Genomic DNA, 71,547 nt, shown 5'->3' on the forward strand with positions numbered 1-71,547 from the left:
TTCCCAAGCTCTTGTTGACTTTGAGCAAAATTTCAACCACAGTCTCAAAATATCAAAGAAACATTTTAAGCAGCAGCCTTAACTCAAACTCTTCATCATTATCTCGGGAATAAATGTCAAAATATTCTGCTATTTAATGGTTCAGCTTTAATTTTGTTGATAGCAGACATAGGGATCATGCTTGAAAAAAGTTGCTGGCTGAGGTTTTTGTCTACAAGATGTTGATGATGAATTACACAGTGGATTGCAAACAGACTTGGAATTACTTTTTTCCATAAATGCCACTAAACCAGCATGTTATATGGTGCTCCATCTGTTGCACAAGAAATCATGTTCCTAATCGGAATACTTTTATCCTTAATATACATTTTGAGCTCATCGTAGATTGACTCTCTGTTGATATTTGTTTATAACCTTTACCAAAAGAGAATCTCTTCATAAACTTTTCCATTATTGATAAATCGTACACATGCCATTAGCAATGCTTCATTGTCTCGCACAGTTGATTCATCCAATTGTGTCCCAAATTCTGTTTTTTGTAGCTTGGTGCATAGTTGATACTCAATGTCTTCACTCATTTCATCAATATGATGAGCTACAATGTTATTACTCAGAGGAACTGATTTTAAAGTATTAGTATCCATTTTCAGAATGGTGGTGAGCACTTCTGATACAGCAGTCATTGTTATCTTTCAACAATTGTATGAGATTTTCCACACTCTGCTATCATTTTAGAAATACGTATTATAAGAAGCAATGAAACCACCATCAAGGTCATTTTTAGCTTTCTTGGCAAATGACTAAAGTATGTAACGCTTTTCAAATGCTTGTTTAATCTTCTAGAACAGAGTAATACCATAAGTAGCTTTCCAGGGTGTATTTTACGTAAGTGTTCCTGCAATCTTGGTGGTTTCATGGCTTCATTAGACAGTAGTGTATTACAAATAAGACACATGGGGCATCATAATCTGACAGAATACAACCATACTCCAGATATGTAACATTGTATTGATGCACTTTCTGTAGTTTCTGTTTCTTTGCAGGATCAGAATTCAAGGCTTCACCACCTTCAGACTCATAGAGATTGCGCTGTACGTATTTATCCACCATTAATGGGGCTAAATTAAAAAAATATTAACACAAACTGGCAATATCTGTCAGATGTTGATGATGGCAGCTATTTGACACAAATAGAATGATGGTAGAAGCATGCCAAGGAACAGGAAGGTGAGGATGAAGATGATGACAACCATGAAAATTATATTGACAAGGATTCAGATTGGAATCTGAATGTTAGTTGGCATAGAGCTGGTGTTCAGAGAGCTACCTTTATACTATTCCAGTTAGGGCAATCAACCAATCATGTAAGGCCTCATAATCCCTAGAAATGGTTCTTGACCAGACCTATGAAGCCTAAGTAACATTGAACACCTCAAGAGGATTCCACAGGTCGGCATGTTCTCTGATTGGCTCCACTTCATCTTTAGTATTGGACAGTGCTGTATCATTAGCAAATCTGCAGATGACACAAAGCTGGGTGGCAGTGTGAAATGTGAGGAGGATGTTATGAGAATGCAGGGTGACTTGGACAGGGTGGGTGAGTGGGCAGATGCATGGCAGATGCAGTTTAATGTGCATAAATGTGAGGTTATCCACTTTGGTGGCAAGAACAAGAAGGCCGATTACTATCTGAATAGTGTCAAGTTCAGAAAAGGGGAAGTACAACGAAATTAGGTGTCCTTGTTCATCAGTCACTGAAAGTAAGCATGCAGGAACAGCAGGCAGTGAAGAAAGCTAATGGCATGTTGGCCTTCATAAGAAGGGGAGTTGAGTATAGGAGCAAAGAGGTCCTTTTGCAGTTGTACAGGGCCTTGGTGGGACCACACCTAGAGTATTGTGTACAGTTTTGGTCTCCGAATTTGAGGAAGGACATTCTAGCTATTGAGGGAGTGCAGCGTAGGTTCACGAGGTTAATTCCTGGGATGGCGAGACTGTCATATATTGAAAGATTGGAGCGACTGGGGTTGTATACACTGGAATTTAGAAGGATGAGACGGGATCTGATTGAAACATATAAGATTATTAAGAGATTGAACACGCTAGATGCAGGAAACATGTCCCCAATGTTGGGGGAGTCCAGAACCAGAGGCCACAGTTTAAGAATAAGGGGTAGACAATTTAGAACGGAGTTGAGGAAAAGCTTTTTTACACAGAGGGTTGTGGTTCTGTGGAATGCTCTGCCTCTGAAGGCAGTGGAGTCCAATTCTCTGGATTCTTTCAAAAACAAATTAGATAGAGCTCTTAAAGATAGCAGAGTGAAGGGATATGGGGATAAGGTAGGAAAAGGGTACTGATTGTGGATGATCAGCCATGATCACAGTGAATGGTGGTGCTGGCTCGAAGGGCTGAATGGCCTACTCCTGCACTTATTGTCTGTTGTCTATTGTTGCGAGTCCTGTTTTATGTAGATCTGTAGAGAAAGTTGAGAGGGTGTTCTTGACATACCAACTATTAAACTGCATGAACTTGTTCCATACCGCGAGTCAAGAGCAACTGTTGGGCACCCTGGTTGCTAATTTATGCATCCCCAATAACGTCTGTAAGGTTGGATGAGATTGTCGAGTTTCAGCCGCATCGTGACAAAGAGTTTTCATTGCCTGCAGAGCTTCTTCCTGTGTTTCAGTGACTCATCTTTTTTTTTGGAAGTGCCAGCTCTATTTACAGTTGGTCAGATCTTGTGCCTCAAGTTAGGGTGAGGCAGCACTTCACGTGCGAATCTGCTGAAGGGATATTCAGAGTGGACCTTGTGGTGATAATTACTGAGACCATTTGGTCTTCCTCGTGCTCCGGTGAAGTCAGTGATGTTGTCATGTTGCCCATCCTCCCACGGCTGCGGGGTCTTGGGTTCCCCGGACCAGGCCGTCAGGGAGGTGAGTGATGTGCTCTGACAAGTCCCCTGGGTTGGGGAGCCCGTGTAAGCTCACACTCCAGGTCAGCATCCCATCTTTGGGCATACTGCTCAGTCCCTTGACTTATTCCCCAGGTCTTAAGGTGTTCCAAACGATGGTGTGCTTCAATTTAACTGTCAATTTCTAATCCCAGTCCTGACACCAATGTGGCGAGCATTTGGTCCATGATGACAGATGAGACAAACTTGTTTAGCTCAACTGCCAGATTTATTGTGATAACTACAGGCACAGGCTGGTCGCTGAGACCTGGGGTGAGAACCTACTCAGTCACATGCAGGCAGTGGAGGTGATTATTACACACCCCGGTTACGGTCAGGGTGACCCACAAGCGAATAACTGTATAACCCAATAAATAAACTTGACCATTCCTCCATAATCACACAAAAATGTTTTAAAACAAGAGAAAATAGATGAGGATGCTGGGACAGGGAGCAGGTTGTTGACCACATGCAGTCCCTACAGCCCCCCCTCCCCATAGTACCGCACAGCCCCCATCTGACGAGTCAGCTTCGTCGAAGAACCCAATCCTTGTCATTATCCTCACCTCAAAGAGCCCAAGCCTCATCATGATCTCACCTCGAGGAACCCAAGCCACGTCCAGTCCTGCAGCCACGTCATGTCCTTGCCTGGTTCTGGGGTCCGAGCCCGAGTCAAGACCCAGGTACTGAGTCCTTGGTCCAGTCTCTGGCTCAGAGTTCAAGCCCAGGCTCCTAGTTCCCAGTTCCTTGTCCTAGTCCCACTTGCCTAGCCAATGCCCTTGCTCAAGTCTGTGTTCTTGTCCCAGCTCCTAGTCTGCATCCCTTTACATCCCTAACTCTAGTCTCTAGTCCTGTCCTGTTCCTAGTACTTCAGTGCCTGTGGCTTGCATTTTGGTCGGCTCCCAGCGCCCCCCTTATGACAGAACGAACCACCCCAAAATGTGAATCAGCTGCCTCAATTAGAGCACTCACAGAAGAAGGGAAAACCAGAAAACTTGGAATAAGAAACTATGGACCAGACTATGAACCGGAATCCAGACTTCATGGACCAGACCGTGACAGATATTTTGAGATACTTGCAACAACCATAATGTGATATGAAAACATCTGTGATTTCTATTGGTGATAAAGTCACAGATACTGCTAGTACGACTGTGGTTTGTTGTCCACATTCATAATAGAAGGAAATACTAAATTTCACTAAGAGATTAGTAAAAACAAAGATGTAAACTGTTTCCCATCCACGTCACAGACCCTTGTAATCTATCCATGGCTGTGGACTTCCTGTTAAGAACCTCTGGTGTAGATAATTGGTCAAGGGTACAGTGAAAGAGCATTAAAGGATGTGGAACTGTAACTGTTGGAACTTCATACATTTGGAGGTTGATGGCATTGAAACATAGACTCCAGTTTAAAGAAAACTGACCTCAGCAATTCTGATGAAAGTTATCACAAAGATCAAAAATGTAATGTTCCAATTTTGTAACAATGGTGCTCTCATCACAGGTCCTCAGCAAAGAGAACTGCACTTGACACTGTTTGCTGCTTTATACAAAATCTCTTCACAAGCAAGAGACAGCTGATTGAGCAAGTGCTGGTCAATGGAATTATGTACTTGCTGGTCACATCCTCGCCTATTTCCCAGCAGCTTCAGCCACAGCCTGGCATGATCGCTATGTGTAGCTGCTTCTAATTTACCCCTACTCCTGTCTATGGTAGCCACATGAAACACCCTTTCAGATTTGATCTCTCCCTCCTGGCCTCTGTCCTTCCTCTTCAGCCTCCCTTCTCCTCTGCTTTTCACTTTCCTCACTCTCTCACTTTTCCTACACACATCCTCCTCTCTCTGAAAACTTCCCCTCCCTTTCTCTATACCCCCTTCACTATATCCCTCCTCTTCTCCCTCAAATACTCTCCATCCTCTCCCTCTCTCCCCTTCCTCTACCACTCCAACTCCTACTCCATTTCTCCCCTTTCCCATTTTCCCTCTCCCTCACAGACCAACCCTCCAATTATCCCTCTACCCTTCCCCCTCCATCTCTCAATCCTTATTTCTCTCCTTCTCCCTCTCTCCCTCTCCATCCCCACCCTCTCTCACACCACTCTCTCCCTGACTCCCCCTCTCTCCACTCCTCCCAAATTTCTCTCCCTCCACCTCCCTTTCCTTATCCCTTTCTCCTTCTCCCCCCTCACCTCCTATCTCATTCCCTCTCTATCCGCTCCCACTCCCCCTCCCACTCTCACACCTTCACACCCCTCCCTCATCCCCACTCCCTCTCCCTCCTCCCCTCACCCTCCTCAGACCCCCCCTCCCCTCACCCTTCCCCCACTCCTCCCTCCTCCCCTCACCCATCCCCTACTCTCTCCCACTCCCTCTCTCTTTCCCTTTCTTTCTTCCTCTCACCCTCTGAATCACTCCCCCTCTCCCCTACACCTCTCTTCTCCCTCAGCCCCCTCCCTCTTCCATTCGCTCCATGGCACTCCACTCTCCCCTTCTCTCTGTCCCTATCGTGCTCTCTCCCCTATCTTGACCCTCTCTCTCCCATTCTCCCTGCCCTGCTTCACTCTCACCCCCTCTCCCAGACTCCCTTCCTCTCTCCCTCCATCTCACCACCCTCTCTCCCCTCCCCTTTCCCCTCCTTCTCTCTCACCCCCATCTCCCTCACTGCACCTCCCATTTCCGGTCCCCATTCCCCTTTCCCCAGTCCCTCTACACCTGCTTTCTCCCTCACTCCTCTCCTCTCCCTTCCTATTTTATCCCTCCCTCTTCATCTCCTTCTTCTCCCACTCTGCCTCTCACCATCCTAATTATGTTCGGATTAAATCAGTGGATTGCTGGGCCATGCTATATCACAATAAATAAATAAACCCCACAGCTGTCACTGCTTGAAAAGTACAATCGGCACTTCTGTTTCTAGAACAAGTCGGAAATTCTACACTGGAAGGCTGATTCAAGACAAGCAGAATGAAATGTCAGTACTAAACAAAGTCGACATTGTCTGCATCTGGCACAGAAGGGCCAAGGATGGGGACTGGGGCAATGAAGAGTACAATTTCTTTTGTAGATTTCTGTAAAGTAAGGCAACCAAAACAGGTTGTCCAGCTTTCTGGTCACTTTAATGCATTTTAATCACATTTCTACTGAGAAAGAACTGCTATCCAAGCACCATTCTGATGCATTGCCTTAAGCTGCTGACACCAGGAAGACCAAGTCAAACATTATAAGCAAGCCCAATCCTCACAAAGGATTAAAACATAGCAAATGGACAGGTACTGTGATAAAATCCTGGTGAAGGGTCTCAGCACAAAATGTTGACTGTTTAATCCTCTCCGTAGATGCTGCTTGACCTGCTGAGTTTCTCCAGTATTTTGCATTTGCTGCTCTGGATTTCAAGCAGCTTAGGAATCTCTGGTGTTTATGAGATATTGTGAAAAACTGACCATCAGCCCATGAGGAATGAGTTTAATAGTATTTAGGGAGGTCACAAGGTGAAAACTGGATAGCACTCATTGCCAGAGTTCACCCATTCAGCTACAAAACTATCCAAGGAATCAAAACATATCTGTACCTGTACGTGCCATGTAAACCCTAACGTTAGTTATCTTGCAGGCAGCTGCCTTGGCTCGGAGTAAAAATGCTGGTGGGTTAGGTTCCCTGAAAAGCACAGAACCCCCATGTAGTACTGAGGAAATGTAAAACTGTTGGAAATTCCACATCGTTCATTAAAACATTAAACAGAGCAGCCTATCTGAACAGGATCCAGTTATATCAGCTGACAGAAACAATTTATTTTTATCCACCAATGTAGTTTATGACAGCAATGGGATAACAAAAAAGACTTTCATCTCAGCGAGGAGAGTGTTGCTCTTGTGTTGCCAGTGAAACATCTTCAACATTTTCAGATTTGCCCAGGGTCTGCAACACCGATCTAATGACAGCAATGAAGCTGCTGAGTAGCCCTTCACTACTGTTCCTCTGTTTAACAGTAATTTGTAAACTCGTTCTGCCAGTGTCAATTAACAGTTCTGTTAGAAACAGACATCCAGTCTTATTTCGGGCAAACAGGTAGGCTTTCCAGGGCTGTGCTCCTGCTCGGCTGATTGCAATAGGGTGAATATGAACAATCTGAAAGGCAGCCTGGATGGTATCAGGGCATGGCTCCTTCTGCCAGTCCACAGTCACAACTTTAGCATCTTCCAGGCATGTCCAGTACTCCTCAAACCGCTCTGGTGAAAGCTGGGCTCTGCTTTCCAAGCGGACAGATGCAGCATCCAGGACCAACTCTTCACTGTGTTCTGGGTTTGAGCCTTTACAGAAAGATAAACAGAATTAGAAAGTTAACGTTGAGTATATTACTGGACAGGTATGCACATCGCTTGCCAAAATGCCAGAAGATCCATGAGACTTTTGTAGCTTAAAATAAAGGGTCATAATGCGTGAACCTCCACAGCATTTGTCAGTAGAGAGTGCAATGGTAGGAGTTCGCAGCCAGGCACCACCATAAACATACACAAGTCTTTACAACAACTGCCATCCCAATCAACTCCCATCTCAAGGTGCAATCCCAAGTGAAATCAATACACAGAGAACAGGGTGTCAAATCTGGAACCTTAACACCTACACAACCTCTCTCGACATATATGTAAATGCAATGCATTGAACAGTCAGTACGTGAAGCTTTTAACACCTTTCAACAACCTGTCCTGCCATGCAACATCCACACTGCCTATGCATGCCCAGTCATGCCTGGACAGGATAGAGAACTTCTTAGCTTACATTGTGGGCAACATTTTAATTGACTTGGATTATGAATTGAAATAACAAATATTGAATATTTTCGATTTTTAAAAATGGTGCCAGATAGGAAAATTTCATGGTAATTTTCTCAAGGCTAGAGACTTGGCTTGGCTTGGCTTGGCAAGAGGCTAGAGGCTAGAGACTGGAGTCTTCAGACTAGAGGCTATGCAAGAGGCTGCAGTCTTCAGGCTCGAGGCTAGGCAAGAGAAGAGGCGAGGATTGGCAGGAGGATGGAGGCTTGAGACTTGAGACGAGGCTGGAGGCGGGAGACTTGAAGGGAGGTGAGGCTGGAGGCAGGAGACGAGGCGAGGCGAGGCTGGAGGCTGCAGGCAGGAGATGAGGCGAGGTAAGACTGGAGGCTTGAGGCAGGAGAGTTGAGGTGAGGCTGGAGGTAGGAAACTTGAGGCTAGGCTGGAGGCTGGAGGCAGGAGAGTTCAGGCGAGGCTGGAGCTGGAGGCAGGAGAGTTGAGGTGAGGCGAGGCTGGAGGCTGGAGGCAGGAGACTTGAGACGAGGTAAGGCTAGAGGCTGGAGGCAGGAGACTTCAGGCAAGGCTGAAGGCTGGAGGTAGGAGCTGAGGTGAGGTGAGGCTGGAGGCAGGAGAGTTGAGTAGAGGCTGGAGGCTGGAGGCAGGAGACTTGAGGCAAGGCTGGAGGCTGGAGGCAGGAGACTTGAGGTGAGGCGAGGCTGGAGGCTGGAGGCAGGAGACTTGAGGTGAGGCGAGCTGGAGGCAGGAGAGTTGAAGAGAGGCTGGAGGCTGGAGTCAGGAGACTTGAGGTGAGGTGAGGATGGAGACTGGAGGCAGGAGACTTGAGACGAGGCTGGAGGTTGGAGGCAGGAGACTTGAGGTGATGCTGGAGGCTGGAGGCAGGAGACTTGAGACGAGGCTGGACGTTGGAGACTTGAGGCGGCGCTGGAGGCTGGAGGCAGGAGAGTTGAGGTGAGGCGAGGCTGGAGGCTGGATGTAGGAGACTTGAGGCAAGGCGAGGCTGGAGGCAGGAGACTTGAGGCAAGGCGAGGCTGGAGGCTGGAGGCAGGAGACAAGGCGAGGTAAGGCTGGCGGTAGGAGACTTGAGTCGAGGCAAGGCTGGAGGCTGGAGGCAGGAGACTTGAGGCGAGGCTGGAGACAGAAGACTTGAGACGAGGCTGGAGACAGGAGATTTGAGGCGAGGCTGGAGACAGGAGATTTGAGGAAGGAGACTTGAGGCGAGGCGAAGCAGGAGGCTGGAGGCAGGAGATGAGGTGAGGCAAGGCTGGAGGCTGAGACTTGAGGCAAGGCGAGGCTGGAGGCTGGAGGCAGGAGACTTGAGGTGAGGCGAGGCTGGAGACTGGGGAGTTGAGGAGAGGGGAGGCTGGAGGCAGAAGACTTGAGGCTGGAGGCTGGAGACTCGGGGCCGGTGACTTGAGGTGAGGCTGGAGGCAGGAGATGAGGTGAGGCAAGTCTGGAGGCTGGAGGCAGTAGATGAGGCGAGGCTGGAGCCTGGAGGCAGGAGACTTGAGGCGAGCCGTTGCTGGAGGCTGGAGGCAGGAGACTTGAGGCGAGGCGAGGCTGGAGGCAGGAGATGAGGCAAGGCGAGGCTGGAGGCTGGAGGCAGGAGATGAGGCAAGGCGATGCTGGAGGCAGGAGAGTTGAGGAGAGGCCGGAGGCTGGAGGCAGGAGACTTGAGGCGAGGCGAGGCTGGATGCTGGAGGAAGGAGACTTGAGGTGAGGCAAGGCGAGGCTGGAGGCAGGAGCCTTGAGGCGAGGTGAGTCTGGAGGCTGGAGGCCGGAGACTTGAGGTGAGGCGAGGCTGGAGACAGAAGACTTGAGGCGAGGCTGGAGACAGGAGATTTGAGGTGAGGCTGGAGGCAGGAGGAAGGAGACTTGAGGTGAGGCGAAGCAGGAGGCTGGAGGCAGGAGATGAGGTGAGGCGAGGCTGGAGGCTGAGACTTGAGGCAAGGCGAGGCTGGAGGCTGGAGGCAGGAGTCTTGAGGCGAGGCGAGGATGGAGGCTGGAGGCAGGAGACTTGAGGCGAGGCGAGGCTGGAGACTGGAGAGTTGAGGAGAGGGGAGGCTGGAGGCAGAAGACTTGAGGCTGGAGACTGGGGGCAGGTGACTTGAGGCAAGGCTGGAGGCTGGAGGCAGTAGATGAGGCGAGGCTGGAGGCTGGAGGCAGGAGACTTGAGGCGAGGCGAGGCTGGAGGCAGGAGAGTTGAGGAGAGGCTGGAGGCTGGAGGCAGGATACTTGAGGCAAGGCTGGAGGCTGGAGGCAGGAGACTTGAGGTGAGGCGAGGCTGGATGCTGGAGGAAGGAGACTTGAGGTGAGGCAAGGCGAGGCTGGAGGCAGGAGACTTGAGGCGAGGTGAGTCTGGAGGCTGGAGGCCGGAGACTTGAGGTGAGCAGAGGCTGGAGGCAGGAGATGAGGCGAGTCAAGGCTGGAGACTGGAGGCAGGAGATGAGGCGAGGCGAGGCTGGAGATAGGAGGCAGGAGATGAGGCGAGGCGAGGCTGGAGGCTGGAGGCAGCCGACTTCAGGCAAGCCAAGGCTGGAGGCTGGAGGCAGGAGACTTGAGGCAAGCTGAGGCTGGAGGTTGGAGGCAGAAGACTTGAGGTGAGGCGAGGCTGGAGGAAGGAGATGAGGCAAGGCGAGGTTGGAGGCAGGAGATAAGGCGAGGTGAGGCTGGAGGCAGGAGAGTTGAGAGGCTGGAGGCTGGAGGCAGGATACTTGAGCCAAGGCTGGAGGCTGGAGGCAGGAGAATTGAGGCAAGGCGAGGCTGGAGGCAGGAGACTAGAGGTGAGTCGAGGCTGGATGCTGGAGGAAGGAGACTTGAGGCAAGGCGAGGCTGGAGGCTGGAGGCAGGAGACTTGAGGCGAGGTGAGTCTAGAGGCTGGAGGCCAGAGATGAGGCGAGCCAAGGCTGGAGGCTGGAGGCAGGAGATGAGGCGAGCCAAGGCTGGAGGCTGGAGGCAGGAGATGAGGTGAGGTGAGGCTGGAGGCAAGAGGCAGGAGATAAGGCGAGGCGAGACTGGAGGCAGGAAATGAGGCGAGGTGAGGCTGGAGGCTGGAGGCAGGAGATGAGGCGAGGCAAGGCTGGAGGCAGGAGAGTTGAGGAGAGACTGGAGGCTGGAGTCAGGATACTTGAGGCAAGGCTGGAGGCTGGAGGCAGGAGACTTGAGGCGAGGTGAGGCTGGAGGAAGAAGACTTGAGGCGAGGCTGGAGGCAGGAGGCAGAAGAGTTGAGGCGAGGCTGAAGGCAGGAGTCGAGGCGAGGCTGGAGGAAGGAGACTTGAGGCGAGGCGAGGCTGGAGGCTGGAGGCAGGAGACTTGAGACGTGTCGAAGGTGGAGGCAGGAGCTGAGGCGAGGCTGGAGGCTGGAGGCAGGAAGCCGGAGGAAGGAGACTTGAGGCGAGGCGAGGCTGGAGGCAGGAGATGAGTCGAGCGAGGCTGGAGGCAGGAGAGTTGAGGAGAGGGGCAGGCTGGAGGCAGGAGACTTGAGGCAAGGCTGGAGGCTGGAGGCAGGAGACGAGGCGAGGCGAGGTTGTAGGCTGGAGGCAGGAGACTTGAGGTGAGGCGAGGCTGGAGGCAGGAGATGAGGCAAGGCGAGGCTGGAGGCTGGAGGAAGGAGACTTGAGGTGAGTGGAGGCTGGAGGCAGGAAATGAGTCGAGCGAGGCTGGAGGCAGGAGAGTTGAGGAGAGGGGCAGGCTGGAGGCAGGAGACTTGAGGCAAGGCTGGAGGCAGGAGACGAGGCAAGTCGAGGCTGGAGGCTGGAGGCCGGAGACTTGAGGCAAGGTGAGGCTGGAGGTTAGAGGCAGGAGACTTGAGGGGAGGCGAGGCTGGAGGCTGGAGGCAGGAGACTTGAGGCAAGGTGAGGCAGGAGACTTGAGGCAAGGTGAGGCTGGAGGCTGGAGGCAGGAGTCTTGAGGCAAGGCGAGGCTGGAGGTTGGAGGCAGGAGACGAGGCAAGGTGAGGCTGGAGGCTGTAGGCAGGAGACCTGAGGTGAGGCGAGGCTGGAGGCAGGAGACTTGAGGTGAGAGGGGGCTGGAGGCTGGAAGCAGGAGACTGAGTTGAGGCAAGGTGAGGCTGGAGGCTGGAGGAAGGAGTCTTGAGGCAAGGCAAGGCTGGAGGCTGGAGGCTGGAGTCTTGAGGCAAGGCGAGGCTGGAGGCAGGAGACTTGAGGCGAGGTGAGGCTGGAGGCTGGAGGCAGCAGACTTCAGGCAAGCCGAGGCTGGAGGCTGGAGGCAGGACACTTGAGGCGAGGCTGGAGGCTGGAGGCAGGAGACTTGAGGCGAGGTGAGGCTGGAGGCTGGAGGAAGAAGACTTGAGTCGAGGCTGGAGGCAGGAGGCAGAAGAGTTGAGGCGAGGCTGAAGGCAGGAGTCGAGGCGAGGCTGGAGGAAGGAGACTTGAGGCGAGGCGAGGCTGGAGGCTGGAGGCAGGAGACTTGAGACGAGTCGAAGGTGGAGGCAGGAGCTGAGGCGAGGCTGGAGGCTGGAGGCAGGAAGCCGGAGGAAGGAGACTTGAGGCGAGGCGAGGCTGGAGGCTGGAGGCAGGAGATGAGTCGAGCGAGGCTGGAGGCAGGAGAGTTGAGGAGAGGGGCAGGCTGGAGGCAGGAGACTTGAGGCAAGGCTGGAGGCTGGAGGCAGCCGACTTCAGGCAAGCCAAGGCTGGAGGCTGGAGGCAGGAGACTTGAGGCAAGCTGAGGCTGGAGGTTGGAGGCAGAAGACTTGAGGTGAGGCGAGGCTGGAGGAAGGAGATGAGGCAAGGCGAGGTTGGAGGCAGGAGATAAGGCGAGGTGAGGCTGGAGGCAGGAGAGTTGAGAGGCTGGAGGCTGGAGGCAGGATACTTGAGCCAAGGCTGGAGGCTGGAGGCAGGAGAATTGAGGCAAGGCGAGGCTGGAGGCAGGAGACTAGAGGTGAGTCGAGGCTGGATGCTGGAGGAAGGAGACTTGAGGCAAGGCGAGGCTGGAGGCTGGAGGCAGGAGACTTGAGGCGAGGTGAGTCTAGAGGCTGGAGGCCAGAGATGAGGCGAGCCAAGGCTGGAGGCTGGAGGCAGGAGATGAGGCGAGCCAAGGCTGGAGGCTGGAGGCAGGAGATGAGGTGAGGTGAGGCTGGAGGCAAGAGGCAGGAGATAAGGCGAGGCGAGACTGGAGGCAGGAAATGAGGCGAGGTGAGGCTGGAGGCTGGAGGCAGGAGATGAGGCGAGGCAAGGCTGGAGGCAGGAGAGTTGAGGAGAGACTGGAGGCTGGAGTCAGGATACTTGAGGCAAGGCTGGAGGCTGGAGGCAGGAGACTTGAGGCGAGGTGAGGCTGGAGGCTGGAGGAAGAAGACTTGAGGCGAGGCTGGAGGCAGGAGGCAGAAGAGTTGAGGCGAGGCTGAAGGCAGGAGTCGAGGCGAGGCTGGAGGAAGGAGACTTGAGGCGAGGCGAGGCTGGAGGCTGGAGGCAGGAGACTTGAGACGAGTCGAAGGTGGAGGCAGGAGCTGAGGCGAGGCTGGAGGCTGGAGGCAGGAAGCCGGAGGAAGGAGACTTGAGGCGAGGCGAGGCTGGAGGCAGGAGATGAGTCGAGCGAGGCTGGAGGCAGGAGAGTTGAGGAGAGGGGCAGGCTGGAGGCAGGAGACTTGAGGCAAGGCTGGAGGCTGGAGGCAGGAGACGAGGCGAGGCGAGGTTGTAGGCTGGAGGCAGGAGACTTGAGGTGAGGCGAGGCTGGAGGCAGGAGATGAGGCAAGGCGAGGCTGGAGGCTGGAGGAAGGAGACTTGAGGTGAGGCGAGGCTGGAGGCTGGAGGCAGGAAATGAGTCGAGCGAGGCTGGAGGCAGGAGAGTTGAGGAGAGGGGCAGGCTGGAGGCAGGAGACTTGAGGCAAGGCTGGAGGCTGGAGGCAGGAGACGAGGCAAGTCGAGGCTGGAGGCTGGAGGCCGGAGACTTGAGGCAAGGTGAGGCTGGAGGTTAGAGGCAGGAGACTTGAGGGGAGGCGAGGCTGGAGGCTGGAGGCAGGAGACTTGAGGCAAGGTGAGGCAGGAGACTTGAGGCAAGGTGAGGCTGGAGGCTGGAGGCAGGAGTCTTGAGGCAAGGCGAGGCTGGAGGTTGGAGGCAGGAGACGAGGCAAGGTGAGGCTGGAGGTTGTAGGCAGGAGACCTGAGGTGAGGCGAGGCTGGAGGCTGGAGGCAGGAGACTTGAGGTGAGGCGAGGCTGGAGGCTGGAGGCAGGAGACGAGGCAAGGTGAGGCTGGAGGCTGGAGGAAGGAGTCTTGAGGCAAGGCAAGGCTGGAGGCTGGAGGCTGGAGTCTTGAGGCAAGGCGAGGCTGGAGGCAGGAGACTTGAGGCGAGGTGAGGCTGGAGGCTGGAGGCAGCAGACTTCAGGCAAGCCGAGGCTGGAGGCTGGAGGCAGGACACTTGAGGCGAGGCTGGAGGCTGGAGGCAGGAGACTTGAGGCGAGGTGAGGCTGGAGGCTGGAGGAAGAAGACTTGAGTCGAGGCTGGAGGCAGGAGGCAGAAGAGTTGAGGCGAGGCTGAAGGCAGGAGTCGAGGCGAGGCTGGAGGAAGGAGACTTGAGGCGAGGCGAGGCTGGAGGCTGGAGGCAGGAGACTTGAGACGAGTCGAAGGTGGAGGCAGGAGCTGAGGCGAGGCTGGAGGCTGGAGGCAGGAAGCCGGAGGAAGGAGACTTGAGGCGAGGCGAGGCTGGAGGCTGGAGGCAGGAGATGAGTCGAGCGAGGCTGGAGGCAGGAGAGTTGAGGAGAGGGGCAGGCTGGAGGCAGGAGACTTGAGGCAAGGCTGGAGGCTGGAGGCAGCCGACTTCAGGCAAGCCAAGGCTGGAGGCTGGAGGCAGGAGACTTGAGGCAAGCTGAGGCTGGAGGTTGGAGGCAGAAGACTTGAGGTGAGGCGAGGCTGGAGGAAGGAGATGAGGCAAGGCGAGGTTGGAGGCAGGAGATAAGGCGAGGTGAGGCTGGAGGCAGGAGAGTTGAGAGGCTGGAGGCTGGAGGCAGGATACTTGAGCCAAGGCTGGAGGCTGGAGGCAGGAGAATTGAGGCAAGGCGAGGCTGGAGGCAGGAGACTAGAGGTGAGTCGAGGCTGGATGCTGGAGGAAGGAGACTTGAGGCAAGGCGAGGCTGGAGGCTGGAGGCAGGAGACTTGAGGCGAGGTGAGTCTAGAGGCTGGAGGCCAGAGATGAGGCGAGCCAAGGCTGGAGGCTGGAGGCAGGAGATGAGGCGAGCCAAGGCTGGAGGCTGGAGGCAGGAGATGAGGTGAGGTGAGGCTGGAGGCAAGAGGCAGGAGATAAGGCGAGGCGAGACTGGAGGCAGGAAATGAGGCGAGGTGAGGCTGGAGGCTGGAGGCAGGAGATGAGGCGAGGCAAGGCTGGAGGCAGGAGAGTTGAGGAGAGACTGGAGGCTGGAGTCAGGATACTTGAGGCAAGGCTGGAGGCTGGAGGCAGGAGACTTGAGGCGAGGTGAGGCTGGAGGCTGGAGGAAGAAGACTTGAGGCGAGGCTGGAGGCAGGAGGCAGAAGAGTTGAGGCGAGGCTGAAGGCAGGAGTCGAGGCGAGGCTGGAGGAAGGAGACTTGAGGCGAGGCGAGGCTGGAGGCTGGAGGCAGGAGACTTGAGACGAGTCGAAGGTGGAGGCAGGAGCTGAGGCGAGGCTGGAGGCTGGAGGCAGGAAGCCGGAGGAAGGAGACTTGAGGCGAGGCGAGGCTGGAGGCAGGAGATGAGTCGAGCGAGGCTGGAGGCAGGAGAGTTGAGGAGAGGGGCAGGCTGGAGGCAGGAGACTTGAGGCAAGGCTGGAGGCTGGAGGCAGGAGACGAGGCGAGGCGAGGTTGTAGGCTGGAGGCAGGAGACTTGAGGTGAGGCGAGGCTGGAGGCAGGAGATGAGGCAAGGCGAGGCTGGAGGCTGGAGGAAGGAGACTTGAGGTGAGGCGAGGCTGGAGGCTGGAGGCAGGAAATGAGTCGAGCGAGGCTGGAGGCAGGAGAGTTGAGGAGAGGGGCAGGCTGGAGGCAGGAGACTTGAGGCAAGGCTGGAGGCTGGAGGCAGGAGACGAGGCAAGTCGAGGCTGGAGGCTGGAGGCCGGAGACTTGAGGCAAGGTGAGGCTGGAGGTTAGAGGCAGGAGACTTGAGGGGAGGCGAGGCTGGAGGCTGGAGGCAGGAGACTTGAGGCAAGGTGAGGCAGGAGACTTGAGGCAAGGTGAGGCTGGAGGCTGGAGGCAGGAGTCTTGAGGCAAGGCGAGGCTGGAGGTTGGAGGCAGGAGACGAGGCAAGGTGAGGCTGGAGGTTGTAGGCAGGAGACCTGAGGTGAGGCGAGGCTGGAGGCTGGAAGCAGGAGACTTGAGGTGAGGCGAGGCTGGAGGCTGGAGGCAGGAGACGAGGCAAGGTGAGGCTGGAGGCTGGAGGAAGGAGTCTTGAGGCAAGGCAAGGCTGGAGGCTGGAGGCTGGAGTCTTGAGGCAAGGCGAGGCTGGTGGCAGGAGACTTGAGGCGAGGTGAGGCTGGAGGCTGGAGGCAGCAGACTTCAGGCAAGCCGAGGCTGGAGGCTGGAGGCAGGACACTTGAGGCGAGGCTGGAGGCTGGAGGCAGGAGACTTGAGGCGAGGTGAGGCTGGAGGCTGGAGGAAGAAGACTTGAGTCGAGGCTGGAGGCAGGAGGCAGAAGAGTTGAGGCGAGGCTGAAGGCAGGAGTCGAGGCGAGGCTGGAGGAAGGAGACTTGAGGCGAGGCGAGGCTGGAGGCTGGAGGCAGGAGACTTGAGACGAGTCGAAGGTGGAGGCAGGAGCTGAGGCGAGGCTGGAGGCTGGAGGCAGGAAGCCGGAGGAAGGAGACTTGAGGCGAGGCGAGGCTGGAGGCTGGAGGCAGGAGATGAGTCGAGCGAGGCTGGAGGCAGGAGAGTTGAGGAGAGGGGCAGGCTGGAGGCAGGAGACTTGAGGCAAGGCTGGAGGCTGGAGGCAGGAGACGAGGCAAGGCGAGGTTGTAGGCTGGAGGCAGGAGACTTGAGGTGAGGCGAGGCTGGAGGCAGGAGATGAGGCAAGGCGAGGCTGGAGGCTGGAGGAAGGAGACTTGAGGTGAGGCGAGGCTGGAGGCAGGAAATGAGTCGAGCGAGGCTGGAGGCAGGAGAGTTGAGGAGAGGGGCAGGCTGGAGGCAGGAGACTTGAGGCAAGGCTGGAGGCTGGAGGCAGGAGACGAGGCAAGTCGAGGCTGGAGGCTGGAGGCCGGAGACTTGAGGCAAGGTGAGGCTGGAGGTTGGAGGCAGGAGACTTGAGGTGAGGCGAGGCTGGAGGCTGGAGGCAGGAGACTTGAGGCAAGGTGAGGCTGGAGGTTGGAGGCAGGAGACTTGAGGAGAGGCGAGGCTGGAGGCTGGAGGCAGGAGACTTGAGGCAAGGTGAGGCTGGAGGTTGGAGGCAGGAGACTTGAGGTGAGGCGAGGCTGGAGGCTGGAGGCAGGAGACTTGAGGCAAGGTGAGGCAGGAGACTTGAGGCAAGGTGAGGCTGGAGGCTGGAGGCAGGAGACTTGAGGCAAGGTGAGGCAGGAGACTTGAGGCAAGGTGAGGCTGGAGGCTGGAGGCAGGAGACTTGAGGTGAGGCGAGGCTGGAGACTGGGGAGTTGAGGAGAGGGGAGGCTGGAGGCAGAAGACTTGAGGCTGGAGGCTGGAGACTCGGGGCCGGTGACTTGAGGTGAGGCTGGAGGCAGGAGATGAGGTGAGGCAAGTCTGGAGGCTGGAGGCAGTAGATGAGGCGAGGCTGGAGCCTGGAGGCAGGAGACTTGAGGCGAGCCGTTGCTGGAGGCTGGAGGCAGGAGACTTGAGGCGAGGCGAGGCTGGAGGCAGGAGATGAGGCAAGGCGAGGCTGGCGGCTGGAGGCAGGAGATGAGGCAAGGCGAGGCTGGAGGCAGGAGAGTTGAGGAGAGGCTGGAGGCTGGAGGCAGGAGATGAGGCGAGTCGAGGCTGGAGACTGGAGGCAGGAGATGAGGCGAGGCGAGGCTGGAGACAGGAGGCAGGAGATGAGGCGAGGCGAGGCTGGAGGCTGGAGGCAGCCGACTTCAGGCAAGCCAAGGCTGGAGGCTGGAGGCAGGAGACTTGAGGCAAGCTGAGGCTGGAGGTTGGAGGCAGAAGACTTGAGGTGAGGCGAGGCTGGAGGAAGGAGATGAGGCAAGGCGAGGTTGGAGGCAGGAGATGAGGCGAGGTGAGGCTGGAGGCAGGAGAGTTGAGGAGAGGCTGGAGGCTGGAGGCAGGATACTTGAGCCAAGGCTGGAGGCTGGAGGCAGGAGACTTGAGGCAAGGCGAGGCTGGAGGCAGGAGACTAGAGGTGAGTCGAGGCTGGATGCTGGAGGAAGGAGACTTGAGGCAAGGCGAGGCTGGAGGCTGGAGGCAGGAGACTTGAGGCGAGGTGAGTCTAGAGGCTGGAGGCCAGAGATGAGGCGAGCCAAGGCTGGAGGCTGGAGGCAGGAGATGAGGCGAGCCAAGGCTGGAGGCTGGAGGCAGGAGATGAGGTGAGGTGAGGCTGGAGGCAAGAGGCAGGAGATAAGGCGAGGCGAGACTGGAGGCAGGAAATGAGGCGAGGTGAGGCTGGAGGCTGGAGGCAGGAGATGAGGCGAGGCAAGGCTGGAGGCAGGAGAGTTGAGGAGAGACTGGAGGCTGGAGTCAGGATACTTGAGGCAAGGCTGGAGGCTGGAGGCAGGAGACTTGAGGCGAGGTGAGGCTGGAGGCTGGAGGAAGAAGACTTGAGGCGAGGCTGGAGGCAGGAGGCAGAAGAGTTGAGGCAAGGCTGAAGGCAGGAGTCGAGGCGAGGCTGGAGGAAGGAGGCTGGAGGAAGGAGACGCGAGGCGAGGCTGGAGGCTGGAGGCAGGAGACTTGAGACGAGTCGAAGGTGGAGGCAGGAGCTGAGGCGAGGCTGGAGGCTGGAGGCCGGAAGCCGGAGGAAGGAGACTTGAGGCGAGGCGAGGCTGGAGGCTGGAGGCAGGAGATGAGTCGAGCGAGGCTGGAGGCAGGAGAGTTGAGGAGAGGGGCAGGCTGGAGGCAGGAGACTTGAGGCAAGGCTGGAGGCTGGAGGCAGGAGACGAGGCGAGGCGAGGTTGTAGGCTGGAGGCAGGAGACTTGAGGTGAGGCGAGGCTGGAGGCAGGAGATGAGGCAAGGCGAGGCTGGAGGCTGGAGGAAGGAGACTTGAGGTGAGGCGAGGCTGGAGGCTGGAGGCAGGAAATGAGTCGAGCGAGGCTGGAGGCAGGAGAGTTGAGGAGAGGGGCAGGCTGGAGGCAGGAGACTTGAGGCAAGGCTGGAGGCTGGAGGCAGGAGACGAGGCAAGTCGAGGCTGGAGGCTGGAGGCCGGAGACTTGAGGCAAGGTGAGGCTGGAGGTTGGAGGCAGGAGACTTGAGGTGAGGCGAGGCTGGAGGCTGGAGGCAGGAGACTTGAGGCAAGGCGAGGCTGGAGGCTGGAGGCAGGAGATGAGGCAAGGCGAGGCTGGAGGCAGGAGAGTTGAGGAGAGGCTGGAGGCTGGAGGCAGGAGATGAGGCGAGTCGAGGCTGGAGACTGGAGGCAGGAGATGAGGCGAGGCGAGGCTGGAGATAGGCAGGAGATGAGGCGAGGCGAGGCTGGAGGCTGGAGGCAGCCGACTTCAGGCAAGCCAAGGCTGGAGGCTGGAGGCAGGAGACTTGTGGCAAGCTGAGGCTGGAGGTTGGAGGCAGAAGACTTGAGGTGAGGCGAGGCTGGCGGAAGGAGATGAGGCAAGGCGAGGTTGGAGGCAGGAGATGAGGCGAGGTGAGGCTGGAGGCAGGAGAGTTGAGGAGAGGCTGGAGGCTGGAGGCAGGATACTTGAGCCAAGGCTGGAGGCTGGAGGCAGGAGACTTGAGGCAAGGCGAGGCTGGAGGCAGGAGACTAGAGGTGAGTCGAGGCTGGATGCTGGAGGAAGGAGACTTGAGGCAAGGCGAGGCTGGAGGCTGGAGGCAGGAGACTTGAGGCGAGGTGAGTCTAGAGGCTGGAGGCCAGAGATGAGGCGAGCCAAGGCTGGAGGCTGGAGGCAGGAGATGAGGCGAGCCAAGGCTGGAGGCTGGAGGCAGGAGATGAGGTGAGGTGAGGCTGGAGGCAAGAGGCAGGAGATAAGGCGAGGCGAGACTGGAGGCAGGAAATGAGGCGAGGTGAGGCTGGAGGCTGGAGGCAGGAGATGAGGCGAGGCAAGGCTGGAGGCAGGAGAGTTGAGGAGAGACTGGAGGCTGGAGTCAGGATACTTGAGGCAAGGCTGGTGGCTGGAGGCAGGAGACTTGAGGCGAGGTGAGGCTGGAGGCTGGAGGAAGAAGACTTGAGGCGAGGCTGGAGGCAGGAGGCAGAAGAGTTGAGGCGAGGCTGAAGGCAGGAGTCGAGGCGAGGCTGGAGGAAGGAGACTTGAGGCGAGGTGAGGCTGGAGGCTGGAGGCAGGAGACTTGAGACGTGTCGAAGGTGGAGGCAGGAGCTGAGGCGAGGCTGGAGGCTGGAGGCAGGAAGCCGGAGGAAGGAGACTTGAGGCGAGGCGAGGCTGGAGGCTGGAGGCAGGAGATGAGTCGAGCGAGGCTGGAGGCAGGAGAGTTGAGGAGAGGGGCAGGCTGGAGGCAGGAGACTTGAGGCAAGGCTGGAGGCTGGAGGCAGGAGACGAGGCAAGGCGAGGTTGTAGGCTGGAGGCAGGAGACTTGAGGTGAGGCGAGGCTGGAGGCAGGAGATGAGGCAAGGCGAGGCTGGAGGCTGGAGGAAGGAGACTTGAGGTGAGGCGAGGCTGGAGGCAGGAAATGAGTCGAGCGAGGCTGGAGGCAGGAGAGTTGAGGAGAGGGGCAGGCTGGAGGCAGGAGACTTGAGGCAAGGCTGGAGGCTGGAGGCAGGAGACGAGGCAAGTCGAGGCTGGAGGCTGGAGGCTGGAGGCCGGAGACTTGAGGCAAGGTGAGGCTGGAGGTTGGAGGCAGGAGACTTGAGGTGAGGCGAGGCTGGAGGCTGGAGGCAGGAGACTTGAGGCAAGGTGAGGCTGGAGGTTGGAGGCAGGAGACTTGAGGTGAGGCGAGGCTGGAGGCGGGAGGCAGGAGACTTGAGGCAAGGTGAGGCAGGAGACTTGAGGCAAGGTGAGGCTGGAGGCTGGAGGCAGGAGTCTTGAGGCAAGGCGAGGCTGGAGGTTGGAGGCAGGAGACGAGGCAAGGTGAGGCTGGAGGTTGTAGGCAGGAGACCTGAGGTGAGGCGAGGCTGGAGGCTGGAGGCAGGAGACTTGAGGTGAGGCGAGGCTGGAGGCTGGAGGCAGGAGACTTGAGGCAAGGTGAGGCTGGAGGTTGTAGGCAGGAGACCTGAGGTGAGGCGAGGCTGGAGGCTGGAGGCAGGAGACTTGAGGTGAGGCGAGGCTGGAGGCTGGAGGCAGGAGACTTGAGGCAAGGTGAGGCTGGAGACTGGAGGAAGGAGTCTTGAGGCAAGGCGAGGCTGGAGGCAGGAGACTTGAGGCGAGGTGAGGCTGGAGGCTGGAGGCAGCAGACTTCAGGCAAGCCGAGGCTGGAGGCTGGAGGCAGGACACTTGAGGCGAGGCTGGAGGCTGGAGGCAGGAGACTTGAGGCGAGGCTGGAGGCAGCAGACTTCAGGCAAGCCGAAGCTGGAGGCTGGAGGCAGGAGACTTGAGGCGAGGCGTTGCTGGAGGCTGGAGGCAGGAGACTTGAGCTGAGGCGAGGCTGGAGGCAGGAGATGAGGCGGGGCGAGGCTGGAGGCTGGAGGAAGGAGATGAGTTGAGCGAGGCTGGAGGCAGGAGACTTGAGGCAAGGCTGGAGGCTGGAGATCAGGCAAGGCGAGGCTGGAGGCAGGAGACTTGAGGCAAGGCGAGGCTGGAGGCTGGAGGCAGGAGACAAGGCGAGGTAAGGCTGGCGGTAGGAGACTTGAGTCGAGGCAAGGCTGGAGGCTGGAGACAGGAGATTTGAGGCGAGGCTGGAGACAGGAGATTTGAGGAAGGAGACTTGAGGCGAGGCGAAGCAGGAGGCTGGAGGCAGGAGATGAGGTGAGGCAAGGCTGGAGGCTGAGACTTGAGGCAAGGCGAGGCTGGAGGCTGGAGGCAGGAGACTTGAGGTGAGGTGAGGCTGGAGACTGGGGAGTTGAGGAGAGGGGAGGCTGGAGGCAGAAGACTTGAGGCTGGAGGCTGGAGACTCGGGGCCGGTGACTTGAGGTGAGGCTGGAGGCAGGAGATGAGGTGAGGCAAGTCTGGAGGCTGGAGGCAGTAGATGAGGCGAGGCTGGAGCCTGGAGGCAGGAGACTTGAGGCGAGCCGTTGCTGGAGGCTGGAGGCAGGAGACTTGAGGCGAGGCGAGGCTGGAGGCAGGAGATGAGGCAAGGCAAGGCTGGAGGCTGGAGGCAGGAGATGAGGCAAGGCGAGGCTGGAGGCAGGAGAGTTGAGGAGAGGCTGGAGGCTGGAGGCAGGAGATGAGGCGAGTCGAGGCTGGAGACTGGAGGCAGGAGATGAGGCGAGGCGAGGCTGGAGATAGGAGGCAGGAGATGAGGCGAGGCGAGGCTGGAGGCTGGAGGCAGCCGACTTCAGGCAAGCCAAGGCTGGAGGCTGGAGGCAGGAGACTTGAGGCAAGCTGAGGCTGGAGGTTGGAGGCAGAAGACTTGAGGTGAGGCGAGGCTGGAGGAAGGAGATGAGGCAAGGCGAGGTTGGAGGCAGGAGATGAGGCGAGGTGAGGCTGGAGGCAGGAGAGTTGAGGAGAGGCTGGAGGCTGGAGGCAGGATACTTGAGGCAAGGCTGGAGGCTGGAGGCAGGAGACTTGAGGCAAGGCGAGGCTGGAGGCAGGAGACTAGAGGTGAGTCGAGGCTGGATGCTGGAGGAAGGAGACTTGAGGCAAGGCGAGGCTGGAGGCTGGAGGCAGGAGACTTGAGGCGAGGTGAGTCTAGAGGCTGGAGGCCAGAGATGAGGCGAGCCAAGGCTGGAGTCTGGAGGCAGGAGATGAGGCGAGCCAAGGCTGGAGGCTGGAGGCAGGAGATGAGGTGAGGTGAGGCTGGAGGCAAGAGGCAGGAGATAAGGCGAGGCGAGACTGGAGGCAGGAAATGAGGCGAGGTGAGGCTGGAGGCTGGAGGCAGGAGATGAGGCGAGGCAAGGCTGGAGGCAGGAGAGTTGAGAGACTGGAGGCTGGAGTCAGGATACTTGAGGCAAGGCTGGAGGCTGGAGGCAGGAGACTTGAGGCGAGGTGAGGCTGGAGGCTGGAGGAAGAAGACTTGAGGCGAGGCTGGAGGCAGGAGGCAGAAGAGTTGAGGCGAGGCTGAAGGCAGGAGTCGAGGCGAGGCTGGAGGAAGGAGGCTGGAGGAAGGAGACTTGAGGCGAGGCGAGGCTGGAGGCTGGAGGCAGGAGACTTGAGACGAGTCGAAGGTGGAGGCAGGAGCTGAGGCGAGGCTGGAGGCTGGAGGCAGGAAGCCGGAGGAAGGAGACTTGAGGCGAGGCGAGGCTGGAGGCTGGAGGCAGGAGATGAGTCGAGCGAGGCTGGAGGCAGGAGAGTTGAGGAGAGTGGCAGGCTGGAGGCAGGAGACTTGAGGCAAGGCTGGAGGCTGGAGGCAGGAGACGAGGCGAGGCGAGGTTGTAGGCTGGAGGCAGGAGACTTGAGGTGAGGCGAGGCTGGAGGCAGGAGATGAGGCAAGGTGAGGCTGGAGGCTGGAGGAAGGAGACTTGAGGTGAGGCGAGGCTGGAGGCTGGAGGCAGGAAATGAGTCAAGCGAGGCTGGAGGCAGGAGAGTTGAGGAGAGGGGCAGGCTGGAGGCAGGAGACTTGAGGCAAGGCTGGAGGCTGGAGGCAGGAGACGAGGCAAGTCGAGGCTGGAGGCTGGAGGCCGGAGACTTGAGGCAAGGTGAGGCTGGAGGTTGGAGGCAGGAGACTTGAGGGGAGGCGAGGCTGGAGGCTGGAGGCAGGAGACTTGAGGCAAGGTGAGGCAGGAGACTTGAGGCAAGGTGAGGCTGGAGGCTGGAGGCAGGAGTCTTGAGGCAAGGCGAGGCTGGAGGTTGGAGGCAGGAGACGAGGCAAGGTGAGGCTGGAGGTTGTAGGCAGGAGACCTGAGGTGAGGTGAGGCTGGAGGCTGGAGGCAGGAGACTTGAGGTGAGGCGAGGCTGGAGGCTGGAGGCAGGAGACTTGAGGCAAGGTGAGGCTGGAGGCTGGAGGAAGGAGTCTTGAGGCAAGGCGAGGCTGGAGGCTGGAGGCAGGAGTCTTGAGGCAAGGCGAGGCTGGAGGCAGGAGACTTGAGGCGAGGTGAGGCTGGAGGCTGGAGGCAGCAGACTTCAGGCAAGCCGAGGCTGGAGGCTGGAGGCAGGACACTTGAGGCGAGGCTGGAGGCTGGAGGCAGGAGACTTGAGGCGAGGCTGGAGGCTGGAGGCAGGAGACTTGAGGCGAGGTGAGGCTGGAGGCTGGAGGAAGAAGACTTGAGTCGAGGCTGGAGGCAGGAGGCAGAAGAGTTGAGGCGAGGCTGAAGGCAGGAGTCGAGGCGAGGCTGGAGGAAGGAGGCTGGAGGAAGGAGACTTGAGGCGAGGCGAGGCTGGAGGCTGGAGGCAGGAGACTTGAGACGAGTCGAAGGTGGAGGCAGGAGCTGAGGCGAGGCTGGAGGCTGGAGGCCGGAAGCCGGAGGAAGGAGACTTGAGGCGAGGCGAGGCTGGAGGCTGGAGGCAGGAGATGAGTCGAGCGAGGCTGGAGGCAGGAGAGTTGAGGAGAGGGGCAGGCTGGAGGCAGGAGACTTGAGGCAAGGCTGGAGGCTGGAGGCAGGAGACGAGGCAAGGCGAGGTTGTAGGCTGGAGGCAGGAGACTTGAGGTGAGGCGAGGCTGGAGGCAGGAGATGAGGCAAGGTGAGGCTGGAGGCTGGAGGAAGGAGACTTGAGGTGAGGCGAGGCTGGAGGCTGGAGGCAGGAAATGAGTCGAGCGAGGCTGGAGGCAGGAGAGTTGAGGAGAGGGGCAGGCTGGAGGCAGGAGACTTGAGGCAAGGCTGGAGGCTGGAGGCAGGAGACGAGGCAAGTCGAGGCTGGAGGCTGGAGGCCGGAGACTTGAGGCAAGGTGAGGCTGGAGGTTGGAGGCAGGAGACTTGAGGTGAGGCGAGGCTGGAGGCTGGAGGCAGGAGACTTGAGGCAAGGTGAGGCTGGAGGTTGGAGGCAGGAGACTTGAGGTGAGGCGAGGCTGGAGGCTGGAGGCAGGAGACTTGAGGCAAGGTGAGGCAGGAGACTTGAGGCAAGGTGAGGCTGGAGGCTGGAGGCAGGAGTCTTGAGGCAAGGCGAGGCTGGAGGTTGGAGGCAGGAGACGAGGCAAGGTGAGGCTGGAGGTTGTAGGCAGGAGACCTGAGGTGAGGCGAGGCTGGAGGCTGGAGGCAGGAGACTTGAGGTGAGGCGAGGCTGGAGGCTGGAGGCAGGAGACTTGAGGCAAGGTGAGGCTGGAGGCTGGAGGAAGGAGTCTTGAGGCAAGGCGAGGCTGGAGGCAGGAGACTTGAGGCGAGGTGAGGCTGGAGGCTGGAGGCAGCAGACTTCAGGCAAGCCGAGGCTGGAGGCTGGAGGCAGGACACTTGAGGCGAGGCTGGAGGCTGGAGGCAGGAGACTTGAGGCGAGGCTGGAGGCAGGAGACGAGGCGAGGTGAGGCTGGAGGCAGCAGACTTCAGGCAAGCCGAAGCTGGAGGCTGGAGGCAGGAGACTTGAGGCGAGGCGTTGCTGGAGGCTGGAGGCAGGAGACTTGAGCTGAGGCGAGGCTGGAGGCAGGAGATGAGGCGAGGCGAGGCTGGAGGCTGGAGGAAGGAGATGAGTTGAGCGAGGCTGGAGGCAGGAGACTTGAGGCAAGGCTGGAGGCTGGAGATCAGGCAAGGCGAGGCTGGAGGCAGGAGACTTGAGGCAAGGCGAGGCTGGAGGCTGGAGGCAGGAGACAAGGCGAGGTAAGGCTGGCGGTAGGAGACGAGTCGAGGCAAGGCTGGAGGCTGGAGACAGGAGACTTGAGGTGAGGCAAGGCGAGGCTGGAGGCAGGAGCCTTGAGGCGAGGTGAGTCTGGAGGCTGGAGGCCGGAGACTTGAGGTGAGGAGAGGCTGGAGGCAGGAGACTTGAGTCGAGGCAAGGCTGGAGGCTGGAGGAAGGAGACGAGGCGAGGCTGGAGACAGAAGACTTGAGGCGAGGCTGGAGACAGAAGACTTGAGTAGAGGCTGGAGACAGAAGACTTGAGTAGAGGCTGGAGGCTGGAGGCAGGAGACTTGAGGCAAGGCTGGAGGCTGGAGGCAGGAGACTTGAGGTGAGGCGAGGCTGGAGGCTGGAGGCAGGAGACTTGAGGTGAGGCGAGCTGGAGGCAGGAGAGTTGAGGAGAGGCTGGAGGCTGGAGTCAGGAGACTTGAGGTGAGGTGAGGATGGAGACTGGAGGCAGGAGACTTGAGACGAGGCTGGAGGCTGGAGGCAGGAGACTTGAGGTGAGGCGAGGCTGGAGGCTGGAGTCTTGAGGCGAGGCGAGGCTGGAGGCAGGAGGCAGGAGATGAGGCGAGGCGAGGCTGGAGGCTGGAGAGTTGTGGGGAGGGGAGGCTGGAGGCAGGAGGCTTGAGGTGAGGCGAGACGAGGCAGGAGGCTTGAGGCGAGGTTGGATGCTGGAGGCGGGAGAGTTGAGGCGAGGCTGGAGGCTGGAGGAAGGAGACTTGAGGTGAGGCGAGGCTGGAGGCAGGAGACGAGTCGAGGCGAGGCTGGAGGCTGGAGGCAGGAGACTTGAGGTGAGGCTTGGCAGGCTCCTCCTGGGCAGGGTGTGGTTCACCGGGGCAGGGCACGGTACTCCTGGGCAGGGCGAAGATCACCACCCGACAGAGGCAAGGAACAGGAAGGGACAGAACCAACCCCAGGTAATGTGAAGATGGCCTGGCTTACCTGGGCGGAGGCAATGGACAGGAAGGGAACTAGGTACAGGATGGCTCCAGGACAAGACTGCAGGCGAGACGAGGCGAGAGTTACCAGCAAGACAAGGCAGGGCTACAGGCGAGGAAACAGAAGGCAGGGGAAGGGATAGAAGGAGTAAGGACAAGAACAATCCAGCAGCCACGCCTGGCTCTCTGAAGGTATTTATGCAGCCAGCCCCAACGAGCATCAGCTGCCTCAATTAGCTCAACAAGGACAGAAACAGGGTAGATAGGAAAACCTGGAGCAAGGGTCGATGGACCAGACCGTGAACCGTGAACCGGACTTCATTGACCGGACCATGATAGTATCACCACACCCCGCGCCCCCCACCCCCGCCACGGGAGCCTCCTGGCGACCAAACAGGGTATCCAGACTATGGACGACCCGGGCGGGTGGGAGGGTATGTAACAGAAAGGAACCCCAGGCGCAAGAGGAAAATGACTGTGTCTGTGTCGCTGGGTCCACGGTTAGCTGGATCGTTCTGTCATAAGGTGGTGGCTGGGAACGGACCCAAGTGCAAGACACAGACACTGAAGTACTAGGGACAGGACTAGGATACAGGGTGAGGGCAAGGACATGGACAGGAAAACCAGGAACCCGAAACAGGACTGGACAAGAAAGATAGGAGCCCGGGCTTGAACTCCGAGCCAGAGACTGGACAAGGACACAGTACTTGGCTCTTGCCTCTGGCTCAGACCCCAGAACTAGGCAAGGACGAGTCTGGAATCTTCAGGCTAGAGGCTTGCGGCTGGAGACTTGGCTAGGCTTGGCAAGAGGTTAGAGGCTAGAGACTTGGCTTGGCAAGAGGCAAGAGGCTAGAGACTGGAGTCTTCAGGCTTGCAGATAGGCAGGAGGCTGGAGTCTTCAGCTAAAGGCTAGGCAAGAGACTGGAGTCTTCAGGCTCAAGGCTAGGCAAGAGACGAGGCAAGGCTTGGCAGGAGGCTGGAGGCTTGAGACTTGAGGCAAGGCGGAGGTGGTGGCTGGAGGCAGGAGACTTGAGGCGAGGCAAGGCTGGAGGCAGCAGACTTGAGGCAAGGCAAGGCTGGAGGCTGGAGGCTGGAGGCAGGAGAACTGAGGCGAGGCTGGAGGCTGGAGGCTGGAGACAGGAGACTTGAGTCGAAGATTGGCAGGAGGCAGGAGACTTGAGGTGAGACTTAGCAGGCTCCTCCTGGGCAGGGCGTGGTTCTCCTGGGCGGGGCGCAGTTCTCCTGGGCAGGGCATGGATCACCACCCAACAGAGGCAAGAGACAGGAAGGGACAGAACCAACCACAGGTAAAGGCAAGACGGCCTGGCTTACCTGGGTGGAGGCAAGGAACAGGAAGGGAGCTAGGTACAGGGTGGCTTCAGGACAAAACTGCAGGCGAAACAAGGCGAGAGTTACCGGCAAGACAAGGCAAGGCTTCTGGCAAAGCAAGGCGAGACGAGAACTACAGGCGAGGCGAGAGTTACCAGCAAGACAAGGCAGGGCTTCAGGAGAGGAAACAGAAGGCAGGGGAAGGGATACAAGGAGTAAGGACAAGAACAATCCAGCAGCCATGCCTGGGTCTCTGAAGGTATTTATGCAGCCAGCCCCAATGAGCATCAGCTGCCTCAATTAGCTCAACAAGAACAGAAACAGGGTAGATAGGAAAACCTGGAGCAAGGGTCGATGGACCGGAGCGTGAACTGGAATACAAACTTCACGGACCGGACCATGACACAATCAGGTAATGCAGTCTAATCATCCAGTGTAATCTGTTGTAAGCTCTCCAGTGTTTGAAGATATTTACGATATCTTCAAAGAATCTTTAAAAGGTATTTTGAAAAAAGTTTGTTATTGTTGCTGAGTCACCATCGACTCACGGTAACCCTATGGATAGTGCCGTTGTCCAGTGGGTTTTCGAGGAAAGACACAGAAGTAGATTGCCAGGCTTTTCTTCCACACAGATATTGCTGCTGCCCAGGTTGGGACCCGACCAGATTCAAATTCAGGGGCATCTGCCCCAGAGTCCAGTGCTGATGCCACTACACCACGGGCCAATAGATAATCCCTCCTGAAAAATATCTTACACGACTGGAGTGCTTGAAACAGATTACACTGGATGACTAAAAGCATTGCCCAAGAGATGAAGACTGGAAAACCAAAACCTTTGTAGGAGGGAGCTTCAAAATGTGGAATCACAATGGGCAGTAGTGCTGCCACCGGTGATGGTATCAGCATTAGATCAATATCTGAAAGAGACGGTCGAACAAATACTCACACACACAATCCATGTTATTGTAAGGGCAAAGGATCATCCAGCAGTAATATTACTGGGATTGAAACAACAATGTTTACCTTTTTCATAGGTTATTTCTGGCATCTGTAGATCTCCAATGCAAACACGAGGAAAACTGCAGATGCTGGAATTTCAAGGAACACACATGAAAATTGCTGGTGAACGCAGCAGGCCACGCAGCATCTATAGGAAGAGGTACAGGTGACGTTTCGGGCTGAGACCCTTCATCAGGACTAACTGAAGGAAGAGATAGTAAGAGATTTGAAAGTGGGAGTGGGAGGGGAAGATCCGAAATGACAGGAGAAGACAGAAGGGGGAGGGATGGAGCCAAGAGCTGCAAAGTTGATTGGCAAAAGGGATATGAGAAGATCGTGGGACAGGAGGCCCAGGGAAAAAGAAAGGGGGAGGGGTGGAGCCCAAAGGATGGGCAAGGAGTATAGTGAGAGGGACAAAGGGAGAGAAAGGAGAGAGCAAATAAATAAATAAATAAACAAATAATGGATGGGGCACGAAGGGGAGGTGGGGGCATTAATGGAAGTTAGAGAAGTCAATGTTCATGCCATCAGGTTGGAGGCTACCCAGATGGAATACAAGGTGTTGTTCCTCCAACCTGAGTGTGGCTTCATCAAGACAGTAAAAGAAGCTGTGAATAGACATATCAGAATGGGAATGGGACGTGGAATTAAAATGTGAGGCCACTGGGAGATCCTGCTTTCTCTGGCGGACCTTATATTTCGAAATGTTGGTTATAATCGATGGCTGTACCCAGCTGGAAGTCCGAGAAGAGTTTATTCATAAACAAGATGCAATTACTTGCCTGCAATCAGCCAAGAGGTTGAACCTGGTCATCTCGGGTCTGCATGGCTCAGTACCATGAAACAAGGTGAACACAGACCATCTTATTGAATATGGCTACTACATCCCCACCAACCTACCTCACCATCTTTGATGTATTCCTCACATCCTGGTAGTGCTTCACACACAGTCACTGTACATGGGGGACACAGCCATACCAGGTCAGGAAATGTCTAAACGATGGCTAAAAGCAGAGGGGAAGTTAGTGTGATGCTTGCAACCCTGAACAAATGTTGAAAGCTGGTAGCATGATGTACCTGAGGTAATGTGTTCCTGCTTCAAGCCTAGCAGCTCCTTCAAAATATCCACACACTTTCCATTGTAGGTCCATTCAATTTGTCCTGGGGAAATACAGCACAACTAAAGAAAAAGTAAGGTGCAGTTCATACCTTAAGCTGCACTTTCAAGAGTGGATACTCTGACATATTACTCCAATGGCATGGTAGCATAGTGGTGAGCACAACATGTTACAGTACCAGCGGCCCAGGTTCAATTCCCGCTGCTGTCAGTAAGGAGTTTGTACATTCTCCCCATGACTGGATGGATTTCCTCTACAGTGTAAAGACATACTGGCTGGTAGGTGAATTGGTCTTTGTGAATTGTCCTGTGATTAGGCTCGGGTTATGTCAGAGGTTACTGGGCGACACGCTCGAAGGGGCAGAAGGACTCATTCCACACTGTAGCTCAGAAAATAAAATCAAATACAAATTATAGCACAAGATACCATATTTTCTTCAGTCAGCAGAATAAAAGCCAAAATATACCTACACTTTGTCAATGCTTCAACTAGTTACAACAGCAAATAGCTCAACTGTACAGGCATGGAAAGTTTAAACTTCCAACTCAAGACTGTCTCTGGGGATCTCTAGAAGAACCATCAATGAGTATCCACCAGCCAGTGTGGGGTAGGTGGTTGTTTTTTTTAAAGGAAGAGTTTGGCAGGGTAAGCTTGTATCCACTGGTATTCAGAGAAGGTGGCAACTGGATTGCTGACAAGATCCCATGGAATCCTGACGGGGTGAATGTAATGAAGATGCTTTCTCTCATGGGATAATCTGAAGTCAGCGACCCTGCTCGCACCATTTAAAAAATTAAATAGGTGGCATCCCTTTGAGACTATATTTTACTCTTAAAATTGCGAGTCTTTGTACCTTCTCAAAGATTGCCAGAGTATCTCAAGTATCTACTATAGTTGCCTAAGCTGGGAGAAGCAGAGGCTGAATATTTTTAAGGTCGCGATAATTTTATTTGTGACAAGGTTGAAGGTTTCTGGGCTTGTCAGAAATTTACTGGTGCACAAGGACTTAAAAGACAACATCTTGTGAGTAACCTGATGGGAAGAGTACAAATAGCTCAACAGCGCCACCGGCTGGAATCTTGCAGTATACACTGAAATTAGTGACTGAGAGACTGGTGCACCGAGATGCAGCTTCGGAGAGACCTCGATAGGGATCTGGAGCTGCGGCTCGATGACCTACAGCTTATTAGGGAGAGTGAACAGGGGACAGAGAGGAGCTACAGGGAGTTATTCACCCTGAAGCTACAGGAATTAGAGAAGTAGGTAACCGGTCAGGGAAGAGAAGGGAAAAACTCAGATAGTAGAGGGCATAGGCGGCCTTAGGTATATTTCACCCGTTTCAACTAAAACGGGCCCCGCCCTCCCAGGGGCCCCGACTGACATGCAAAATTTTAATGCACCCCTCCCAGACGCCACAATATTCTCCTGCTATTTCCAGCCGAACCATCAGTGGGCGCTCGCTGACTGAGAAAATACATTAAAATATTTACATAAACACGAGGAATTCTGCAGATGCTGGAAATTAAAGCAACACATATCAAAGTTGCTGGTGAACGCAGCAGGCCAGGCAGCAGCTCTAGGAAGAAGCACAGTCGACGCTTCGGGCCGAGACCCTTCGTCAGGACTAACGGAAGGAAGAGCTAGTAAGAGATTTGAAAGTGGGAGTGGGAGGGGGAGGGGGAGATCCAAAATGATAGGAGAAGACAGGAGGGGGAGGGATGGAGCCAAGAGCTGGACAGGTGATTGGCAAAGGGGATATGAGGGGATCATAGGACAGGAGGCCCAGGGAGAAGGAAAAGGGGGAGGGGTGAAACCCTACAGGATGGGCATGGGGTATAGTGAGAGGGACAGAGGGAGAAAAAGGAGAGAGAGAGAGAGAGGAGGAATGTGTGTATATAAATAAATAACGGATGAGGTATTAAATATTAAAATATTTACTTCACTTGTAAAGAAAGCTACTTTTCAATGAGAGGAAATGAAACATTCCTATCCTAGTGGTGGTGAAAAATGGAAAATATTAGACAACAAAACAAAGCGTCTAAATAGTCTCCCAAAAGTTACATCTTTCTTTGGTCCAGCCTTTGTAAAAGGCCCGCCGACTGCAGTTGCTGCTGCACCATCGTCACAGCATGGGGCTGCAGTGCCAAGTGACATTGTAAGCGGTACAGGAGATGTTGATAATCAGAGCAATGAAAATGAGAAGAACAACTCTGCTCAAACAGATGGTGAAAATGATGACCAAACTTTGTTTGATGAACAAGCACCACAGCATGATGACAGTCCTACAACGGAGGCAGGTGAGGGAGATGCCGCCACCAGCACACCAGACAGAGAGAAAGCCCCACTAACGTTCACAGAGACTGATCCGACACGTTGGCCAACGCATACTACCAGTGACCAACGGATCGACATTGTTAAGAGAAGTCCCGTTCAGTTAGAGGACATTAACTTTCCACAGACCCAATCACGCCGTCGTTTTACCAAGGACAGATTCCTTATGAAAATGAAAAATGGAGAAACCATTTGTAGGTCACGGTTAGTGTACTCAGAATCATCTGATTCAATCTTCTGTTTTTGCTGTACCCTGTTTGGCAAGCAAAATCACAGTCTCACTTGCAGAGGTTTAAGAGTGTGGGAGCGACTCACTCTCACACTTCAGGGACATGAGAAGTCAAATGCGCACTGTGCCAACATGAATAGCTGGCGCGAGTTGGAAACGCGCTTAAGAACGCACAGTGCCATTGACAGCACGTACCAAGAAATGCAAATACTGGAAAAAAACACTGGAATGATGTCATGAAGAGGTTCATTGCCATAGTCTGCCACCTTGCAGAACGAAACCTTGCTTTTCGTGGCCACAATTCCACCCTACATGAACCAAATAATGGGAAATTTCTAGGTCTGGTGGAGCTGCTTGCTGAGTTCGACCCAATAATGAGCGAACATGTCAGACGAGCAGAGAAAAAAGATTGCTGACCACTACATGGGGAAAACCATACAAAATGAGTTAATCACACTTATTGGAGACAAGACATTGGAAGCGATAACAGAGAGAGTAAAACAATCACGTTACTACTCGGTGATAATGGACTGCACCACTGACGCTGCACACATAGAGCAGCTCTCTGCGACGCTGCGCATCGTCACATGCCAAGTAAATGTCGGAGCTACTGTTAGTGAGCATTTTGTCGGTTTCCTACCAGTGCTTGACACAACAGGTGCAGGCCTAACCAACGTTTTCTTAACGCATATGGAGAAGTTGGGATTAGATATCTCAAAAAGCAGGGGGCAGGCATATGATAACGGGAGCAATATGCGGGGGGAAAATAGCGGGGTGCAGAAGAGGGTGCTAGATATTAACAAAAAAGCACTGTTCATGCCATGTGCCAGCCACAGCCTAAACCTAGTCATTGTCGATGCTGGAAAATCAACAGTGGAGTCTGTGAGCTTCTTTGGGGTGCTGCAACGTCTATATACACTATTCAGCTCATCGACACAGAGATGGGAGCTTTTCAAGGAGAACGTGCCACAGATGACCCTCAAGTCCATATCCAATACGCGATGGGAGTGCCGCGTGGAAAGTGGGAAAGTCCTGAGCTACCAGCTTCCCGATGTCGGCAATACGCTCCTGTTACTGATTGAACATGCCACACAGAAAGTTGACAGTGAAACCACATCTGCAGCCAGAGGCCTAGAACAGGAGATCATGTCATGGAAGTTCCTGCTGACTGTTATCATCTGGTACAACGTTTTACATGAGGTGAATTGCGTCAACAAGCTGCTCCAGAGCCCACGTGGGAATCGATGTGCTACAGCGTGAGGTGGAATATGTTCTGAAATTTCTTAAGGAATACAGAGAGAACGGCCTTTCATCCTCCCAAACAGATGCCAGAGACATAGCTGAAGAGATAGGGATGCCAATGATCTTTCCTACTGCACGAATCAGAAAACCAAAACGCCAGTTCCAGTACGAGTCCCAAAGTGCAGATCCTTCCCTGACTGTGGCAGCCGAGGAACGGTACGAGAGAAAAGTTTTCCTTCCACTAGTGGACTCTGCCATCACAGGCATTAGTGAGCGCTTCAAGCTGATGGAGTCATTTTACAGTCTGTTTGGCTTCATTTATGGAAGAGAGAAAATGAAAAACCCACCCAAAGTCGCACACTGAAAGACAGCAGTGTAAACATGGAGAGGACACTTTGTGATGTGGATGCTGAGGACCTTTTGCGCGAGGACCTTCGGCTGTTGTCAGTGCCGTGCCTGCAAAATAAACCACTAGCCTGCAGATTCTGAGCTACATTTACAACAACAATCTGGTTGAACTGTATCCTAACCTCACCATTGCTCTATGACTCATGCTGACAGTACATGTGACTGTAGCGAGTAGAGAGAGAAGTTTTCCGAGGTTAAAGCTCATCAAAACGCATCTGAGGACAACCATGCTCCAGGAGCGTCTGTCAGCTCTTGCTCAGCTATCAAATGAGCATGAAGTAACAAGATCTCTGGACAAAGATGAGCTCATTAAAGCATTCTCAGTACTCTAGCACAGGAGGGTGGTGAAACTCTAGTGGTAAGTCTTTTAACACATTTTTAACAGAAATAAAGTTTATAATTAAAATAATAAAATAAACCACGTAATTCACTCAAAATGTGTATAGGCGACTGGGCAGCGTTTTCACAAATTGTAGTTTCTCTCTCCCGCTTGCGTCCCCTCTCTCTCTCTCTCCTCTGTTCTCTCTCCAGGCCTTACGTGAGCTGTCCGTGGTGCTGAAAGAGCGCGAGACGCAATTTGTTGTAAACTTCCAGTAGTTAACTTTCAGACACTGTTCATTGAATAAATAAAGCGTGAATTTTCATTAAATATGACATTGCTTTTGTTATTAATTTAATTAGAGGGAAATTGTTTAAGCTGTTCTTATGTCAGCTGATACCTAACACATAGTGCCATTCAATGCAGACTAGTTGCTGAAAAGGGGCGAGGCTTCTCACTCCAAAGCAAAAAATGTCATTGTTTCAGTTTTTAATTAAGAGAATTGTTTGCATTATGTTGAGCTGTCTGTCCATTATGCTGAAAGTGCATATAATGCATCAACGTTTAAGTCCGAAATTATACCATTATTGATGCAAACCAACTTGAATATTCGCTTTTTTTCTTTCATTTTTTTTGGGAAGCGGGGGTAGGGCCCAACATTAACTCTTGAAACGAGCCCCCAGATGCTTAAGGTCGCCTATGGTAGAGGGCATCCCTGTGACCATCCCCCTCAGTAATCCTTATCTCGTTTTGGATACAGTTGAGGGGGATAACCTGACAGAGGACAACCACAGCAGTCGGGTCTTTGGCAATGAGCCTGGTTCCGTGGTGAAGAAGGGAAAGAGGAAGATGATGGATTTGGTAGTCATAGGGGATTTACAGAAAGGAGCTTCTGTCAGCCTGATAGAGATACACACATAATGTGTTGCCTCCCAGGTGCCAGGGTACGGGATGCCTCAGATCGGGTGCAGAGCATTCGGAAAGGAGAGGGTGAACAGCCAGAAGTCTTGGTACACGTTGCTACCAATGACATAGGTAGAAAAAAGGGAGGAGGTCCTGAAGAGAGAATTCAGGGAGTTGGGTAGGAAGCGGAAAAGCGGGACCTCTAGAAGAGTAATTTCAGGACTGCTGCCTGTGCCACGTGCTAACGAGTGCACAAATAGCATAACCGGGTGTATTAATGTGTGGCTGAGAGACTGGTGTAGGGGGAAGGGATTCGGATTCCTGGATCATTGGAGCCTTTTCCGGGGGAGGTACGATCTGTACAAAAAGGACAGGTTACACCTGAACACAAAGTGTACAATATACTAGCAGGCAAGTTTAATAGAGCTGTTAGGAAAGGTTTAAACTAATTTGGCAGGGGGATGGGAACCGGAGTGATAGGGCTGAGGAAGGGGAAAACAGAAATAAATTAAAGATAGCGTGCAACAGAAATTATAGAAAGAACAAGCAGGAGATGTGGCATAATCACAGCTAGTGGAATGAGTTACAGGGCAATAGAGGCGTGATGCAGTTAAAACAGAAAGCAACAAATACTGAACTGGAAGTGTTATATTTGAATGCACGCAGCACAAGGGATAAAATGGACAATCTTGAAATTTACTACAGATTGGGAAATATGACATAGTGGCCATCTCTAAAAATTGGCTAAAGGATGGCTGCCATTGGGAGCTGAATATCCAAGGATATACAGTGTATCAGAAAGATAGGTTAGTAGGCAGAGGGGTTGAAGCAGCTCTGTGTTTAAGAAATAATATTAAATCATTAGAAGGAGATGACATAGGATTGGAATGTGTCGAGTCTCTATGGGTTGAGTGAAGAAATGGTAAGGGTAAAAGGACCATAATGACAGTTGTATACATGCCTCTAAACAGCAGCAGACATGTGAATTACAAGTTACAGCCAGAGATAGAACAGGTGTGTCAGAAATGCAATGTCATGATAATCGTTGGGAATTTTAACATGAAAGTGGATTGGGAAAACCAGATCAGTACTGGTCCTCAAGAGAGAGAATTTGTAGAATGTCTAAGGGAAGGTTTTTTAGAACAACTTGTTGTTGAGCCCACTAGGGGATCGGCTGAGCTGGATTGGATGTTGTGCAATGATCCAGAGGTGATAAGAGAGCTTAAGGTTAAAGAACCCTTAGGGAACAGTGATTACATTATGATCGAGTTCACATTGAAAATCACGTGGGAAAAAATAAAATCCAATGTGTTGGTATTTCAGTGGAATAAAGGAAATTACAATGGCATGAGAGGAGAACTTGCTGAAGTTGACTAGAAAGGGACATCTGCAGGAAGGACAGCAGAGAAGCAATAGCTGGAGTTTCTGCGAAATATAAGGGAAGTGCAAGACAGATATATTCCAAATAAGAAGAAATTTTCAAAGGGAAGAAGGGCACTACCGTGGATGACAAGTGAAGTCAGAGCCAAAGTAAAAGCAAAAGAGAGGGCATACAAGGAAGTCAGAGCTAGTGGGAAGATAGAGGATTGGGAAGCTTTCAAGAACTTGCAGAAGGAAACTAAGAAGGTCATTAGGAAAAAAAAGGTGAATTATGAAATGAAGCTGGTGACTAATATCAAAGAAGATACTAAAAGCTTTTTTGAGTATATAAAGGGTAAAAGAGAGTCGAGGGTAGAGAAAGGACCAATACAAAATGATGCTGGAGATATTGTAATGAGAGATGCAGAGATGGCAGAGGAACTGAATGTGTATTTTGCATCAGTCTTCACTGTGGAAGATATCTGCAGTATACTGGGCATTCAAGAGAGTCAGGGAAGTAAGCTTGTACAGTGAAAATTACCACTGAGAAGGTGCTCAGGAAGCTTAATGGTCTGAGGGTGGATCAATCTCCTGGACCTGATGGAAAGCACCCTCAGGTTGTGAAGGAAGTAGCTGCAGAGGTTGCAGAGGCATTCGCAATTATCTTTCAAGAATCGATAGATTCGGGCATTATACCGGATGACTGGAAAACTGCAAGAGTTACTCCGCTATTTAAGAAGGATGGGAGGCAGCATAAAGGAAACTATAGACCTGTTAGCCTGACATCAGTGGTTGGGAAGTTGTTGGAATCAATTGTTAGGGATGAGATTACTGAGTACCTGAAGGCACATGACAAGATAGGCCAAAGCCAGCATGGTTTCCTAAAAGTACAATCCTGCCTGACAAACCTACTACAATTCTTCAAGGAAATTGCGAGCAGGATAGACAAAGGAGATGCAGTAGACGTGGTGTACTTGGACTTTCAGAAGGCCTTTGACAAGATGCCGCACATGAGGTTGTTTAGCAAGATAAGAGCCCATGGAATTACAGGGAAGTTACTAGTATGGGTGGAGCATTGGCTGATCAGCAGAAAACAGAGAGTGGGAATAAAAGGGTCCTCTTCTGGCTGGCTGCCTGTTACCAGTGGAGTTCCACAGGTGTTGGTGTTGGGACCGCTGTTTTTAACGATGTATGTCAATAATTTGGACTACAGTATTAATGGATTTGTGCCTAAATTTGCCAATGATACAAAGATAGGTGGAGGAGTGTGTAGTGTTGAGGAAATGGAGAACCAGCGGAGAGACTTAGATAGTTTAGGGGAATGGGCAAAAAGTGACAAATAAAATACAATGTTGGAAAGTGTAAGGTCATGCACTTTGATGAAAGAAACAAATGGGCAGACCATTACTTAGGTGGGGAGAGAGTTCAAAATGCAGAGATGCAAAGGGACTTGGGAGTCCTTGTGCATGATATCCTAAAGGTTAACCTTCAGGTTGAGTTGGTGGTGAAGAAGGCAAATGCAATGTTAGCATTCATTTCTAGAGGTACAGAATATAAGAGCAGGGATGTGACATTGAGGCTCCATAGGGCACTCCTGAGGCCACATTTGGGAGTATTGTGTGCAGTTTTGGGCTCCTTATTTTAGAAAGGATAAACTGACATTGGAGAGGGTTCAGAGAAAATTCACTAGAATGATTCCAGGAATGAAAGGGTTACCATATAAGGAACATTTGGCAGCTCTTGGGCTGTATTCCCTGGCATTCAGGAGAATGAGGGGGGCATCCCATAGAAACATTCTGAATGTTGAAAGGCCTGAACAGGTTAGATGTGGCAAAGTTATTTCCCATGGTAGGGGATTCTAGGACAAGAGGGCACTACTTCAGGATTGAAGGACATCCATTTAGAACAGAGATGTGGAGAGATTACTTTAGTTCGAGGGTGGTAAATCTGTGGAATATTTTGCCACAAGTGGCTGTGCAGGCCAAGTCATTGGGTGTATTTAAGGCAGAAATAGATAGGTTCTTGATTAGCCAGGGCATCAAAGGGTAAAGGATGAAGGCAGGGAAGTGGGGATGACTGGAAGAATTGATCAGCCCTTGATTGAATGGTGGGGCAGACTCAGTGGGCCAAATGGCCTATTTCTGCTCCAATATCTTATGGTCTTATGGTCTGATAGACCACAGAAAATGAGTTTGTGAATACAGGACTTCTCTGGCTATAGACAAAACCTTGAACAAAACAAGAATACAAATATAATGTGAATTCACTGGGTGCAGTGGAACACTGCTTGTGATCCAGTTACACAAATAATGGGTGTGCTCTCAGCCGAGTTATCTGTATTCCCTATCCATATGAAGTTTCTGAGAAGAATATAGGGCCGGTGCACTTGCTGAAGGAGGAGGTGAACTGGCCTCTCTTGGAATTGGCGAGGAATCCCAACTTTCTCCACTGTGTCTGCTGCTCAGTAGCAGGATCATATCCCCCCAAAAGATGTAGCACTGCCAGACATAAACACAAGGTTATTTTTGCCATCTCTGTATAATTAGTCATAATAAGAATACTTAATAGGCAAATATCTAATTGAGTCTGAAGGATAGTAGAACTAATTTGAAACATATGAACATGCAAAATAGTTTAATTTTTCACCTGTATTTAAAATGGCCATCTGGGCCAGCTCTACAGAAACATCAGTGCAGTAGGTCTGAAACTCTTCAAGTATCTGTTGGACATTCTCATCATTTACCAGATCCCGCAAGATCTCCATCTTCTGATACTTGATGTAATTTGGTTCAGTGTATGTGCAGTAGAATTTCTTGTAGTGACCACTGAAGTGCCCGGGTAAGCTGCGGAGGATCTCCCGGGCATGACACAGGCCGAGGAAACACAGCTCGTGACACTCAGAGGTGCAAATAGTCAACAATGGCCCTCTGATCCTTTCTAGAACATCTGTCTGTACGTTGGGAAAATCTTCAGCAAGGAGGAGGAAAAGTTTGGTGGTTGCCATGACAACATTGGGCTGGCTGCTCTTGAGAAAACCATCGAGCACATTCAGAATAGCAAACACTTCATCTTCAGTTCGGGGTTTATAGCGAACGAGGAATGTCAGCACTTCACTCTGACCCCAGTGATCCAAATCTTTCATTCTGAAGAAAAAAGAAGAAGAGTGGCTTAATAAATTGTTTTATTCCACTTCCTGTTCTTCCCACAATTCTGAATGTTCTCAATTTTGCCAAAAGGAGTAAATTTGTGCCAGAGTACTATCCCAGAAATATATGCCACTTTCCACCTATAACATACTGAAATAGTTATTTGGCTATAGAAGCATCACGTGATGGTAACCTGGATCATAAATTTTTGCCAAGATTACACAGTCAGCCAGGATGTTTGAACCGGATGAATGTCTGACAACATGGAAGCTGTGAAGCTTTGCTATACATCGACATCCGAATGTTTCAACGTCATTGCTGAGGCAAGAAGAATGAGGATCGATAAAACTTTATCCTTCAAGATAGTGAGGAGTTCAGGTCAGTTTAAATAAATCCTAAGGAGTGGTTTGTAAAATGGCCGTGAAGTAATTCTGAAAACACTTTGTTACCATCATTTTAACAAAGACAAAAACTATAGCTGAATTTTTAAAGGAAGAACCTATTAAAAGCATATCCACGACTACCGCCTCGTCACACTCACATTCATCATCATGAAGTGTTTCAAGAGGCTCGACATGAGGCACTAGCAGTTATGGTCGAAATGACAATAAAAAGTGACTTGGCTTGACTTGACTTGAATTGAACAGAACTGACCTGTTTAAAAGGTGATGTACTGTTGGTTTGTTGATGACCACACGTCCTTCACGTTTCAAGATTTCTTCCAGTGCTCTCAAGCAGTTCACCATAAAAATAGGGTAAGAGTCTCGCAACATTGCATACAGTTCATTTACCATTGCCCCATCTGCAGGAAGGGGATCAGAAAGGAATAAAGGTACGGCCATTACCAAACAAACCCAGACCCCACCTCTTCAAACAGAAATTAATACAGTGAAGAGAAAAGTGTAGGTAACCTTCCACCTCCCACTACCTATTAAATGCTCACAATGGCATGTACCTCAAATAGCCTCTGACAACCAAGTCCAGCACCTGCTCTTCACGTGTGGCTTGGCTACAAAGTTCTTCAGAACCATTTCTACTAACAGAAGGGGCAGAGGTTGGTTACTGGCACCTTAAGACCAGTCACTTCGGGCAGATGGGGCTTGTCAACCATGGCAGCTCCTCCAGGAGAGAGAATCTCTGATCTCAAACCTCCACTGACCTGTGGCTGCAGCCACTCATGGGGAAGGCTTCAGAAGTAAACCCAGACGGAAAAAGCTGAAGCTAGAGTCCCTAAGGCAGACCTACCATGAGTTCAACACTGACTGGCAACTCCTACAACACCACTGGTGCCAAACTGTATTGGTCTCTGCTGTTCCTTTGGGTTTATCAGCTGTGTGAAGAGGGAAGCCTGCTCCATGGACAACAGCCTGATCTCCCTTTCGCACTGTCCTGGCTTGTATATCATGCAGAGAGCTGGGACAGAACATCCATGGTCACCCTTCCCAGCCCCACCCCCCTGACAAACAGAGGGCCTCAATGACAAGAAGATATATCATCTGGTCAAAAGTAGTTTCCGCTCTACCAGGAAGGAGCACTCTTTCATTACTAATGAATAACAAGCCTGAGTGATTACCGTTTGACAGCAAAAAATATTGTTTGATTGGACATAATGTGTCAAATTAAGGAAAGATCAATATTGACAATGAAGCAGAAATTAACCTCACAAAACTGAATTAAACTGTGAGAAATGTTCACAGAAACCATTTGTTGGAGTACACGATCTATAGATACAATTACAGACTGATATCTGTGCATGAAATGAAGCAACCCTGACTAAAGAGAGCTTAAAACTAATCATCATTCTGTGCCGTGTCATATGTCATGGGCGATTGTGGTCTTCCCATGACCATAAAATATTCTTGGTAAAGTTTTCCACAGAAGTGGTTTGCCATTGCCTTCTTCAGGGCAGTGTCTTTACAATACAGGTGACCAGTATGTAGGTCAAGCTTTTCACTCTATTTTGATAGATTTGACAATAATAAATCAATACTTCCTTTACACAAGTTAATAAAACTTTGTGAATTCTGCAGTGGAAACAACTGAGAAACAAAAGAAATGTCTATAGATATTATTTGTGGAAAGTTCCAGAAGGCACAGGCTCCACATTGCAATTTGAAAAATAAGAGCCCCTGGAAATGAATACAATCTATGAAGGGTTAGCCAAAAGAAAATTTCAAAGTGGACTGATAATATTTTCAATACATAATACCCTTAAGCATTCTGAAATTTAAAAAGAACATGTATTGGGTCTGCCATATAGATCAGAATACCAGAATCAGAATGCCAGAAAACATCTAGGGGCTGAAGGGTTTTCTACTCCCTCACATTAATATAGTAGCTATAAAACTTGGCAGAAATTAAGAATCATATTTCCAACCACTGATTAGCGACTATAGAATTGCTCGTAGGTAAACCTGGGACCCCCACCATCCAGGTCATGCTTTCTTCTCACTGCTGCCATCAGGGAGGTGGCACAGAAGCCTCAGGACTCACACCACCAGGTTCAGGAACAATTATTACCCTCAACCATCAAGCTCTTGAACCAGAGGGGACAACTTTTCTTGCCCCATTACTGAAGTGTTTCCACAACCTATGAGCTCACTTTGAAGGACTCTTCACTCCATGTTCTCAATATTTATAGCTTATTTTTCTTGCATTTGCACAATGTGTCTTTTGTACACTGGTTCAACGCCAAGTTAACGTGGGCCTTCATTGATTCTATTATGGTTATTATTCTATTATGGATTTATTCCATATGCCTGCAAAAGAGTGAATCTCAGGGTTGTACATGGTGATATACATGTACTTTGATAATAAATTTACTTTGAACACATCAATATATGTACATTATGATCACAATGAAAGATAATTACTATTAGTGACAGTTCCAGCTAAATTGTCTCCAGTAATCCTCTATCACATTTTCAACTCTGGAGCCCGACTATTAACCGAAGGGTCCGTGGACCCAGGTTGGGAACCCTTGTTCTACCCAAATGTTCAGAAATCCCACTGGTTTGTTATGTGACTCCTCTGGGCCCCATTTCCCATCTTCTCTATAAACTTACACAGTTAACTGCAAAATTGCTTGTAATACAGAGTAACAATCAAAAAACCTGAATTAAAACTACATTGGAGAATTAACTTAAATAACAGCCATATCTGTCAGTTCAGAATTAAAGTTCTCAATATACCAGAATAATGTAGTTTCATTAAAAAACCAACAAGACAGTGATCAGTAAGAAGGCATGTTGTAAATCAATGAAATAACGTTTTTGTATTTAAAACCTCTGTGTCTCCCGGAAAATTCTGCATTTTAGCACAACCTAGAACCACTGCCCATTTGACGTAGGATGCCTTGCCTCTCAATCCATTCAGCACTAGCTGCTGATTATTTTCACTTATGAGAGGTATTCTAAACAAAACACAATTTACTTTATCAGTACAGATCCAGTGAAGACATCACTTATCCAAATGTGAACAACTAACAAACAGAACAGTTTGTAGCAGCTTTAAGACTGTTAAACAGAATCTATGAATTTAACAAGTTGGTAGTGTTGTGAACAGTTACCACCTCGATACCTGGATTTCCCATTTCACCACAGCTGAAATTGATGAAGTTTAAGGGTGTTGGGGAAGTAAGAAATGATTCTCTGATTCTGGTGAACAATGGGATAAAAACTTAAGTTTCAACCTATGTGTGTTAGTGAACAAATTCTGTCTGCTTCAGTGTGGAATGTGCCCGCAGTCTATTTAGATTAACAGCTCGCTAGATTGACAGCTCACTGCTGTTCCTTCAAGGTAATATGAGGGCTGGATTCACTCAAATCACAGATCGATCATGCCTTGCTGTTTTGCTGCACTGACAAGTTTTCTTTGTTTAAAAGAGAGGCATAATGATAAAGACATCTGTCTGTAATTAAGTCAGGGGCCTAGCAAAATAATAACTGATACGGAGTGGACAATATATCGATTAGTAATTAAAACCTGATTTAGTAGACTCTCTTATCTAAGTAATTGAGTTTCGCTGTAACTGACTTGGAATACCTTTGTAACTGAGTTTTCTTTGTCTGCTTGTCCTATAGATTGTAGCATTCCTGCTTGTTAAATCAGAATCTTGTTTGTGCCACCAGAGAGACAGGTAGAAACTCTGTCTCATCGATGTTCAGCTTTGAGTTTTTTCACCAGTTGAGCTCAAACAATAAACTGGTGAAGAGGTTAAAGTAAAGAACTGTGTGGTTCGATTATTGGTCTGGTGAATTAACTTTACATTTAGTGCTGTGACTCAGATCCCAACATAGGGAACATTTCTCTGGGCTGAGTAAGCAACCGAGGGTTTTAATGAAACACAACTGAGTGGTAGGGTGCCCTGAGGTGTTTTACCTCTGGCCTCTTCTTGTGTCTGATCAGGCGTTCTGCCCCTCACCCATCGAATCCTGTACCTTGACAGGATCCAACGAACCACCCAGACCAGGAGAATAAGGTAAGCAGTTGTTTTGTGAGTATTCAAGTCTGCGGGTGCTGACGAATTGGGCAACAGGTCTCTGGCCTGGTCAATTGAGCTGTATAAGTGAATAATCAGCACAGGACAGGGCAGACTTTGGATACAGAGGGCAAGGGAACTCCACTGCAGTCTATGTTTGAACAAGTGCCAGATAAGGAAAAGGATCTCCGGATGTTAAGTGCAGAACTGACTAAGAAACTAAGAAATGCTGTGTGGCCATTGGGAGGAACTTGGGATATAACCTCTTGTGAACAAGCAGTAAATTTAATATGGAAAAAGAATTGCGGTAAAAAGTGGAATTTATTGACTAAAGAATGGAAAGATAGAGCCGTTACCAAATGGAATAGTACTTTACTGGCCAGTTGGAGGATTAATGCCTGTGATAAAGGGATAGAGGTATGTACGGCAGAAGGGACTCCCAAGAATTGGGAGGCACTGAAAGCAGAGTGTGAGTGGGTAGATGGGCGACGGAAGAGAGAGCAGGAACAGCAGCGTAAGCAGGCAAAGGCTGATATGGTCAGGCGGGAAGGTTTAGATCGTCAATGTCGAGCGCGCAAGGGAAGAGAGACTCGGCATCCCGAACCTATGTCTGGCATACTGACTCTATTTGATGATTCTGGTGGCACTGATAGAGATGAGGAATGGGGTTGCTATCCCTGACTACCACCCCCGCCAGTGCCCCCGACTCCACCAACGGCACCCCTACCACCTCCCTGTCCAGGCCCTGCTCAACAGGGAATAGGCGAACGAGTGAAATTATATCCCCATAATCAGGGGGGAAGGAGGCTGTCATGGCCTGGGAATAAGAGGGGCGAGGGAGAAGAACTCCGACACCTGTTTGAAGGGATGACTATGTCACCGCCACACCAATACCCCATTCGCCAGATGCCGAAGCCCCAGGCTGGTCAGGGAAGAAACCAGGACCGACCATTAGGGCGTATGCTCCCTGGAAACCCCAGGAGATGATCATGATAATGAATCAGGCGCCCGGTAGAAAGGAGAAGCCTGCAATGTTCGCTCAATATATCCGAAGTACCATTTCAGATGTATAATGCCACTCCACAGGATCCATTTGGATTATGCTGCATGATACTATCGCCTGAGGGAAAACAGAAATGGCAGGAGGGTATAGGGAGACATCAAACCTATGAGAATCTTGAGGTAGCTGTCCATGGTGACGACCATCAGGTAGAAAAAAACTATTCAGTTCCTTGAACGAACCCTGCAACAGCCAGTAAATATTACCAAGGTTTTGGAATGTAAGCCCAAGCCAGGGGAGTCGGGATCCGACTATTGGGAGAGTTTGTGGCCTGCTACGGGGCATTTGCAGGCGATTCCGCCTTTAAAGATGGCCGAGATTCCCCACTGTTTAATGCAATGGTTTTGCAGTGTATACCTTCTGATTTCGCGGACATGGTCAGAACGAATAATATAGACTGGTCCGATAATAACAGACCTCAGATGAGACGGGCGGTAGTATACTACTGGGATAAACACGGTGAGCCACGGCCCTGCTCCCCTCCTCAGGTAAAAACTGAGTATATACAGCACCCCTCCCGGAGGGGACCAGCGAAGGGAAATGGAGACCCACTCTCAGGGAAGGAAGGGGCCGGGAGATCCTGACTGGCGGTTCCCAGATTGGCCCAACCTTGATGATGGGGAACCATGGGACCAACCTCCCGACTGGTGGCAATCGTCCTGCCGCAGTATGGCTCAAGAACGCCCAAGGGGATCACCACGAGGCCTTGGAGGGTATCGCCGGGAACCTGAAGTATCCCCGAGAGGCCCTTGCTATAATTGCGGCCGCTAATGGGCATTGGAGGGCCAACTGCCCACGGAGATCTGGATCTGGACCACCACTTCAAGGGCTCTCATGCGCTCCATTCTCAACAAACAACCCCTTCAGCGCCTGACCCACAGGAAGAAACCTCCCGGTGGTAAGCACGTCCCCAGGCCAGGAGCTTAATGTCACCCTACAAGTGGCCGGAATCCCGATTCCATTTATGATTGATAGAAGGGGCAACCACTTCCACCCTCGATCAGGAGATAGCGAGGGATAAGGGATTCCAGCTATCAGGTACTACCATTGTTCTGTCAGGAGTTGAAAGACTTGAGTGCCCCTACCTGCGTACTCAGCTGTTATCAGTTGAATATTGTGGACATTGTTGCAACGTTTCCTTCACTGTGGCCACTAATCGAGGACGCAACCTGGCCGGGAGAGATCTGCTCTGTCCTCTAGGAGTTGAAACAGTCTGCACCGATGAAGGCATTACCTTAGCGCTGCTGGGCCGCCGACAACACCCCTGGTTTGCAGCCCCTCAACGGTGGGGTTTGAGCATTGACCGAATGAGTTTTGCCCCGACAGTAGACCCCCGTGTAACCGTATGCTACGATCCTACCAGATGCTCTATTGAAGATAGCCGAAATTATGCACCCTTCGAAGGACTGGAGTACCCGATACTGTTGACAGGAGAAGTAGAGGGTGAGGAAGGTACAGTTTACCTAGATGAAATTCCAGACTACCTCTGGCGTCAGGCGGGGTTAGTGGTTCCACACATCACCCTGCCTGTTAATCCTGGGTATAAGCCTAAAAGCCTGGGATTTCTTGCTTATACACTGACTCAGCTGGATGCCGATACTAAGGGGATCTGGCAAGTCTTTCCCGAGGAACGATTAAGATACTGAAAGCAACCGAACCAAAACGTCGGGCGCCTGGTCCGCCACATTTCCGGTATGGACCAGAATAAGGAGGTTGCTCCCTAGCTATGGGCCACGTCTGGCCATGAGATTGGTTGTACCACCTGTGCCCCAATTCGAATTAAGTTAAAGGAAAACCAAGTTTTGCCCTCTATACCTTAGTACCCCCTGAAACCAGAGGCAGAAGAAGGGGTGCGGGCGCTAATTGACTTCTCCGTGGCGCAAGGAATTCTAGTTCCCGGTAGCTCTCCTTGCAATACCACTACTTTCCCTGTCCCCAAACCTGGACGAAGATCTAAGGAAAATAAATGAAATCGTTGCTCAGCTCGATGCATTAGTTCCGAACCAGTCTACTATTCTAAGTTGTATACCTGCAGAAGCATGTGTTTTTACTATAATAGATTTACAACATTCGTTTTTCGCTGTCCCTCTACATCCAGATTCACAAAATGTATTCGACTTTACCTATCAAGGCCAACAATACACCTGGTTTCATCCACTCTCCGAGCCTGTTTTGACAGACTCTTCAGAAACAATTACGCACCCTGGAGTTGTCGAGGAGTTTTACCGTTGTCCCGTATGTGGATGACCTACTCCTAGCCGGTAACAATCTGCAAGGTTGTGAAACTGACACCACGGTATTACTGAACTTCTTATATTCTTTGGGATATGTGGTCCCACTTCACAAGGTAAAACGTTCTCAGGAAGAAGTAGAGTTTCTAGGTATTGTACTCTCAGACAAGGAATGGAAACCGACAGCGGATCGGATACGACCCATCGCCGACACTGATGCGTGCCTTCCTCGGCCTTCTGAATTTTTGCAGACAATGGATACCTAATGTCGCCATTTATACCCACTTGAGAACTCCCCTGGCGTCCTCCAATGCCCCGCTTAGTTTTACTCTAACGACTGAGCAATTAGCGGCTTTTACAGAACTAAAGGACAGACTTCTAAGGGCTCCAGCTCTCGTCCGACCATTATACGATCGCCCTTTTCAGCTGTATGCCACCATTAGAGAGAGCTGTACCACTGCCGTCGTCACTCAAATGCCAGCGACCGCAAAAGGCCGGTAGCGTCCTACTCCACATAATTAGATCCAGTTGCTGCAGGATTGCCACCCTGCTCGCAAGTGCTGCCTGCAATTTATATGCTGATACCAGCAAGTTACGGTCCTGACCTCCCACTCTGTGGTTGAACTATTAACCTCCCAACAAACTCCGCATTTGACTCAAGCACGTCAGAATAAGTATGAAACGGCTTTACTTAACAATCCCCTACTTACTTTCTCTCACTGCACAACGTTGAACCCCGCCACGATTTTAACAGAGCCACCGTAGCATCTTCCCTCACCAGAGCACGATTGTATGCTGAGAAACTACCTTTTTACGGCCTCCCGCGAGGATCTGGCAGATCGACCGCTCCGCAATGCCGAGCTGATTTTGTATGTTGATGGTAGCTCTTTTATCGCGCCTACAGGACAGAGCTGCTCGGGATACTCAGTCGTCACTAACTCCGAGGCAGTCGAACAAGGGTCCTTTGAAACCCCATGTCCACACAGAAGGCAGAGCTCTTTGCCCTGACCAGGGCTCGTATACTTGTCAAGGGGAAGTCCGCCAATATTTACTGTACGTATACGGATTCCCGCTATGCCTTTGGGGTGGCTCATGATTATGATGCCTTGTGGGAACATAAGAGGATTTTTAACCTCAACAGGCCAACCCATCAGTAACGCTGTTTTTGTATATAACTCACTGCAAGCCTTACAGCTCCTGACCAGGGTGGCGGTTATTAAATGTGCTGCTCACATCAGAGAATCTGATGAGATTTCAAAAGGTAATGCTCGAGCTGATGCAGCAGCTAAACAGATAGCCTTGAATCCCACACTTTTAGTCCCCTCGGGAACCCAGCAGGCTCCTGTTAGACAAAACTCAAGGACGGGTATGCCAGACATGGGTGAGATATGTATGTTGCAGGGGGACGCGCCTGATGAAGAGCGTAAACTATGGTCCCAAACGGGGTGTCACCTTAAACCTCAGGATAATCTATGGGTGATCCCTGCGGGACAGGTTTGTGTCCCTTCTGTATTTTTACCTATCTTAATTGATTACGTGCATAACTGTACACACTTGGGCAAGGAGGGAATGGTTAATACTTTATTACAAACTTGGTGGCACCCTGATTTCTAGAAAGCAGCTGAAAAACGAGCTAAAGCATGCTCAACTTGTAAAAAGACAAGTGCTGGAAAAGGGATGCCCTGTGGTTCTGGAACCACCCCCTTGCCCGATGGGCCTTTTGCTTGTCTACAACCTGATTTCATAGAATTACCTAGAGTACAATGTTATAAGCATTGTTTAGTAATAGTAGATGTATTTAGCAGATGGATTGAAGCTATCCCCACGACTGACAATACTACTACAACGGTGGTAAAAAAATATTGCTGAGGGAAATAATTCCCCGTTATGGACTCCCGGAAATGATAAGCTCAAGACAGTGGACCGCACTTTGTAGCCAAAATAAATGAAGGAATCGGCAAGGATTTGGCTATAAAGCAACAGTTCCACTGCACCCACCACCCAAAGGCAGCTAGTATAGTAGAACGAGCCAATAGTAGCTTGAAAGATAAGTTGGCCAAACTTACCCAGGAGACTGGACTGACCTGGTTAAAGGTTCTACCCTTGGCCTTGTTATTCCACATGAGAATCACACCCTCAGTTAAAACGGGGTTATTCCCCGCCGAGATTATCTACGGAAAAGCCATGCGAACACCATGGGTTCGGAACCGGCCCGACCTCCCCTTCCTCAGAGGATGGACATGCATACTTTAGGGGATATTTATGCAAATTAACTAAAACTCCAAAGCTTAAATTCACAGGTACGACAGCCCTATCAAGAGGACGAAACCCAGTCTAAGGGCGATTACCCCGCCACTGAGCCTGGAGATTTTGTCCTGATTAAGAACTGGGATTGTAAGAACAGAAACACGAGGAATTCTGCAGATGCTGGAAATTCAAGCAACACACATCAAAGTTGCTGGTGAACGCAGCAGGCCAGGCAGCATCTATAGGAAGAGGTACAATCGACGTTTCAGGCCGAGACCCTTCGTCAGGACTAACTGAAGGAAGAGCTAGTAAGAGATTTGAAAGTGGGAGGGGGAGGGGGAGATCCAAACTGATAGGAGAAGACAGGAGGGGGAGGGATGGAGCCAAGAGCTGGACAGGTGATTGGCAAAGGGGATAGGAGAGAATCATGGGACAGGAGGCCCAGGGAGAAGGAAAAGGGAGAGGGTGGGGGACCGAGAGGATGGGCAAGGGGTATAGTGAGAGGGACAGAGGGAGAAAAAGAAGAGTGAGAGAAAGAATTGTGTATATAAATAACGGATGGGGTACGAAGAGGAGGTGGGGCATTAGCGGAAGTTAGTGAAGTCAATGTTCATGCCATCAGGCTGGAGGCTACCCAGACGGACTATGAGGTGTTGTTCCTCCAACCGAGTGTAGCTTCATCTTTATAGTAGAGGAGGTTGTGGATAGACATGTCAGAATGAGAATGGGATGTGGAATTAAAATGTGTGGCCACTGGGAGATCCTGCTTTCTCTGGCGGACAGAGCATAGGTGTTCAGCAAAACGATCTCCCAGTCTGTGTCGGGTCTCGCCAATATATAGAAGGCCACATCGGGAGCACCAGATGCAGTATATCGCCCCAGCCAACTCACAGGTGAAGTGTCACCTCACCTGGAAGGACTGTCTGGGGCCCTGAATGGTGGTAAGGGAGGAAGTGTAAGGGTATGTGTAGCACTCGTTCCGCTTACAAGGATAAGTGCCAGGAGGGAGATCAGTGGGGAGGGATGGGGGGGACGAATGGACAAGGGAGTCATGTAGGGCATGATCCTTGCAGAGAGCAGAGAGAGGAGGGGAGGGAAAGATGTGCTTAGTGGTGGGATCCCGTTGGAGGTGGCGGAAGTCATGGAGAATAATATGCTGGACCCGGAGGCTGGTGGGGTGGTAGGCGAGGACCAGGGGAACCCTATTCCTAGTGGGGTGGTGGGAGGATGGAGTGAGACCAGATGTGAGTGAAATGGGGGAGATGAGTTTGAGAGCAGTTGATGGTGGAGGAAGGGAAGCCCCTTTCTTTAAAAAAGGAGGACATCTATTCCTTCACTACATAGTTCCCCACTTTTCCTTCACTACATCGACGACTGCATTGGCGCTGCTTCCTGCACTCATGCTGAGCTCGTTGACTTTATTAACTTTGCCTCCAATTTTCACCCTGCCCTCAAGTTTACCTGGTCCATTTCCAACACCTCTCTCCCCTTTCTAGATCTTTCTGTCTCTGTCTCTGGAGACAGCTTATCTACTGATGTCTACTATAAGCCTACTGACTCTCACAGCTATCTGGACTATTCCTCTTCTCACCGTCTCTTGCAAAAATGCCATCCCCTTCTCGCAATTCCTCCATCTCCGCCGCATCTGCTCTCAGGATGAGGCTTTTCATTCCAGGACGAAGGGGATGTCCTCCAACTTGATGGCATGAACACTGATTTCTCAAACTTCTGGTAATGTCCCCCACTCCTCTCCTTCAACATTCCCTATTCCCTTTTCCTTCTCTCACTTTATCTCCTTACCTGCCCATCAGATCGCTCTGGTGCTCTTCCCCATTTTCTTTCTTCCATGGCCTTCTTTCCTCTCCTATCAGATTTCTCCTTCTCCAGCCCTTCATCTCTTTCACTGATCAATTTCCCAGCTTTTACTTCACCCCTCCCAGTTTGTTGCCAGATTGTGCCAGTGAACTTTCCTGAGCCTTTCCAGCATTTGTATCTGTTCGCTGTCCATCTGAATATTGACACTGCCTGTTTCCTGATTCTGGTTTTTGGATTTCTCTGGATGTTTTGATCTCTGCCTGAACTTTGACACCAACTCTGTTTGCACCTCGGTATTTGTTACTCAATTAATGTCACAGTACTGGGTCTGTGATTGGATCCCTGCTTCAGGGACCTGACAGTACAATCTGGCCAGAATGGATTGAGCAGACCCTGGTCGTCTGAGAGCTGTCCTGGAACAACAGGGAGTGATGCTGGGGAGACACCAGAACCAGCTGGACTCTGTGTTCAGGGCAGTGGAGTCACTTTCTTCCAATGTAGCCGATCTTGTGGCCCAGACTCAATCACTCCAGCTGTCCAAGTGCCCATCAACATTCTGCGACTGCATCTTCTGCCCCACCCCCCACATTCTCACTCACTCCTCCTGTCCAAAAGCTCCGTCTGCCTCCTCCAGAAAATTACTCGGGTGACACTTTCAGTACGCTGGATGAACTCAGCAGGTCGGGCAGCATCAGTTAGAAATGATGAGTCGACGTTTCAGGCCGGAACCCTTTGTCAGGACTGAAGAATGAAAGATGGGGAAGGATTTGAAGAATGCTTGTAGCTTCAGTTGAAAGACCAGTAATTTGAAAGACAAAGGGGTGAGGGAGGGGAAGCATTGATGTCATAGCCCTGAAAACAATGGGTAGTAGAAGAAGGAGGTGGAACCATGAGGGAGCTGGGGGAGGGGGTAGAGTGAAATAGGGATAGAGGTAGGGAAGGGGAGGGAATTACCGGAAGTTGGAGAATTCTATGTTCATACCACAGGGCTGGAGACTACCTAGATGGTATATGAAGTGTTACTCCTCCAACCTGAGCTTAGCCTCATCACGGCAGCAGAGGAGGCCATGTATGGACATATCTGAATGGGAATGGGAAGCAGAGTTGAAGTGGGTGGCTACCGGGAGATCCTGTCTGTTGTGGTGGACAGCGTGGAGGTGCTCGACGAAGCAGTCCCCCAATCTGCGTCGGGCTTTACCGATGTAGAGGAGGCCGCACCGGGAGCACCGGATGCAATAGATGACCCCAACAGACTCACAAGTGAAGTGTTGTCTCAGCTGGGAGGACTGTTTGCGGCCCTGAAATGTGGCAAGAGAGGAGGTGTAGGGACAGGTGTAGCACTTGCGCTTACAGGGATAAGTGCCGGGTGAGAGATCAGTGGGGATGGACGTGCGGATAAGGGAGTCACGGAGGGCTGATCCCTGCAGAAAGCGGAGAGGGGTGGAGAGGGAAACATGTGCTTAGTAGTGGGATCCTGATTACTCAGGTGAGCCCAGTACCTGCCGCTCTTTTCTTTCCCAGTGCACCCTCATTTTTGAATTACAAAAACGTTTCCAACTGATCGAGCCAAGGTAGCCTACGCCATCGCCCATCTGTCCAATTGGGTGAGAGAATGGGGAACAGCCGTCTGAGGCACAGTACAACACCTTCCTGAATGGCCTCTCCAAAGTCATCAAAGATGAGCTGGTCACCCAGGACCTTCCTGCCATCTTTGAAGTCCTGGTGGATTTGGCCATCCGTATTGATGTTTGCCTTCAGCAGTGCCGCAGAGGGAGAGGTTCCAGAGGGTCCCTGGGGGCACTGGGTGAGTACCAAGCTCCTCATCAGTCTGCCTTGCCCTGCCATTTGCCGCCATCTACAGCTCCCACTCCAGAGCCCAAGGCTATACATGTTGACTGTACCTGCTTGACGCTGACTGAAAGACAATGGAGAATCAGCACCCACTCCTGTCTGTACTATGGCCAGCCAGGCCACTTCATCACCACCTGTCCAGTAAAAGCCAGCGCTCACCAGTAGGATGAGGAGTACTGGTGAGGTGAGCGTGACCCCTGTCCTGCCCTCCTCGATACCACTCACTCTCATACCTGCTTCTCTGGAGTGGGGCGTCCAACGGCAAGCAGTCTCCATCTTGGTCGATTCTGGTGTGGAGGGATGTTTTATTGATTCTGGCTTGGCTGCCCAGTGGGGGTTACCCACGTCTACTCTCCAGTCACCATTGATGGCCAGCGCCTTGAACGGTCAGAGACTGGCTAACATCACCCATGCCATGGCCTCAGTGAGTCTGTCTATCCCACAACCATCATGAACAGTTAACCCTTTATGTTATTGACTCTCCTCAAACTCCCATTGTCCTGGGCCATCCCTGGTTAGTCAGACACAACCCCCACATCGACTGGCTCAGTCGCAAGACTGTAGGCTGGAGCCCATTCTGGCATTCCCACTGCCTCTGCCTTGCTCAGATCCCCTTGTCTCCAAGCCCAGATCCCCTCGAGGAATTTCCAGACCTTGGTAGCATCCCTCCTGAATACATGGACCTCGAGGCTGTGTTGAGCAAGTCCCAGGCCACCTCCCTGCTGCCTCATCGTTTATATGATTGTGCCATTGACCTCTCACCTGGCACATCTCCGCCCCCACCCCCCCAGCTGTCCTGGACCTTCTCTCACTACCACGCCCCTGCACCTTCTCTCACCGCCTCACTCCCACAGAATTACGATGACGGAAACCGGGATCTGCTGGCTGTGGAGCTAGCTCTGGAGGGGTGGAGTCATTGGCTGGAGGAAGCAAAAGTGCCATTTTTAGTCTGGACTGATAACAAGAATCTGGAATATATCCGTACGGCCAAGTGCCTCAACTTCCATCAAGCTCGTTGGTCCCTGTTTTTCTCAAGATTCAATTTTACTTTGTATTTCCGCCCCAGTTCCAACAATCGAAAACCTGAGGCCTTCTCACAAAGTTTTCTTTCCTCTGAGACCCCTGAGGTACCCGATGTCATCCTCTCTGCTCACTATCTCGTGGGTGCAGTGCAATGGGACATTGAAGCCATTGTGCAAACTGCTCAACAGAGCGAGGCAGCCCCTCGTCAATGTCCCACTAACCGTGTTTGTGTTCCCAGCTCTGTCTGCTCACAGGTATTGCAGTGGGCTCATTCTTCCCATTGGTAAGGGAATATGATGCAAAGGCTATGGGACATTGACTTCCATCACTCATAACATGTGACGTGACCGCACCTACACCATAAGGCAAGGTGTCACAGGAAAGCTTCACTGGACAATGTGGATCATAATGTGAGAATACAGTGTCTGACGTCACTGTTTTCTTTGTCTTTTGGAGAGACACCACCTCTGCTTTGTCCATTGCCATTTCTTCCTGATATGTAGTAATGAATTCAGGGGGTAGAACACATTGACTAGGTTTGGCAGGAACCTGTTATGGTAATTGACAAATCCTAAAAAGGATCTCAACTGTGTTACGTCCTTTGGCCTTGGGGCATCCACCTCTGCTTTTATTTTCTCACCCATTTGTGTAATTCTTGTGCGTCAGTGGTGTGGTCACAGCAAAAGATGCCTAATTTAAAGAATTTACACTTGTTGCATTGTGCTCTGAGCCCAAAATCTACTAATCTTTTCAATATGGTTGATATTTTGCTCCTTGTCATCTGTTCCGGTAACAACGATATCATCCAGGTAACTCTGAATGCCTGGGTGGCCTTGCTTCACCTGGTCCATAGCTTTCTGCCGGAACGGAAGTGCAGAGGCTACTCCAAAAATAAATCTATTATCATGATAAACCCCCTCTGTAAGTGTTTATGGTGAGAAATACTTTGGAAACTTTGTCCAGAGCTAAGTCCACTTTGCTGAAGTGTTTTCCTCCAGCAAGGTTTACAAAGATGGTCTCCATCCTGGGAAGTGGGTATTGATCTATTTTCAGTACTGGGTTGCTGGTGACCTAAAAATTACCACATACTCTGACAGACCTATTCTTCTTGACTACTGGACCTCTGGCATTGCCTGTGGACTCCACCTGAACTTGGAAAGAATTTCTTCAGCCTCCATGTGATCTAGTTCACTAACTACTTTGTCACGGATGGTATAAGGAACCAGATGGGCTTCACAAAGCTTGGGTGTGGCATTTGCATTAAACACTATTCTAACCTTGATATGGTTGAGTTTTCAATGCCATCCTTGCATACTGCTGTGGTATCATCAAGTACCTTTCTTCATTCACTTTCGGTTGACTCTATAGCAGGGGATGTGTCATGCAAGTCGTGGATGGATCTCCAATCAAGATGTAGTTGCCTCAGCCAATCTTGCCCCCACAGTACTGGCCCTTCTGTTTTTTACCACATGGAAGCCCAATGTGGCCTGTTGGTTATTATAGTTCACTGTTGCAGATGTCATTCCCACAGGAGTTATCTTCCCTTCGTTGAATATCTGTAGGCTTCAGTTCAGTACCTTTGATATGCTGTTCAAACTCATTTTGTGGAATGACTAAAACAACCAAGCCAGTCTCCAATTCCATTTTAATTAATTTGCAGTTCACTTTTGATGTAAGCCATATTGTTTGTCTCTTGTTAGTTTTCACATTGGAAATCTCAATGCTAGCCAGTCCTGTGTCACTCTCATCGGAGTTTTCATCAACAGCATGCTGATTAATGCTATTTTGGAAGCTGCATTTTGACTTTTTATCTTTTTCTCTTCCCTGTGCAGTCCATTTATTTCTGTCTGCCCAACATGCCCTTTGTATGTGCCCTACCTTGTTGCATATTCTGCAAGTTTCTATTTGGACGCTGCAATTTTGTTCACCCTCACTTTCATTCCTGACTGCCACTCAATTACATCTCTGGTTGCTGCTTCTGTTAATAAAGCATTTTCAACTGCTCTTTCAAATGTGAGTTTTGCTTCAGTTGTGAGCTGTTTTTGAATGCCTTCTTGGAAGATTACACAAACCAAACAATCTTTAAGCCCATCAATGAACTGGCAATGCTTGAACAATTTCTTTAATTCAGTCAGTTAAACTGAAATGGATGACCCTTCCTTTTCATCCTGCTTATGAAACCAAATGTGTTCTGTTACCAAGAATAATTTTGGTTCTTAATATTGCTGCACTCCATTCATGACATTACCAAAGCTTATTTTGGATGTTTGGTTGGAGCAGTCAAACTTCTAAAGAAACTGTATGCTCTTCCACCTGATGCACTCAGCAAAACTGGTACACATTTTCATTAGCTATTCCATTTGCTTTAAAATACTGCTCAATTCTCTCAGACTATGTTAACATGTTATCTGTTGTACAATCAAATGTACCTACAGGTATCTTTCTGATCTAGCCAGCCATTTTGCTTTTAGCTCATTATTATTATTATCCAGTACTCATTGTTTATTTCCATGGCCATTCACGTTTTTTGTTAAATTTGTCCATTTTCTGCTTTTTATACTCAACTGAAGAAACACGTGCTGCCCTTTTATATATAAAAAATAAACTTGAATGTTTCTTTCCTGCTCTTAAACATGCTGTGCTGTGACAGGTAAACACTCATCTCAGGTTTGTCTTAAAACTACATCTTTGCCACTGTTGTTTGGTAAATCCAACAGTAACTCTAAATTTACTTTTAACTTTAATATTTTGTCAATATATGAGTGATACCTTGCTTTCAAGATAATTTCACTGTATGAGAAGCACAAGTCGCTAACTAAATGCAGTCTTTCATTCAGTTCTAGAACAGATTTACGCTTTGCTCTGCCATTTCAACCATTAACAATTCAGCCTTCTTAAAGGCTCTAAACCTGAGTTCTGTTCCTTGGTATTGCAAAACAAAAAAAAAACTTCTGGGCAATTATCCAATAAGAAATTCATTCTCTTTCAGTAAACTACAGAAGTAATATTTGCAAAGACTTTCTGTGGGAGAAAATATTGAAATTGGAAATAGTAATTGTGCTATGACAGATGCATCCAGAGAACCTGGCCAGATATGCAATTTTAAAAAAAACACGTGTCCAGGAGATTCCACATGAGATCTTTCTCATGTGATACCATCAATCTTGCAGTCATAAAAATAACATAATACTATTGAGCATGTGACAATGTTGAGTTTTTTTAAATATCTCAACATGTACAGAACAGGGGCAGAACATTTCGCCCATTGTATCACCGATGGGTGGGGAAACGCTTATTTGAATTTGCAGCTTTTGGTCAGCAGCCTAATGAGTTATTGAATTGCTACATCCAAGGACTGATAACCCGGGTTACATTCCTGAACTTTCACTAAACAGCACACTGAACTTTGTCCTGGGTATAGATGGTTACAACTCTTAACTGTGAACAATCCGGCGACCTGTGCCTCGCAATAGGTTGTGAGCAAGATGCACAAAACGCTGGAGGAACTCAGCAGGTCGGGAGCATCCATGGAAACGAACAGTCAACGTTTCGGGCCAAGACCCGGAGCAAGTACCGCTTCTGTCACGATGAGCGCTGGCAATGACTGAACACACGCGCAGAGGACAGACAGAGTCCCACCTAGACACGGCAACCAGGATTTATTCATGGAGCACCATCGGTGTCTCGGCCGATCGACACGGTGAGGCGAAACACTCTCAAAGCAAGGAACCCACAATATGCTCTGATCCCCAGTCCGCTTAAAACTCCCAATTAGCAGTTAATGTGGGTTCCTTGCTTTGAGAATGTTCCTCTCGCCGTGCCAATCAAAGTAAATTTAACAACTTTTAACAGAAAGCACCGGAGATTAATGACTCGTTTGGACAACAATTAACAAATTTAGGTTCTCCAGAAACCTCAGAGCCCAATGCTCTCCGACAAGCCAGAACATCTCATTACAACTACACCGAGTCCCCAAACGCTACCTAAACTCAAAACTACGTTCTCATTTTCTTTGGAGGAGGGGCTCAACAATTCCAGAAAAACTTCGCGTTCAATAAGCAAGGATCATACTATTTATTCTCATTTGATTTTGGGCAACTATTTAAAACTATACCACTAAGTTCCTATTGGTGGTGCTGCCGAGCTACTCTTTACAACAGCATTACCCTGGGGCTATTGGTGGTGAACCCTTATAAAAATGATTTATAGTCAAGACGGAGAAATGGCTCCCCCAGTTTCTCATTTCGCGGTAAATTAGTCAAAATCGAAAGTGCCATTTCTTGACTGAACCAGGGTCCCATCGTTGGGGAGCCCAGGGGTCGCTATCGGCGTCAAAGGCTGAAGGTCAATCGGACGTCTGGAAGTTGAAGCCCGGTGTCCGAAGCCTTGAGTCTACGAGTTTGAAGTACTGCTGGGGAAGCTGAAGGCCCATTGTCTGCAAATCCACTGAAGGTCCGGCGACCGGTTCTGGGGTTGGAGGACTTTTTGTATGTCTGTGTGTGTGGGAAGAAAGGGGTTTGTAGCTATGATCTTTGAATCCTCTTTGGCTGCAGGGGAGGTGCCGAAAGATTGGAGAATGGCAAATATAGTTCCATTGTTTTAAAGAGGTAATAGGGAGAATCCTGGGAACTATAGACCGGTGGGTCTTACGTCGATGGTCTTCAAACTATTGGAAAGGATTCTTAAGGATAGGTTCTACGAGCATTTGGAGAAGTACAGTCTATTCAAGAATAGTCAACATGGCTTGGTGAAGGGAAGGTCGTGTCTCACGAGCCTAATTGAGTTTTTTGAAGAGGTAACAAAAGAAATTGATGAGGTTAGGGCGGTAGACGTGGTCTACATGGATGTTAGCAAGGCATTTGACAAGGTCCCCCACAAGAGGCTCATCCAGAAAGTCATGAGGCATGGGGTCAGTGGAACCTTGGCTGTTTGGATAACAATTGGCTTACAGGAAGAAAGCAGAGGGTAGTAGTGGAAGGGAAAATTCTGCCTGGAGTTCAGTGACTAGTGGAGTGCCACAGGGATCTGTCCTGGAACCCCTGCTCTTTGTGATTTTTATAAATGACCTGTATGAAGAGGCGAAAGGATGGGTGAGTAAGTTTGCAGATGACACGAAGATTGGAGGAGTTGTGGATGGAGCTGTAGGTTGTCGAAGGTTACACGAGGATATAGACAGGATGCAGAGTTGGGCAGAAAAGTGGCAGAGGGAGTTCAATCCGGATAAGTGCAAAGTGATGCATTTTGGAAAGACAAACCAGAAGGCTTAGCCCAGGGTTAATGGTTGGTTACTTAAGAGTGTGGATGAACAAAGGGACGTTGGGCTTCAAATCCATACATGCCTCAAAGTCGCTGCACAGGTTGATAGGATAGTTAAGAAGGCCTATGGGATACTAGGCTTCATTAATAGGGGGATTGAGTTCAAGAGTAGAGAGGTCATGTTACAACTCTGCAAATCTCTGGTGAGATCACACTTAGAGTATTGTGTTCAGTTCTGGTCACCTCATTATAGGAAGGATGTGGAAGCTATGGAGAGGGTGCAGAGGAGATTTACCAGGATGTTGCCTGGATTGGAAAACAAGTCTTATGAGGCAAGGCTAGCAGAGCTGGGACTTTTCTCTTTGGAGTGTAGAAGGATGAGAGGGGATTTGATAGAGGTCTACAAGATTATGAGAGGCATGGATAGGGTGGAAAACCAGTACCTGTTTCCCAGGGCACGAGTAGTGAACACCAGAGGGCATATGTACAAAGTTAAGGGAGGGAAGTTTAGGGGAGACATCAAGGGTAAGTTTTTTACACAGAAGGGTGTGGGTGCCTGGAATGACTTGCCAAGGATGGTGGTGGAGGCTAAAACATTAGTTGTATTTAAGAGCTTCTTGGACAGGCACATGGATGAAAGAAAAATAGAGGGTTACAGGGTAGTATGGGTTTGGTACTTTTTTTTAAGGAATATATCGGTTGGCACAACATCAAGGGCCAAACGGCCTGTACTGTGCTGTAGTATTCTAGTGTCTAGTATATAGTTTTGCTGTCGTGTTCTGCTGAGCATTGTGGGCACGTTATGTTGGCACTGGACCGTATGGGAACATTTTTGGGCTGCCCCCCAGCACATCCTTATTTTGTGTTGGTTGTTAACGCAAATGAGGCATTTCACTGTGAGTTTCTATGTACATCTGATAAATAAATGAATCTGAAATTGTTGCACAACTGAAAAAGGAAAGATACTTTGGAATATTCAGGTCAGGCAGCTGAGAGAGAAATACTTAACAGCTCACGTCAATAAACTTTCATCGGAAGCTTTACAATATTTTAATTTTATTTACATTTAAAGTTCTCAGTACTAATCAATAGGTATTAAAACAAGGGCCTCCATCTGCAAGAGGCTCCTTGACTTCTTTCTGGTGAGACAACAGTCTGTGGATTGGTAAAAACATTTCCTCCTCAATGACGATCAACACAGATGTTCCTCAAGGCTGTGTGCTTAACCCACTGCTCCACTCTCACTGCACTCATGACTGTGCGGCTAGACACAGCTCAAGCACCATCTATAAATTCACAGATGACACTAACGTTGTTGGTAAAATCTCAGAAGGTAAAGATGAGGTGTACAGGAGTGAGATAGATTACCTGGTTAAGTTGTGTCGCAACAATAAATTCTGATCAATGTCAACAAGACCATGGAACTGACTGTGGACTTCAGAAACAGTAAGTCAGGAGAACATGCTCCAGTCCTCAGTGAGGGATCAGCTTCAAGTCCCCGGGCACAAGCATCACAGAGGATCTATCCAGGGCCCACTGACCCAGCCATAAATGAGTGGTGTTGGTTCATTAGGAATTTGAGGAGATTTCATATGTCACCAAAGACATGTGAATTTCTGCAGATGAACAGTGTTCTGACTGGTTGCATCACAGTCTGCTACAGAGCCTCCAATGAGCTGGATTGTAAGAGGCTACAGAGGGTTGTAGCTTCAGCCAGCTCCATCATGGGCAGAACCCCTCCCCCACATCGAGGACATCTTCAAGGGGCAGTGCCTCTGAAAGGGCACCCGTCCATCACTAAGGACCCGCACATGTTCTCTTCTTTTTACTACCATTGGGGAAGAGCTAGAGGGGACTGAAGATTCACATTCAATAATTTAGTAACTGCTTCTTCCCCATCAGCATCAGATTTGTGAACGGTCCATAAACCCCTGAATACTATTTTGCACTTCGTTGATTTTGTAATTTACAGTCGTTTTCATGAATCTCAGCTGTAATGTTTCTTCCCCAGACCATAAAACTATTGCTCTTCCTGCCAGCACCCAGGTTTCATCACATATAAAGCACCATGGTGTCATACAGTTTACTTTTTAACTTGTGTCATAAATGCACCTTAGTACAGGTATGTGTTAATTTATTTGCGGTAGGATGTGGTATGTGTTACGTGTGTGAATTATATGTACTGTGTGTGTAACTTGGTCAGAAGGAAGCTTGTCTCATTTGTCAATATATGTGTGTATGGTTGAATGACAATGAACTTCAACTTGATAATAAACCTATTTCTGATTTTATTTTGTAATTTATTTTTTATTGAGTTTCATCATCAAACAAACATTTCCACAGGATGTATTTCAGATATTGTACATACACATCATACAATCATATCTGCCACAAATCTCCACATAATATTTATCTGAAGTATACTCTTATAGAAAAAAGAGGAAAGAAAGAACAATCGAAAGAAGAAAACTATGTACAGAGTAGGGAGTAAATTTCCTCAACAACATATTCATTGATTGTGAGAATAAAATCAGGCCTATGAGATGCCATATAGTTAAACCATTTTTTCCCAATATGAATAAAATTGTCCCAACTTATGATTAACAGATGTTGTTGTCTTCTCCATTTTGTAAATGTCCATTGTAATTTCCATCCATACATTTAAAGTTGGGCTCTCCTGAGTAACTTCCATTTCCTTGTAAGGGTCTTTTTACCAGCCACCAGCAGTACATTCATTAAATATTTATATTTATCTCTTTTTAACCATTCTTGATGTATATACCCAAAATATGTCTTACTCTCTTAGTTTATCATTGAAATTTGCGGAATATAACTTAATCGATCTACTCTCTGAACAAATAAGAACCAAGAAAAGTGAATAATAAAAAAAGGTAACCAAGGCGTGATTCCAAGTCTGGGGTCTCTAGATGACCCTGGGTTGGGCTAGAAGAAAAGTCTAGCCGTGGGGGAGAGCCCCTCCTATCTGTGGGTTGAGGGCCCCCGCTGCAATACCTATAAAAGTAGGTAAAAAAAAACTATGTCCATTACACAGAAATGATTTCCCTGTGTATTCCTCCCATGTATATATTCTCATTTAGGTGGGAGAAAAGGAATGAATAAATGATTTTTTAAAAATTGAGTAATATAAAATCCACATTATAACATGTATTTCTCGAGATAGGTATATCACAGTCTATTTTTGCTTCCGTTTAGTTTATCAGCACTTTTGAAGTTAGCCAAACCTTATAGCTCTTCTGGAGGAGGTGAGGGCTGCCCTCGGAGAAATGACAGTCTCTTCCTAAAATCCTTCTGTCGTCCTGTTCCCGTCCCATGCTTTCTAGGCTCTCTTACTATTTCCCAAGCAACTGCTCAGCCAGAGTTTCCCTTGGTTTGACCACGCTAATGGACAGTCCTCTGTTGTTCATGTCTGTAGTCGCCTCTTCCACCATCTGGTATAGTCTTGGTAAAATACCCTCAGTTTAGCAGGGTACGGGGTTTGGAATTTAATCTTTTCTTGCTTTAATATTCGTTTCGCTTCGGAATATTCCTTCCATTTCTTTAGGACCGCCGGGGGGTAATCATGATCGAAGTATATTAACTCCCCGTTCCAAAACACCCTCTTCTTACTCCAGGCCCTTCGAAGAATCTCCGCCTTGCTCTTGAATCGAAGGAATTTAAGTACAATGGAGCGCGGATTACCTTCTCTGTCTCCGGGAGACCGCTGGACAAGCGAACGATATGCCCTTTCAATTTCAATCTCCGTAGTCTGAGGAATTTCCAGCGCTTCCTGCAGCAGCTTGTCTACAAAATCCATCATCGACAATCCCTCTGCTCCTTCGGGAACATTATAAATCCTGATATTTTTCCGTCGCGATCTTCCCTCCTGGTCAAGCAATTTACTTTCCTGTGGATTTGAGATTATTATCGTCTTACTTAGTATCTGTTCCACGTTTTGCACGTGATCTTCCACCTTCTCAATTCGAGTCTCCGCCACCATTATTTTCTGATTGACGTTGGCGAGCTCTAACTTTATATCATTGAGTTACTGTTTTATATCTTTTTGGACTTCCCTCATCTCTTCCAAAATCCTGATCATATTTGGCGCTTCGGCCGCACGAGGCCCCGCGTCAGCCCCGCCGCCACGCGCACGTGTAGGAGGGCCGCGCGCTTCACCTCCCTCTTCCATAGGCTCCGCTGTGGTGCTTTCTTTATCTCCATTCTTTCTCCCCATTCTTGGCCCCCTTATTAATTCAGATATTTTCGAAAGATCATATATTTGATGGATTAACGGGGCAAAATATGTGTTTTTCCGGAGGAGCTGTTGATTTAAGCTGCCACTGAACGATGACGTCACCGGAACCATCCCTATTTCTGATTTTCATTTTGATTCTGATGATCTGGGTAAGTTGCAGCATCATAATACGTGAGAGGGACACCCATTGAGAAGGAATCTTCAATTCTGTTTAATTAATCCACGTTTTGCTCCTGCTGTTGTATCTATCTGCTGAGCTGTGCAGAATGTTTTCTGTCACTGATTCACAAATCACCCTACCAGTCCAAGAGTCTAGGGAGCGCTGGCAAGGCCATTACTTATTCTCCATACCTGCTGCTGGTGCACTGCGTACTTGAGCTACAGTAATCCTTCTTGTCGAGGGTCTCACACCGAACTGGTTGACAGTGAGTTTCAGCATTTGGACCCTCCAAGACATAGATATATTTTCAGGTCAGTATGATGTGCACCTTGGAGCATAGTCTGCAAGTGGTGCTATTCCAAGATGGACTTTGACCTCAGGCCCACACACACAACCTGGATGCTGATGAGGTCATTTCGTAGACCGTATGCACTGTCCTTGGGGAAGCTATAGCACCTGTTTACACACCAACCCAACACAGCCCCCCCCCCGCACAATCAGGGTCACATGACAGCGAGGGGGCAGCTGGTGGATGGTCGTATGAGTCGCTGGTGCATATCACAAGTACTGGTTATGCAGCCTCTGATGCCAGACAGCCAATATCTGAAGAGTATTAATAACGGCTCGGGCCCCCCATCTTGTAAACACACTGCCCAGAAGAAGGCAATGGCGAAACACTTAAGTAGAAAAGTTTGCCAAAACAATCACTGTCATGAATAGAGAATAGAATACAGATAACAGCCTGAAGGGGCTCTTGGCCACAGGCAGCAATCAGATTAAAGACATTTAGAAGACATGATGGCCCACGTCATATGACAGGGCACACAATGTTGCTGATGCACTGTAGCCCAGTTTACCCTGGTGGTGAATGGAATGAATGTTCTGGATGCTGGATGGGATTCCCAATCAAGCAGGCTCCTTGGTCCTGGATGGTGTTCAGCCTCTCAAATGTTGTTGGAACTGCAGTCGTCCTGGCAAATGGAGGATATTCCAACACACATCCCACTGATGCCTTTTAGGAGATGGACATGGTTGAAAGGTCAGGAGGTGAATTATTTCCGATGAAATGCCCAGGTTCTGAGAGCCTTTTGCTGACAAGGTGCTTGTGTGGCTCCTCCAGTTGTGTTTCTGGTCACTGGCAACTTCCCCAGGATATTGATAGTGGATTAGCACTGATGGAAATGCTGTTATGTCATGGTAGATGGTTAGACTCTCCATTAGCAGAGGTGATTGTTGTCAGGCTTTTCTGTGGCACAACTGTTACCTGTCACTTAAACATAGGACATGGAATATTACAGCACAAAACAGGCCCACCAGCCTAGGATATTGTTCAAACTTTTTAACCTACTCCAAGATCAATTAAACACTTTCCTCCTACATAGCCCTCCATTTTTCTATCATCCATGTGCCTATCTAAGAGTTTCTTAAATGCTCTTATATATCTGCCCTTCTGACCTCCCTCATAAGGTGTTCCATGCACTCACCACTCTCTGTCTAAAGGTATGAACATAGAACATAGAATAGCACAGCACAGTACAGGCCCTTCGGCCCACAATGTTTTGCTGACCCTTAAACCCTGCCTCCCATATAACCCCCCCCCACCTTAAATTCCTCCATATACCTGTTTAGTAGTCTGTTAAATTTCACTAGTGTATCTGCCTCCACTACTGACTCAGGCAGAACATTCCAGGCACCAACCACTCTGAGTTAAAAAACCTTCCTCTAATATCCCCCTTGAACTTCCCACCCCTTACCTTAAAGCCATGTCCTCTTGTATAGAGCAGTGGTGCCCTGGAGAAGAGGCGCTGGCTGTCCACTCTGTCTATATTTACCTTTGACATCCCCCCCCCAGATATTTTCTTCCAATTGCCTTAAAATTATACCCGCTGGTATTAGCCATTTCCACCCTGGGAAAAAGTCTCTGGTTGATGGTTCAATCTATGCCTCTTCTCATCTTGTACATATCTATCACGTCCCCTCTAATCCTCCTTCATTCCAAAGAGAAAAGCCCAGGATCACACAACCTACTTTCAGAAGACCTGCCCTCTAGTCAGGGCAGCATCCTAATAGATCTCCTCTGCCCCCTCTCTAAAGCTACCCCATCCTTCCTATAATGTAGCAACCAGAAATGAGCACAATATTCCAGGTGTGGTCTAAACACATGTGTGGACATTACCTCGTGGCTCTTGAATTCAACACCTGACTTATAAAGGCCAACACATCATAGACTTCCCTAAAACCCGATCTACTTGCACAGCTACCTTTGAGGAATCAATAGACATGGACCCCACAATCCTTCTGTTCCTCCACACTGTGAAGAAACCTGCCACTCCCTCTGTATTCTGCTTTCAAATTTGACTCTCCAAATTGATTCACTTGACATGTTTCCAGGTTGAACTCCATCCGCCACCTCTCAGCCCAGCTCTGCATCCTGATAATGTCCCGTATCAACCTACATAAACCCCCACACTATCTACAATTCCACCAACCTTTATGTCATCTGCAAACTTATTAACCCACCTTCCCACTTCCTCATCCAAGTCATTTATAAAAATCACAAAGACCACGGGTCTCAGAATAGATCCCTGTGGAATGCCATTGATCACCAACCTCCTGGCAGAAAACTTCACATCTACAATCACCCTCTGCTTTCCCTGGGCAAGCCAATTCTGAATCCACCCAGCAAAGTTTCCCCAGATCCCATGCCTCCTGACTTTCTGAATGAGCCTACTGTGGGGAACCTTATCAAAAGCCTTACTAAAATGCATATTTTCTTCATCCACTGTTCTACATATTTTCATCAATTTACTTGGTCACATCCTCAGACAATTTAATCAGGCTCATGAGGCATGACCTGCCCTTCACAAAGCCACAATGACTCTATCTAATCAGACTATTATTCTCAAAATATTCATAAATCCTATCTGTAAAAATTGTCTTCAATAATTTGCCCCCCCCCCACTGAAGTAAGATTTATTGGTCTACAATTCCCAGGTGTACCCCTACTCCCGTTCATGAACAAAGGAGTAATATTTGTCAATTTCTAATCATCTGATACTACTACTGTGGCCAGTGAGGATGCAAAGATTATTGCCAAAGCCATAGCAATCTTTTTCCTCACTTCCTGTAGCATCCTTGGGAATATCTGATCTAGCCCTGGGGACTTATCTATCTTAATGTTTTTCAAATGTTCCGGCACGTCTTCTTTCTTAACATTGGCATGTTCTAGGACAGGGGTAGGCAACCTACGGCCCGCGAACAAATATTGGGATACTATGCTTATCTGGTCCGCGAGCAATTTTTTCCTTATTCTGAGTGTTTCACGCAACCACACTGATAGACATGCATGGCGTCTTGTTACACTGGCCCCAGGTTCCGTTTTGTTCCAAACCGAACACTGGTGTATACGAATGACGGGAAGGCAGACTACCTTATTAATATGTATTAGATACTCTCCGTGCATGCGCAGGTTTTCAGATGGGATCATTCAAATTTGTAAACAGAAACAGCGTCACTGTGTTTTAACAAGAAATCCACACTAAATATCCAGATATTCACATGTGCTACGATACTTGTGGAATAACTCGTGTTTTGAAATAAAATGGAAGAAAAAAATTCCACCGGCAATGAATGTAAAACGCAGGAAGGTAGAGGGTCGACACTGAGTGCCGAAATTTCCAAGACACTTGGACACTAGATTACTTCTTCATCGAGCAAGCTAGGAAACCAGTTTGTCTCATTTGCCTAGAAAACGTTGCTGTGAAGAAGGTGGCAAATATCAGGCGACATTACGAGACCCACCATAGTGGAAAGAAAGCTGCAATTGTGGGAGTACCAGCTTCAAAAATGAAATTGTGCACATTTTCCCACTTTTCAAAAAAGAAAAGCTCAAGATACAGTCTTTTTTGTGAATATGGTCCAAGAATTGAGAAAAGAGTTTTCATCTCGTTTTGCTGATCTTCGCATGCATGCAAATGAGTTCAAGCTGTTTGCTACTCCATTTGATGTGGAAGCGGACACTACATCAGAAATTGTTCAAATGGAATTGATTGAGATGCAATGTGATGACATATCGAGATCGAAATTTAATTCTGAAGATGTGTCAGTGCTTGACTTCTAGAGAAAATATATTCATCCAAGTGGGAAGTATCCTAACTCAGTGGAACATGCAAAAACGATGTCATCATTGTTTAGCAGCATTTATCTGTGTGAGCAATTATTTTCAAAAATGAAGCACACCAAGAACCATTTGAGAACAAGATTGACTGATGCCCATCTGGATAATGTCTTGCTCTTGGCATCAACAAGTCTGACACCCAATATTGAGAAGCTTTCAAGCAACAAACAGCATCAAGTTTCACATTGATTTATCGACTGTTTGCATTAAAATTTTCTTTTATATTATACTTAATTTACCACCATTCAATGCATCATGTTCATAAGTTTTATGTTTGAAGATTCTTTGTGTCCTTTTAATAGATTAAAAAGATGTCTTGATTGAAATAAATTGCAACTAAACTGAGTTCTTTGATTACTAATTGGCATCCTTGGTTAAGCACAAATAATTTTCTAGCATGCGTTATTCATTAATTTGAAGCAAAACATAACTAGATGTATTTAAATGGATAATTCCAATATTTCAAGTTTTTTATCGCATTTACCTGGCCTAATGCCTTCTCCACAATTGCAAAATCATGTTTTCCACCACAGGTACCACACCACATTTTACCCTAACACACAGGTGTCACGTAACCAAACCTATGATATTGAACACCTCTTAAAGGAGCGGCACATGGGCTTGAACTATATAACTCATATAACCTAAATTAACTATCCAGCAACTTATTTTCCTTATCAAAATGGATATACTATCTGTGCTAACCCCACCCATGAAACCCTTTTAAACATTTAGTGTCCACAACTGAGCCTGCTGTTGGGAGTTTTCACTCAGGCAGGAAGGGAAGTAGAGATGGTAGGAAGCCATCCGACTAAATTATTTTAACTGGGTGCATAAATACATCCAGAAGCATTCAAGAAATTACTCCCCAAAACCTCTATTGTTCAATATAATTCCTTAGTAGTCCTTTCCGTCCTTCCACAGCTCTTTACCCCAACGGTTTCCCATGTTGCTTCGATCTTCACAAAATACGAAGAGTGCCCCATCTCTTGAAGGTTTTACACCCAGAACAGACCCACATTCAAAACTCCATAAAACCTTAAACTCTTCCTTCCTTCTTTTATTTAAATCCTGCCGACTACTATTATCACTGGACAATAAGCCATGACAGCTCTCAATTGGCCACTTATGTTTCCATTTCCCAGAAACTTGCCATACAACCTCTATCACCCAATACCACCTCCCATTCGCTATCTCCTTCTTCTCCATCATGTCCTGCCTGAGAGGAAGCTCCCAACAGCAGGCTCAGTCCGAACACGAACAAGAGAAAATCTGCAGAAGCTGGAAACACAATCCAATCCAATCCAATCCTCCAAAATGCTGGAGGAACTCAGCAGGCGAGGCAGCATCCATGGAAAGGAGTAAACAGGTGACATTTCAGGCCAAGGCCTTTCACCAAGATTGGGAAAAAAAGATGAGGAGTCAGAGGAAGAAGGTGGGGAGAGGGAAGGAAGAAACACAAGGTGAGAGGTGAAACTGGGAGAGGGAGAGGGGTGACAAACAGCTGGGAAGTCGATTGGTGAAAAAAGATCAAGAGATGGAGAAAGGAAAATCCGATAGAAGAAAGTAGAAGACCGTGGAAGAAAGAAAAGTGGGGAGAAACACCAGTGGAGGTGATGGGCAGGTAAGGAGATAAAGTGGGAGAAGGACACTGCCTGAAGTTCGAGAAATCGATCTTCATGCCATCAGGTTGGAGGCTACCCAGAAGTGTGTCCTCATCGCGCCAGTAGAGGAGGCCATGGACTAACATGTCGGAATGGGAATGGGAAGTAGAATTAAAACGGGTGGCGACAGAGAGATCCCGCTTTTTCTGGCGGACGGAGAGTAGGTACTTGGCGAAGCAGTCTCTCGATCTACGTCACGTCTCACTGATATACAGGAGACCACACCGAGAGCACCGGACACAGAATATGACCCAAACAGACTCACAGGTGAAGTGTCGCCTCACCTGGAAGGACTGTTTGGGGCCCTGAATGGTAGTGAGTGAGGAGGTGTAGCACTTGTTCTTGCTTGCAAGGATAAGTTCCGGGGGGAGATCAGTGGGGAGGGACGAATAGAAAAGGGAGTCTCGTAGGGAGCGATCCCTGCAGAGAGCAGACTTATGGGGGGGGGGGGGGTGCTGGGGTTGATCTCATTGGATATGGCAGAAGTTCCAGAGAATTATATGCTGGACGCAGAGGCTAGTGGGGTGGTAGGTGAGGACATGAGGAACCCTATCCGTGTTGGGGTGGCGGGAGGATAGGGTGAGGGCAGACATGCATGAAATGGAAGAGATGCGGATGAGGCCCGCCTTAATTGTGGAGGAAGAGAAGCTCCTTTCTTTGAAGATGGAGGATGTCTCCTTAGTTATGGAATGAAAAGCCTCTTCCTGAGAAGTAGATGCGGCGGAGAGAGAGGAACTGAGATAAGTATCCTTTGTGCTTTGCTTCAAACCCAATCTCTGCCTCACGTGGCCTGTATACACCAGCTGTGTGGTGAAAAAGGGACATCTCTCGCCTCAGACGGTCGAGGAAATTTGGTATGGGCCCCCAAATCCGAAGAACTTGCTACAGGGGCACAATTGAGAGCATCCTGACTGGCTGCATCACTGCCTGGTATGGGAAATGTACCTCCCTTAATCGCAGGACTCTGCAGAGAGTGGTGCGGACAGCCCATCGGATATATAGTTGTGAACTTCCCATGATTCAGGACATTTACAAAGACAGGTGTGAAAAAGGGCCCGAAGGATCATTGGGGATCCGAGTCACCCCAACCACAAACTGTTCCTGCTACTACCATCTGGGAAACGGTACCGCAGCATAAAAGCCAGGACCAACAGACTCCGGGACAGCTTCTTCCACTATACCATCAGGCATTAACTCACACTGATTGAGTGTATTTTTATGTTACATTGACTGTTCTATTTATTATAATTTATTATAAATCACCATGATTACACATTTAGACGGAGATATAACGTAAATATTTTTACTCATTTACGTGAAGACTGCAAGAAATAAAGTCAATTCAATGCAATTGTCACAAATTCAATTCATTTCAATTAATTCAATCGAACTGGAACTGCGAATGGGACATTTTAACATTTGAGAGTTTTACTTCTTTGCAAACTCCCT

General features: G+C 49.9%; 1 pseudogene; it reads right to left on the minus strand.

Annotated features, from left to right (window-relative positions):
* Positions 1 to 6,794: 6,794 nt before the first annotated feature.
* On the minus strand, positions 6,795 to 46,200 carry LOC134343736 (AP-4 complex subunit beta-1-like; annotated as a pseudogene).
* Positions 46,201 to 71,547: the final 25,347 nt, after the last annotated feature.

The sequence above is a fragment of the Mobula hypostoma genome, chromosome 3, assembly GCF_963921235.1.
Source record: "Mobula hypostoma chromosome 3, sMobHyp1.1, whole genome shotgun sequence".
NCBI lineage: Eukaryota > Metazoa > Chordata > Chondrichthyes > Myliobatiformes > Myliobatidae > Mobula > Mobula hypostoma.